The sequence below is a fragment of the Ixodes scapularis genome, unplaced genomic scaffold, assembly GCF_016920785.2.
Source record: "Ixodes scapularis isolate PalLabHiFi unplaced genomic scaffold, ASM1692078v2 ptg000582l_1__unscaffolded, whole genome shotgun sequence".
Lineage (NCBI taxonomy): Eukaryota > Metazoa > Arthropoda > Arachnida > Ixodida > Ixodidae > Ixodes > Ixodes scapularis.
In genome coordinates this window covers 675,206-747,294 of record NW_024610003.1, presented here as the reverse complement: position 1 = coordinate 747,294, position 72,089 = coordinate 675,206, and the positions used below count along the sequence as shown (strand labels likewise).

General features: G+C 45.2%; 4 long non-coding RNA genes across 4 annotated transcripts in view; all 4 read right to left on the bottom strand.

The window, feature by feature from the left end:
* LOC121834125 overlaps positions 1-1,944 on the bottom strand; it is a 4,208-nt gene extending 2,264 nt beyond the window's left edge. Inside the window, exon 1 of the long non-coding RNA XR_006077061.1 lies at positions 1,781-1,944. This is a non-coding gene — a long non-coding RNA (uncharacterized LOC121834125). The remainder of the gene's footprint in view (positions 1-1,780) is intronic.
* A 19,508-nt stretch (positions 1,945-21,452) lies between these two features.
* Positions 21,453-25,460, bottom strand: LOC121834126. The gene is made up of 2 exons (XR_006077062.1): positions 25,299-25,460; positions 21,453-21,712 (listed from the first exon to the last, which is right to left on the bottom strand). It is a non-coding gene; the product is annotated as an uncharacterized LOC121834126 (long non-coding RNA).
* Positions 25,461-47,474: 22,014 nt separating this feature from the next.
* On the bottom strand, positions 47,475-51,935 carry LOC121834122. The gene is made up of 2 exons (XR_006077058.1): positions 51,766-51,935; positions 47,475-47,734 (listed from the first exon to the last, which is right to left on the bottom strand). It is a non-coding gene; the product is annotated as an uncharacterized LOC121834122 (long non-coding RNA).
* Positions 51,936-68,336: 16,401 nt separating this feature from the next.
* Positions 68,337-72,089, bottom strand: part of LOC121834124 — a 5,326-nt gene continuing 1,573 nt past the window's right edge. The window contains exon 2 of the long non-coding RNA XR_006077060.1: positions 68,337-68,720. This is a non-coding gene — a long non-coding RNA (uncharacterized LOC121834124). The remainder of the gene's footprint in view (positions 68,721-72,089) is intronic.

Genomic DNA, 72,089 nt, shown 5'->3' with positions numbered 1-72,089 from the left:
TTTCGTGTGCCGTTAGACAAACGTGTGCGCTAAGAGCACAGAAAAAGAGACTGTTCTAAAGGTAGTAGTTCACTTTTATTTTTAATTTTTGCCTGATCTTAGACGATCGGATCGCGGCTCGAGCGCGCTCCGGACTTTCCCGCTTCACCTGCTTCACTCTCTAACGCAACGAGAAATACTTTTACGCATATCGAAGTATATATTTTCCGAAAGCTAATGAACTTGTCCAATAGGTGTAAAAATTATTTGATTTTAAACGGAATTATTCTTCTTCATATTTCGATCTAACCAGCCAAACTAGTTTTCGGGTGCTCTGGGTGGCTGGTCGATTTAAGTTAAAAAAGGTAATAATAAAAGTAGATAGAGATTCTTAATTTCGTGTGCCGTTAGGGAAACGTGTGCGCTAAGAGCACAGAATAATAAGATTCTTGTGAAGCGAGTAGTTCGTTTTTATTTTTCCCTGATCTTAGACGATCGAATCGCGGCTCGAGCGCGCTCCGGACTCTCCCGCTAAAAATCGGACTCTCCCGATAAAAATCAAAGCTAGAAGCAGACAAAGAACGCACCGGACAAGAAGCAACGCCAAAGAAAGATAACGGATACAGTCTCAAAGAGCTAAGTGGGTCAGGGGGCCCAGGCAAGGGGTGGCCCTAGGGTGCCTGAATGTCCTTCTGTTTAGGGTGATGCCACCCTTTGTAGTACCAGATGCCGACAGCACGCGCTCACGGGCAAAATACAAAGAAATCGACGAAAACAAAATGTCGCCATAGCACAGTCAGCGCCACAAGCGCGTGCAGGGACACGCTCTTTCACCTGCTTCTCAACAAAAAATAAACGTGTGTGACAAAATGGCGAGATGCCACCACCCTAAGCAAAGCGCGCATGAAGGCACCCTAGGTGGCCCGGCGTGCGCGTTCTAAGCGGAGTCGAGTTAGAAAAAAGATTTCAGCGCGTGGTTCACCAAATGCAAAGGTAGAAATATGACATTTTCTAAAAATTCCTGGCACTTCGTTCTCTTCTACAGCACGAGCCGCGACGTTCGGCAACCGCTTCGAGGATCTGACCGGCTGTGTCCCGGTATCGACCACCTGAACCGGGAGCTACGCACGGTGCGAAGGGAACAGCGGAGGCACGAGCATCTACGCCACCCCGTCCCTGGAGTGAGCGGCTACACAAGCGAGGAAACGAGCCTCGTCACGACATATGCCGGGGAATCTCTAGGCCTCGTAGAACTTTCTGTCTCCCGACCCTTCTCTTACCAACCCCGGACGAGCCTGTGACAACGTGCGACAGACATTGCTAATTGTTCTGTACAGAAGAGAACGAAGTGAGATGACAATTTCGTGTGCCGCTAAAAAAACGTGCGCGCCAAGAGCACAGAAAAACAAGTTAAAAAATGTAATAATAAACGGAGATAGAGATTCTTAATTTCGTGTGCCGTTAGAGAAACGTGTGCGCTAAGAGCACAGAATAATAAGATTCTTGTGAAGCGAGTAGTTCATTTTAATTTTTGCCTGATCTTAGACGATCGAATCGCGGCTCGCGCGCGCTCCGGACTTTCCCGCTTCACCTGCTTCACTCTCTAACGCAACGAGAAATACTTTTACGCATATCGAAGTATATATTTTCCGAAAGCTAATGAAATTCTCCGATAGGTGTGAAAAGCACTTGGTTTTAAACGAATTATTCTTCTTTTTTTGCTGAAAAACTCAAATCACTTTCGTTTGGCAAATAATCAAAAACTCGAAATTAAAGGATAGTATAATGGACCTACACTTACCCCAATGTGTCGAACGAAAGGAGGCCCTTTGACGAAGGCAGGAAGCGTGAGGCGAAGTTCGGGGTCCGAAGAAGAAGAAGACCGATTTCGGAACAAAGAACAAAGAAGGAGCTGGACACGGGCGACTACGCGACTGCTCCCAAGCACAACGGAAACCACACTGACTGGGGCCGGCCTCCGGGAACAAAGGAAAGCGGAGGAGGATGAGCGAGGAGGAGAGGGAAAGAGAAGGAAAAAAGTCGGGAAGGGGATCGCGCCGCCTGGTGGAGGGCAGACACACCACTCGCATCGGGTATTTTTTTCTTTATTATTTTGTTTATTTTTTGCACTATTTATTAAGGGAAGCATTCTCGTTGATCTCCCTTCATTAATACTGGTCGTATCTCATCACCGCTAGCACCGATGTGTTCCTTGGTCTTTCTAGACTCTATGGACACCACTTTGAACGTGTGAAATAAAAGTTTTCGCGATGCTACGATGCTTTTACCGTGGGCATGGTCATGGCGGCCATTTCTACTTTTAGAAACCTTTGTTCGGACCTCCGAGGCTGAATTTTCGTTTCCGAGACGCGATGTTGGTGTCAAACGTGAGCAGGCGTTTCGTAGAACACCCGACGACTGTACTTTACCTCTGATCGAGTGGATATTTTACTGTAGGAGCACTGATGCGACTTTCCACAGGAAAGCACTAATTTTCGGGTTCGATATTGCTCGGCGCTCCTCTGTCGTACGTTTTCTTGAGAAAACTGTTTTTGTTTCTTGTTTAGCAACGGCCAGTGCACCTTTCGAAAGTTATTAGAAAACTTTATCTGCTCTGGATTTTAAATAAAGACACACCTGCGTCCTGTAGCCGAAAGATTTTTTTTCTAAGCTTTGGAACCTCCTTTCGTAAAGGTATGCCTACTGAAATTTGAGGCCTCTGGTACCTTGCTACCTGTGAAGTTTCAACCCTCTGGATGCATCCGTTTTCCTCTGACGGCTAAAATTTGAATGCAGGCCTGTCTTAGTAAATCACGTTTGTTTTGATTAAAGTGTGTCTCCACATGTTACGGGGTGTGGGCTCTGTAGGGTTGTGTGGAGTCCCTCTTGCAGCACAGATGTGCATTTGTCCTCACCATCTCTGGAAAAGACGACCATAACTCAGAATGGACGTCCCTCGGAGACGAATGGCAGACTTTTGGTATTCCGCAGTAACCATGCCTGCGTTCAAATTTTGGCCGTCAAGGGAAAAGGGACGTAGCTTGAGGGTTCAAACTGAACAGATAGCAACCTAGAAGGTTAGTCGTGCTTCAGTTTAGCTCATCTTGCGCCAGAAAGTGCACAAGGGGACAAAATAGAAAGTGTCGGGCCAGTTGTACTGTAGGGCATGTCTACAAAAAGCTCTGTAGGGTTGTGTGGAGGCCCTCTTGCAGCACAGATGTGCATTTGTCCTCACCGTCTCTGGAAAAGACGACCATAACTCAGAATGGACGTCCCTCGGAGACGAATGGCAGACTTTTGGTATTCCGCAGTAACCATGCCTGCGTTCAAATTTTGGCCGTCAAGGGAAAAGGGACGTAGCTTGAGGGTTCAAACTGAACAGATAACAACCTAGAAGGTTAGTCGTGCTTCAGTTTAGCTCATCTTGCGTCAGAAAGTGCACAAGGGGACAAAATAGAAAGTGTCGGGCCAGTTGTACTGTAGGGGCATGTCTACAAAAAGCTCTGTAGGGTTGTGTGGAGGCCCTCTTGCAGCACATATGTGTATTTGTCCTCACTGTCTCTGGAAAAGACGACCATAACTCAGAATGGACGTCCCTCGGAGACAAATGGCAGACTTTTGGTATTCCGCAGTAACCATGCCTGTGTTCAAATTTTGGCCGTCAAGGGAAAAGGGACGTAGCTTGAGGGTTCAAACTGAACAGATAGCAACCTAGAAGGTTAGTCGTGCTTCAGTTTAGCTCATCTTGCGCCAGAAAGTGCAGAAGGGGACAAAATAGAAAGTGCCGGGCCAGTTGTACTGTAGGGGCATGTCTACAAAAAGCTCTGTAGGGTTGTGTGGAGGCCCTCTTGCGGCACATATGTGTATTTGTCCTCACCGTCTCTGGAAAAGACGACCATAACACAGAATGAACGTCCCTCGGAGACAAAAGGCAGACTTTTTGTATTCCGCAGTAACCATGCCTGCGTTCAAATTTTGGCCGTCAGGAGAAAAGGGACGTAGCTTGAGGGTTCAAACTGAACAGATAGCAACCTAGAAGGTTAGTCGTGCTTCAGTTTAGCTCATCTTGCGCCAGAAAGTGCACAAGGGGACAAAATAGAAAGTGTCGGGCCAGTTGTACTGTAGGGGCATGTCTACAAAAAGCTCTGTAGGGTTGTGTGGAGGCCCTCTTGCAGCACAGATGTGCATTTGTCCTCACCGTCTCTGGAAAAGACGACCATAACTCAGAATGGACGTCCCTCGGAGACGAATGGCAGACTTTTGGTATTCCGCAGTAACCATGCCTGCGTTCAAATTTTGGCCGTCAAGGGAAAAAGGACGTAGCTTGAGGGTTCAAACTGAACAGATAACAACCTAGAAGGTTAGTCGTGCTTCAGTTTAGCTCATCTTGCGCCAGAAAGTGCACAAGGGGACAAAATAGAAAGTGTCGGGCCAGTTGTACTGTAGGGGCATGTCTACAAAAAGCTCTGTAGGGTTGTGTGGAGGCCCTCTTGCAGCACATATGTGTATTTGTCCTCACCGTCTCTGGAAAAGACGACCATAACTCAGAATGGACGTCCCTCGGAGACGAATGGCAGACTTTTGGTATTCCGCAGTAACCATGCCTGTGTTCAAATTTTGGCCGTCAAGGGAAAAGGGACGTAGCTTGAGGGTTCAAACTGAACAGATAGCAACCTAGAAGGTTAGTCGTGCTTCAGTTTAGCTCATCTTGCGCCAGAAAGTGCAGAAGGGGACAAAATAGAAAGTGCCGGGCCAGTTGTACTGTAGGGGCATGTCTACAAAAAGCTCTGTAGGGTTGTGTGGAGGCCCTCTTGCAGCACATATGTGTATTTGTCCTCACCGTCTCTGGAAAAGACGACCATAACACAGAATGAACGTCCCTCGGAGACAAAAGGCAGACTTTTTGTATTCCGCAGTAACCATGCCTGCGTTCAAATTTTGGCCGTCAAGGGAAAAGGGACGTAGCTTGAGGGTTCAAACTGAACAGATAGCAACCTAGAAGGTTAGTCGTGCTTCAGTTTAGCTCATCTTGCGCCAGAAAGTGCACAAGGGGACAAAATAGAAAGTGTCGGGCCAGTTGTACTGCAGGGGCATGTCTACAAAAAGCTCTGTAGGGTTGTGTGGAGGCCCTCTTGCAGCACAGATGTGCATTTGTCCTCACCGTCTCTGGAAAAGAGGACCATAACTCAGAATGGACGTCCCTCGGAGACGAATGGCAGACTTTTGGTATTCCGCAGTAACCATGCCTGCGTTCAAATTTTGGCCGTCAAGGGAAAAGGGACGTAGCTTGAGGGTTCAAACTGAACAGATAGCAACCTAGAAGGTTAGTCGTGCTTCAGTTTAGCTCATCTTGCGCCAGAAAGTGCACAAGGGGACAAAATAGAAAGTGTCGGGCCAGTTGTACTGTAGGGGCATGTCTACAAAAAGCTCTGTAGGGTTGTGTGGAGGCCCTCTTGCAGCACATATGTGTATTTGTCCTCACCATCTCTGGAAAAGACGACCATAACACAGTATGAACGTCCCTCGGAGACAAAAGGCAGACTTTTTGTATTCTGCAGTAACCATGCCTGCGTTCAAATTTTGGCCGTCAAGGGAAAAGGGACGTAGCTTGAGGGTTCAAACTGAACAGATAGCAAGCTAGAAGGTTCCTCATGCTTCAGTCGAGCTCATCTTGCACCAGAAAAAGCACAAGGGGGGAAAATAAAGAGTGTGGGGCCAGTTGTACTCTAGGGGCATGTATACAAAAAGCTCTGCAGGAACAAACCTTTTCCCGTGGTGGACAGCAGGGGCCTGAAGACATAAATAAAAAAGAAGTGGCTCATTTAACGACTCTTCACTGCGCCAGAAAAACAAGAATCAGCTCATTTCTTTTTGAGACCTCAGACTTTATTAGGCCAAGAATACAATTTTTCAGACGAGCTGTCTCAATGTAAAAACACACTTCCTTATTAGTACCCTTTTGACACACAAACAGTCCTACCTGGTGCGAGACCCTTCCCCAACAATTTGATAGTTGTACGTACCTATAATGGTTTTCTAATTACGAGCGAGCGGCAGCTCTTTGAAGTCTTGCTCGCGCTCTGGTGAGCCTTCAAACGACTAGCCGCTCCGCCGAGCGCGCGCCGCACGAGATGAATGAATTAAAATAATCTCGCGCGCATAGCGCACGTTCCTTTTACCCGAGGGAGCGCTTCAGAACAAAAAAGCAAATTGTGGTAGCAAATGATGAAGCGGTGAGCAATATCGAACCTGAAAATGACTGCTTTCGTGCGGGAAGTCGCATCAGTGCTCGTAGAGTAAACCATCGACTCGATCCGAGGTAAACTACAGTCGTCGGGTCTTCTACGGAACGCGTGCTCGTGTTTGACACCAACATCGCGGCTCGGAAACGAAAATTCAGCCTCGGAGGTCCGAACACAGGTTCGGAAATTAGAATTGGCCGCCATGACCATGCCCACGGTAAAAGCGTCGTAGCATCGCGAAACCTTTTATTACACACGTTCAAAGTGGTGTCCGTAGAGTCTAGAAAGACCAAGGAACACATCGGTGCTAGCGGTGGCGAGATACGACCAGTATTAATGAAGCGAGATCGAAGAAAGGATCGGTGCCTAAAGTGAGGAAAGCGAATGGCTGGCTTCGATGTGAAAACTTTCAAACGCCGTTTATTTCGCGAAACTCGCATCACACAAGAAAAGAAATCGGTCTCTGTCCAGTCCAGGGGCGGCTGGGAACAAGTGTCCCCCATTTGATATCGTAAATTCAAGGTCGTAATATAGATTTCAGAAATTCAATATTTTCAATGGTAAAAAGGCACCAGGTGGCGGGATTTACCGACCGGTCGGAATTGCTCAGCCGCACTCATGGATCCATTCATTCGAAACGGGTCATCTATCTATTCATTCATAAAAAATGTAATTCCTGGCCGTGTTTTAAAATTAACGAAATCATACTGCGAGGTAAAGCTTCTGTACACCTGGCGTTTTGAAACCTGCCTGCGTCCAGCGTTCTTTCATTTCTGCTGTCACGTGACACGATCCGCCCGAGTAACTCGGGTTTATTAGGGTGAGATTTGAAACACAGCCCTGGTTTAATAAAACCAAACTTAGAATTACGGGAATCGTCTTATTTTCCAAAACGACGTCGTCGAGACCCGTGTTCCACAACAAGTTTAAATTATTTAGGTGAAGTATTTAGAAATTTACCGCCCATTCGTGGTTCTGGTTTGGTTTTTGCAAAAAAAGCAAATGGCTGCCGCGTGTTTTGCTCGCAACCGGAGGTGATTCAATCGCACGAAGCTCGGAAAGTAGGCTAGCTAGGACATTTATTTTAACCAGGGAGTAAGATTATGTTCCGAGGAACATTCGAGGCGCGTCTCATCGATGTAGGTATTCTAAAAAGAAAGTTATCAACAGAAGTTTACGTGTAAGTAAGGCTTTCACTGTACGATGTTTTGATTTCACATATGCTCGTATAAAGGAAACTACGATAGCTAGAAGGTTCTAATTTGCAGCGAATGATTGCGCTTTGAATTTAGACGCACGGTTAAAATTTCATTGCTCCAGCTAGTCTAGAACTCGTTATATTCGCGAAAACAGGTTTTGGGACTCTGCTCGGAAATTAACAAGCCCGACCAAGTTCAATCGTTCGCCTGTGGATATTCAAGACCGCTGGAGTGCATTCATCGATTGTGGTCGTGAAAACAACATCATAGGAACATGTGTGTGCAGTGAAACCGTGTCAGCTCATCTCAATCGAGACTCATCGATCAACAGGGAGGGTGTCCCGAGCACAAGTGGATGGATATACTTCAAAGAGCTGCCGCTCGCTCGGAATTAGAAAACCATTAAGCTATCCGATTGTCGGGAAAGGGTGTCGCACCAGGTAGGAGTGTTTGTGTGTCAAATTTCTTCGAGATAGCAAACGCAAAAGTTGTTTTATCGACCTAATAAAACCGCTCGGAGAACTCGGCTCATTTCTGGTGTTTTTTCTGTTTTTTTTTTGTTGTTTTTTTTTAGTGAAAAAAGATGACTCTTCAGATTACCATTTCTTTTAGGTAATTGAGAAGTTGCATTAAAGAAACGGCCTGCACAGTAAATACAAATGGTTCTATTGCGATTATTTCATAATTGAACCAGAAAAGCACATTAATGTTGGCCTAATAAGAGAGTCGGCTGTTTTTTATGTACTGCTCATGTCTAGGAAAGTAAGAGTGCTAGAGCGACGATTCATTTTTGATACGAGTGCTTTGTTTTCCTCCTGTAATGAACGAGCCCAGGTTGGTTAACACAGCTGGTGTCAAAGTTTATGTACGAACGCAAAAGCTGAAGGTAGTCCTGATTTTTCGAGCCTTTGAACAGTGGCGTGGGGTTTTGTAGTGTCTGAGAATAAAGAGGCACTGCAGACAAGAAGACTGTGTCCTCGGTGTTGCTTGCCCACCCCCGTAAGATGTGGAGACACACTTCATTGAAAACCTACGTGATTTACTAAGACGGGGGTTTCTGCAGAACCCCGTAGGGGGCTGTGCAGAGAATACAGGTCGACATCAAGCCTTCAGAATTCACAGGTACCGTTCGACAAGAATGCTGTAGCTGGACTTGAAACAAGCCGACGTGGGAAAGTACGGAAGCCGAGAAAACAAATGTGTCGGCCAAGCCGTAGCAAGGACGTCCCAGCACGACTGCGGACAGCGTTATCCTGGCTGTGCAAAGTGGACGTCCCTCGGAGACAAAAGGCAGACTTTTGGTATTCCGCAGTAACCATGCCTGCGTTCAAATTTTGGCCGTCAAGGGAAAAGGGACGTAGCTTGAGCGTTCCAACTGAACAGGTAGCAAGCTAGAAGGTTACTCGTGCTTCAGTTTAGCTCATCTTGCGCCAGAAAGTGCACAAGGGGACGAAATAGAAAGTGTCGGGCCAGTTGTACTGTAGGGGCATGTTTGTTTGTTTGTTTGTTTATTGGAACTTTTGACAATACAGGATTGTCATGGTGCTGAGGCAAAAGGTGACAGTAAGTCACCTGACCAGGCCCCTAGCACCAGACTACACTTGCAGCAGATGCAGCAGATGCAGCAGGCAGACTAGTGGTAGAGTGCTATAGTTAACCATAAACAAAAACAAAAAATACGCAGTAACTAGATCACTACACTACATACGCTCTTGCAATGAAAAATAAATAATTCGCAACATGCAACAAAAATATATGAACTACATTACTACAATTACATCTGTACACATAATTTAGAAGACCACAGTATTATGCGGAAAGTAAAAAATATGTTTTTGATTTTTTTCTGAAAGTCAAGAGGTTTGAATTATGATCGATTATATCTATTTATTTATTTATTTATTTATTTCAATACCTTCAAGGCCACACGGCATTACAGAAGGGAGTGGGGGAAAAACAAAAGTACAAAAAATAGAATTCAACACATATTAGTTAACATAATAGTTTTCAATGGCAGACTTGAATGCAGGAGCGTCTGTGATTGTGGCGATGGAGGTGGGCAGGTGGTTCCAGTCATTAGTAGTTCTTGAGATAAAAGAATCAAAAAAGAGCTTCGTGCGACTGAAAGGAACGTTGACTTTATGGTGATGATCATTTCGATGGGATACATACGATGGTTCAGAAAAAAGCTCTTCACTTAGATGCTGGTTGTGATGATAAATTTTGTGAAATAAGGACAAACGAGATAATTTTCTACGCAATGAAAGATTCGGAAGATGTAAAGTTAGTTTCATGGATTATACACTGGAAAAACGCGAGAAATTATACAAAATAAAACGTGCGCCACGATTTTGTACGGATTCAATTTGATTAATTAGAAATTCATGGCCTGGGTCCCACACCGAACTCGCATACTCAAGCTTGGATCTAACGAGGGTCTTCTACAGTAGTAGTTTTAAAGATGAAGGAGCTCTTGAGAAGTTGCGGCGTAAGTAACCTAGCATGCGATTAGCGTTGTTAGCAATAAAATCGATCAAGCCAGGGTGGAGGTTGAGAAGATTGGGAATCTGCCAAGATAGTAATTGCATACCGTAATTTGTTCTGGTTCTGATTTTTATAAAGTTTGTATTTCTAAAATTGTAGTGTGTATCAGTATTCGTATATGTAGAAAGGAATAATTCACGGTCAGTTTTAACTTGGGAGAATATAACCTCAGACAATCGTTGATTATACAGTGCCTCAATATTCAGGATACGATGTTTCTCAAAGTATTGGAATGTATGATCGCGGCTTGATAGGTTTTCAATAAATCGTATACTTTTTTTCTGCATTAAGTACAAACTAGTCATATTACATTTAGATGTAACCCCCCAGACAAGTAAACAATAGTGCAGTCGAGAATGAACAGTAGTGAAATAGAGCTGACGTTTTAGCCACATTGGTAATAAGGCACGAAATCTATTCAGCATGCCAATAGACTGTGCGATGTCACGCTTCACAAAATTCACATGACATGTCCAGCGAAGGTTTTCATGAAAATGTATGCCCAAGAATTTGTATTCGGTAACCCTTTCTAGTGACCGTGACTGGAATACTATTTCGGTAGTAAGGTTAACTGGTCTGTTAATTGAGGAAAAAACAATATATTTTGTTTTGTTAACATTTAGAAGCAGCTGATTCGCATCAAGCCACTTCGATAAGTTTTTGAGCCATGCGTTTGTGACAGGAATAAGAGATGATAGGTCCCTGGATGAAAAAAAAACACTCGTGTCATCGGCGTAAAGTACTATGTCTGGCGTATGGGGGATAGCAACAATGTCATTGATATAAAGAAGGAATAGTATAGGTCCTAATATTGATCCTTGCGGAACACCAAATTTTATATGTTCAGTGTCCGATTCTATACTATTAGCTACCACAAAGTGGCTACGATTTGTCAGATAACTGCGCAATAGTTTAAGTGAAATGCCTCTAATTCCGTAGTGTGGCAGTTTATCAAAGAGAATATTATGCTTGATAGAGTCAAAAGCTTTATTGAAATCTACGAAGATGCCTATAGTGTAGGATTGATTTTCTATATTGCTGATAAGTTTTCCTCGAATGTTAAGTAAAGCTGACTCAGTGGATTTACCTCTCTGAAATCCATATTGGTTTGCAGAAATTAGTCGGTATTTATGAAGATGATTAATTATTCTAGATGTCTACAAAAAGCTCTGTAGGGTTGTGTGGAGGCCCTCTTGCAGCACAGATGTGTATTTGTCCTCACCGTCTCTGGAAAAGACGACCATAACACAGTATGAACGTCCCTCGGAGACAAAAGGCAGACTTTTTGTATTCCGCAGTAACCATGCCTGCGTTCAAATTTTGGCCGTCGAGGGAAAAGGGACGTAGCTTGAGGGTTCAAACTGAACAGATAGCAACCTAGAAGGTTACTCGTGCTTCACTTTAGCTCATCTTGCGCCAGAAAGTGCAGAAGGGGACAAAATAGAAAGTGTCGGGCCAGTTGTACTGTAGGGGCATGTCTACAAAAAGCTCTGTAGGGTTGTGTGGAGGCCCTCTTGCAGCACATATGTGTATTTGTCCTCACCGTCTCTGGAAAAGACGACCATAACACAGTATGAACGTCCCTCGGAGACAAAAGGCAGACTTTTTGTATTCCGCAGTAACCATGCCTGCGTTCAAATTTTGGCCGTCGAGGGAAAAGGGACGTAGCTTGAGGGTTCAAACTGAACAGATAGCAACCTAGAAGGTTACTCGTGCTTCACTTTAGCTCATCTTGCGCCAGAAAGTGCAGAAGGGGACAAAATAGAACGTGTCGGGCCAGTTGTACTGTAGGGGCATGTCTGCAAAAAGCTCTGTGGGGTTGTGTGGAGGCCCTCTTGCAGCACATATGTGTATTTGTCCCTTCCCAACAATTTGATAGTTGTACGTACCTATAATGGTTTTCTAATTACGAGCGAGCGGCAGCTTTTTGAAGTCTTGCTCGCGCTCTGGTGAGCCTTCAAACGACTAGCCGCTCCGCCGAGCGCGCGCCGCACGAGATGAATGAATTAAAATAATCTCGCGCGCATAGCGAACGTTCCTTTTACCCGAGGGAGCGCTTCAGAACAAAAAAGCAAATGGTGGTAGCAAATGATGAAGCGGTGAGCAATATCGAACCTGAAAATGACTGCTTTCGTGCGGGAAGTCGCATCAGTGCTCGTAGAGTAAACTATCGACTCGATCCGAGGTAAACTACAGTCGTCTGGTCTTCTACGGAACGCGTGCTCACGTTTGACACCAACATCGCGGCTCGGAAACGAAAATTCAGCCTCGGAGGTCCGAACACAGGTTCGGAAATTACCGGGTGAAACAAGGAGACGGTAGGCTCTTTAAATCGACCGGAAAATTCGGTTTCTTAACCTATCGCGCTACGACTTTGCGCAGCGTTGCCCACACATGGTGCATTTTTTTCGTAAAATTTGCAAAGAGCGGACTTACCTGAGGAAAAAGTAAAGAAAGAAAAAGGCTTAGCTCCTATGGAAACGCACCGACGCCACCGGTCTGCAATCAACACGGCGCCGTTTTGCACGGTAGACAAGAGATGGCGCAAGGGGTCGCGACGCCAACTGCCGCCAACGAACGAGCAGACGACGCCGAGAACCGGCGTGATTAGCAGACAAGGAACTGCAGTTCCTTGTTGTTACCGCGCCTTTCTTTTTTTTTTTTTTTTTGTTTCTGCGGCTGTCTCCGCCTGCGGAACGCGCGCCGCTTTTGAGTCGAAACGATCGTCTGCTAAAGAGCCTTTGAGGAATACCTCGGCCGGTTCTCGGCGCCCGTATGCTCGTTCGTTGGCGGCGTTCGTTGGGCCATCTCTTGTCTACCGTGCAAAACGGCGCCGTGTTGATTGCAGACCGGTGGCGTCGCTGCGTTTCCATAGGAGCTAAGCCTTTTTCTTTCTTTACTTTTTCCTCAGGTAAGTTCGCTCTTTGCAAATTTTACAAAAAAAATGCACCATGTGTGGGCAACGGTGCACGAAGTCGTAGCGCTATAGGTTAAGAAACCGAATTTTCCGGTCGATTTAAAGAGCCTACCGTCTCCTTGTTTCACCCGGTAGAATTGGCCGCCATGACCATGCCCACGGTAAAAGCGTCGTAGCTTCGCGAAAGCTTTTATTTCACACGTTCAAAGTGGTGTCCATAGAGTCTAGAAAGAACAAGGAACACATCGGTGCTAGCGGCGATGAGATACGACCAGTAGTAATGAAGGAAGTGTCTATTCTGCCGGCAGCCGGCAGAATAACCGGGGGGGGGGGGGGAACAAGTGCCGGCAGTAGTCGCCTATTGGGTCTCGTATAAAACGGATTGTAAACACGCCTATTCCGAGCTGTGGATTAGCTCAGTGGGTAAGATGTGCGCTTCGTACACAGCAGGATCTTAGTTCAACAAAAAACTTTTGTTTTTTGTTGAGGTATTAGGCGATATTTATGGCATCTCTTTTAGAATTAACACTACAAAAAGAACACGCAAAAAAAAAAAAAAAAAACAGAAAAAACACCAGTCTGTCTATGCTAGATCGCAAACTCAACGATGAAGTTAACTCAATCGGTCGCTGATTGGCCGCCCTTTTGGTCACGTGATGTGACGTTGCGATTGAGTTTTTCCCTACGGATTCCGATGAAGTTCGAGCTATGCTGTTGAAATAATGAAGTTCGCGGTGACGTCAAAATGTCGTCACGATTGAGTTTGGCGATGGAGATAACTTTGTAGTAGTCGGGCAGCAAAAGTTGCCAAAGTCAATGAAGATGGCGACGTTCATGCCCGCGGACGGGGCGGACCAAAGCGGACTATCGCTACGTTTTATGTGTTCGCCGTTCAAGGTTCGTCAGGGACGTAATCGGGGAATACTGCCCGACACTCGCTGGTGCTGACATTTGCCGTGGAAGCTTTGGCAGCGTCGCGAGGGGCCCCATATGGTGACCGCCGAGCAGCAAGTGCTCTCTTTGAGCGTTGCTGGCGGCACGTTTTGCTGCGACGAAGACGTCACCGTGCGTCGGTGTGCTGCGAGTCGCATTCTTTGGATGCTACAGAGGCGATAATCGATAACCCGGGGCTGAAGGTGGGTGGGCTTCGCGCGCCAAGTGAAGACGGAAAGACGACGACCAAGAAGTTCAGCGATGCGAATTCAGCGGTGTTGTCGGTAAGTGCTCAATACACATTTTCTCAACGCGCTTGCACGAGAGCTCTCGGTAGAAAACGGGTGCCTCGTTCACCGTGATGAGTGTCGTGTGAGATAGTCGCACGGATTCAAGCTTACTCGTGATTGCATGTGTATCATCCAAATGTCTCGGGCCTCAACATCTGGAAATTGTTCTGCTGCAGCACGTTGTGTACGTTTTCATTTTACGATTGCAGGTTCAAACTGGTACAGTATCTTGTTCTTTGCTTGTGTTGTCTGAAACGTTTCTGCTGCTTTTCTGCCACACCGGGTAGGGCGCCTCGTCAAGCTGCAAGCCATGCAGCTTGACGTTTGACATTATATGCCCCATCTCCCACCTTTGTATATAAAGAAAAATAAAGAGATTATAAACTCAATTGACACCTCTTTGCTCTGAAGGCATAATTTTGGGTATTGTGCAAGACAAGTGGAATATCTCCACTTTTTTTTCAACTTTTTTATTATTACATTTTCAGCCTTTTTGGGATGCTATGCAACTACTATCTCCAAGTAGAGGCTGCATTAGCATATATAATTTCTATCTAGTCTTGATGTGCTTTTGGACAACTGAAAAGGTTATGAAACATTCATGTCAGATACCGCCTCACTGTTGTGTGCAGGTGACAGCGACAAAACCCTGAAGCCGTGCTTGCACACCAATTCCTCGCAACCCCAATGGATGCCCTGCTGTTCTGAGGCCAAGCTTAACAAAAAGCATTGCTTAGGATTCTGTCGTAGAGCAGTGAATAGGATGCTGAAAAGCAGGTTCCGGTGGTTGCAAAGGTGCTGGGCACAGCAACATCATTTGACTTTCTGCACAATGCGGGCTTGTATAGCTCTATTTTGGGGCCTCTCCCTTGAGCCCCAAGAGTCCGACCCCGAGGACGGTTTAAGCTTTGACAGCAGAGGACACGCTGTGCAGTGCTGAAAATCTGAGAGGTGGCCACCCCTGCAAGTATGTGCTGCCTACCAGGGTCTCCCTGCTCAAACTTGAAGCCTGGCAGCTGTTGAGGCTACTACAAGCTTTGTCTCTCGTCACATCTGCGAAATATGCTTGTGTGTATCTGCTTGCAATGTTTTGTCATACTTTGTAACTTGCCAAATTAAGTAGACACGGTAAGTCCCTTTGGCTGCAGAGTGGTCTACCTAAAAGACAGTTCAAGCAGAGTTTTGGTATGACACCTAAAAATGGAAGTTTGTAATAAGGTGATGTTTCTGAGAAAGCTTTTTAACACAATATTTTTGGCAAGTTAACCTCGCAAAAATGCAAACCGCATAACTGAAACGTCGAGGCATTAGGATAGAGAATAATAGAGGGCCTCCTCATGGGTGGCATCTTGTTTCCCATTGACTGCATAAGCATTCTGGCTCTAACAGTACATTGTTCCAAGCATAGAGGAAGAAAAGGTGAAGAATTTACTGTGGTTGCTGGTATCTGGACGATTGAACTTGCACCACCGTGTCACCGTTAATTGTGAAATTTCTGGTTCCCTGTATATGAAATATACATCGACATCTGAAGTCGAGATACGAGTCCCGGCACATAAACAATTGCACCGAGATTTCCTGACCCAAAATTTGTATTCGATGTATGACAATTTTGTCGGGTATGACCAAGGTAGTGCTGCAAACCTTTATTCCATGCTATACTGAAATCATGACAGATGCAAAATGGTGCCTAGGGAGCATGTTTTATTGTGCATGGAAATTCTGCACCCCCATGAGGGGCAGCACGAGTGTGGTCAGTGAAGATGACTGCTGGCTATCTGCAGCTGCTTGTCCCTCCACAGCCTGCAAACAAAGTACACGAAAAGGGTGAATGTTGATAAAAACAAGCATTTTTATAGACTATGTTACAGAAATTGCATAGAACAAGAGAATCCCAGGGGTGTGGTGAGCAGTAGTGTATGGCATACCACTGCTTTTATCTTCTTTTAGAACTCTTATGCAGTGCTGGAAATATCAAGAATGCGAGACTCCTGTAAGGCATTTTGTTTATGCGGGCACCTCCCTAACCAAGCAACTGCTCAGACCAGCAAGCTCATGCTGTGGGTCTTCCAGTACAACACGCAACCTATGAAGCAAGCAGCCTTGAGCAATGTGCACCTAGCATGATCCAATTACTTTGCAGCAGACAGGCCTGCTCTGTCCATCACATGAAAAATGGAAAGCGAAAAGTTGGAAATCACTCACTTCGAAACACAACACAAGGTCCGAAAATGAAAAGGAGCAAAAACAGAAGAGTCCTGCATTCACTTTCCTTTATGCTATAACTGTCTGTCATAACTGATTCCCAATGACAAGTTAACTGTTGTTCCCGTCAATGTTTTTGGTGCTGTGGAAGTCCAGCTCTTCCGCATTGCATTGAGCAAACAACAAAGAGTGTGAGCCCAAGCTGCTCTGGGTGTAACTCAATAAAGCAAGGACGAAGAACCTTGGCCTGGAATAATTCATTAGTGCCATATGACACAGGTTTTCTTTCGACGGTTCTCCAAACAATGCTTGCCAGCCAATTTTAGACCTTGACTGCACTTCTCTACATCTAGGGCACTCGTGCTGTAATGTTGGGTGCCCAGCAGCATGTGCAATGCAACCAGCTGCTCCCTCTGAGTGGGCGGGAGGTCCTAAACAGTGCAGCTGGGGGTAGTTCAGGCCCTCACCATCCAGGGTGCCAGTGTACAGCTGCAGCTGAAAAAGATTAGCACAAGTGACCAATGACCGGAGTAGCAAAATTGCGACAGGCAGCGCTATTGTTCCCGAGCGCGCCGATAGCAAGTGCCAGTCATGTTCCATGTCTCAAGGTTGGTGGCTGCCAGAAAATTGAGGGATAAGATAGCTTTCGGAATGCAAGCTTTAGGATGGGCTGCTTTGTGCCGGCCACCACCGTGTGTCGCGAATTTGCTGCTCCGGTCGTTGGTCGCTTGTGCTTATCTTTTTTCGCTGCAGCTCTACCTGATGACTGGTGCACAGCTGACATGACACAGTTTCAGTAGCATGCATACATGGTTTGCAGGTAATGTCATGTCAGTATAAAAGACAAGACCTTTGAGTACTTCCAAGGGCACCGTGTTGGTGCCCTTGGTACATGTCAGATGTGGTTAATGGCAGAGGCTGCTCATATTGCCATGCACGTCTCCGAGCAAGCTTGCCCGTGGCCGAATGGTTATTGTGCTTAGCTTGCACACAAAGGGCTGAGGTATGATGCCTGGCCGCACATGCACCTTTTTGTTATTTCTGTAAATGTTGCATTCTGGTTTAATTCAAGAATCCCATTGCTTGTTCAAAGTCAGAATGTTCTACGCACCAAACTTTCTACACGGATGTACATGAGGGGCTCGATCGTGCTAGTCCGCCGACCTTCGATGCCTGTGATGCTACCTCTTTGTATTTTTGTTTTCGGCACAAGTTTGCCAAATTAAACGTTTAGTTTCTGTTCATTCGTCACCTGACCATCTGTCATTCACGAAATTTTGGTGGATGTGCGGGACATTAACAAAAAGGTGCATGCACGGCCAGAAATCGAACCTTGGCCCTTCGTGTGGGAACCAAATACGAGAACCATTCGGCCACGGGCGCGCTTGCTCGGAGACGTGCGGGGAAATACGTGCTAGTGCATGCACTTGGGCTAAGCCTAGGCAGAAGTTTAAACCGTCAAGTGATGATGACAAAGCTTGTCCGTGTTTGTCCAGTTCAGTATGCAGAAAATATTGCTCTGTGTGGTGGCGAGAACCATCTGCTACTTACTCTCAACTGTGACAGATTGTGATATCTAGCCAAAGGTGGAGGACGTGAATACCTGAGTGCAAAAAATGAAGAGAAGTATACGGAACTGCACGCCAATGATTTTGCCGAGTTCGACAGGCAATGCCCAGCCAGGTGCGTCCTGCTTCCACAGCCCTTTGCAGCAAATATTTTTAGAAGTGGACCTTTTATATAAATAGCAGACACCGGTTTTGTCTTAGTGTCATTCCCTTGTCAATTTCATGGCAGTGGGTAGATGTGGTGTTGCCGGGAATGTTCGGTGGAAGCAGGTTGCTGTTGGGAAACAGGACCGGAGGCACCGTCTTTTTCCTGACACAGTCTCATTAATTGGATCCGTGTCTTGTCCGACACAAAACTCAAGTAACCATGTGTGGATTGTCTCTGCACCATGTGTACACTTAAGTTTTTGTAAGTCTTGCTGAGGTGTCACCTTGCTAGAAACATCAACACGGTTGGACCTACAGTCACCTTGGGAGCTACCGACCAGGCACAATATGTTAATGACAGCATCTTCTACATAGTTATGCACAGTGCAGGTCATGTTCACATTTTTGTGCAATTGCTGAGATGGGTACAAAAGCTGTCACTTTGGGCCACTGGAGCCAGCGCAGTTCACCATGATCACAGTGTAGCAAAGCTGCAACCCCACAACATCAATGGCCACCAGCATGAGGCTACCGACGACACTCATGCATAATACATGTCCTGACACAGGCGCAAACCACGTATTATGGAGATGAATCCAGACTGTTTTTTATACCTACCATTTGGTGGTGGTGGAGCTGCCATCTGTGCTGGGTCCTCACTAGCACCTTTGGCCACAGCAGATGAGTCCTGCATCATCCAATCAAACACAAGTTAATGCACAACAAATTGGCAGCCTTTCTGGTTCCGCGCTGATGTAATGCCCATTGCCTACACTTTAGAATTCAGGTATCGGAGTGCCTCATGCACAGCTCTAGAGAAATTAACTCGTCAGCTTGAGCGCTACGATCCGAGCTTTCAAAGAAACATCACGAGGCAGCACACTCGTGCAAAGTCAATAAGACCAAAAACAACACAGTGTCTGTTTACTACACGTAGCAAGTTTTAGGAGACCGTTACCGTGTTCTGCGGTGGCCACGGTACGGCTGGTAAGGCTTTAAGCGCGCTGAAAAGCGTGCTTCAAAGTTACAGCGCGAGCTCCCAGTAGCAATTTCGGTGCGCACGGCAACGGTACGCTAAAACCGCCCATTGAGATGCCATGCACTTACTTACCGACACTGCAGCCGAGATGCCGTGTGGCGACGGACGAGGCGCGTCCGCCCTCGAAATCATGCGCCTTCTTCCGTGTCTTAGCGAGGAACCTTTCTCATATGGGCCAAGATTCTGTCCTACTCGAGTTCAGCGAGGACACTTGGTTCACGTCCCCCACCAGACTGCCGAGTGGTAATCGTGACGTGAAAAAGCCCGACTTGACAGCAAAAATTCCAAAAAAATAGGCAAATCTTCGTACAGACACACGAGCACTTTACGTGCGACAACCACCGTCGGCCATGACGATTCATCACGATCGCGATGCAGCTCACGCATTGCGATCATCTAAATTGTTTCACTTACGTAGAAAGACATGATTCATGCGACCTAGACTTGACACCGGTAATTATATTTAGATTGTACCGCATTATACATTTTCAGAAGTTAAAAATGTTGCTTTTACGAGACCCTTCGATGCGGCGTTGCGCATTTCCCTCTAGGGACATATTTTGGGGACAAATCCCGATGAAGTTTCAACTCAATCGCCACTCTCCGTCGACGTCATCAACGCGCCGCGATGAAGTTCCCTGCCAGTTGAGTTCGCCGCCGATTGAGGTTAGACTCCTCCCACCGGCGACGTCACGATGAAGTTTCTTCATCGCTTTTTCCAGCATAGACAGACAGAAATCAGCCGAGTTCTCCGAGCGGTTTTAATAGGTCGATAAAACAACTTTTGCGTTTGCTATCTCGAAGAAATTTGACACACAAACAGTCCTACCTGGTGCGAGACCCTTCCCCAACAATTTGATAGTTGTACCTATAATTGTTTTTTAATTACGAGCGGGCGGCAGCTCTTTGAAGAATATCAATCCACTCGTGCTCGGGAGACTGGCCCCGTTGATCGAAAAGTCTCGATTGAGATGAGCTGACACGGTTTCACTGCACACACATTTTCCTATGATGTTGTTTTCACGACCACGATCGATGAATGCACTCCAGCGGTCTTGAATATTCACGCGGGAACGATTGAACTTGGTCGGGGTTTTTAATCTCCAAGCAGAGTCCCAAAAACCTGTTTTCGCGAGTATAACGAGTTCTAGACGAGCTGGAGCGATGAAAATTTAACAGTGCGTCTAAATTCAGAGCGCGATCATTCCCTGCGATTTAGAACCTTCTACCTATCGTAGTTTTCTTTATACGAGCATATGCCAAATCACAACACCACAGAATGAAGCCTTACACGTAAACTTTTTAATCATCACTTTCTTATTAGATTAGCTACATCGATGAGACGCGCCTAGAATGTTCCTCGGAACATCCCACTCGCCTGGTTAAAATAAATGACCCAGCTAGCACTTGTGGATTGATATACTTGAATACAAAGTACAGAGATACAAAAAAAGAAGAGAAAACGCAAGTTCAAAGGCTGTATAGATAATACAACGCCGCTGACAGCGTCTTGCAATAAGCGCAACAGAGAACATTAAAAGAATGAATGTGCTCGCTTTTGGGCGAGCACACGCATAAAAAAAAACACATTTCTTTTTTTTTCACGATTACCACTGGAAAAAATCAAATTTCTGAATAAAACTGATAAGGTACTTACTTTGTTTCCGCAGGCGGGCACAGCAGGGGCCTCTTTGTCCGTTTAACCTCAGATTGTTATATTATATTAAAAACGCAACACCAGGTAATCCGTAAAATGGGAGAGCGGAACAGGGGAAAATTGTAATGTAATAGCTCACAACAAAGTTGGGAGGAGTGGCAGTAGTGGGCAAGAGGAAAATAAAACACCATGCAAAGAGTTACACAACAAACAAACGCTCGATCGACTGCAAAACATTGTCAGATATAAATCTGCGATGAGGTAGGCTGCTTCATTCTGATATGGTTCTGCGAAAAGAGTATTTAAATGCATTTGTAAGCAGATCAAGACCCTATGGCGTCGGGAAGTATTTAAATTCTTTTTTTTTTATATTTGGTTTCTATTCATTTACACTGCAGGCCATTTCCAATCCCCAAGCAGGGTGCGACGAGAAGGAACAAAAAAATAACAGTAAACCGACAAATCTGGTACACTGGAGATCACAAAAAGAAAGAAGAAAAAACACAAGTTCAAATGCTATGTATAGATATAACAGAACGCCGCTGATGGCGTCTTGCAATAAGCTCAAACATAAGAAAGAAGAATTTATGTCCTCGCTCTTTTTTATTTTTTTTTCACGATTACCACGGGAAAAAATCAAATTTCTGAAGAAACTGATAAGGTACTTACTTCGTTTCCGCAGGTGTGCACAGCAGGGGCTTCGTCCTCACCAGCAAAACACAAAACAACAGATTTTTCCTTTTTTACCTCACATTTTAATAACCTCAGACTTTATTAGGCCGACAATGCAAGTTTCCAGACGAGCTGGATCGATGAAAACACACTTGTTCCTATTCAGTGAATTCGCACGAGCTAACACGATTTCATAAAAACACTTTTTGCTTGGAGCAAGTTCTCAGTTGCCATTCAAGCGGTCTTGATTAAGCACAGGTCATCCGCAGCTGAAGGAGGTCACTTGAAACGGAGGGCCAGCCGTGCAACTCGCTCTTGCGCTGCACAAAAAGACAATCTTTAGCGCCCTACATTAAAGATGCACCGAACGTTCTTACGCCATACACATATATATATATTTGTTCTTTTCTTTCGTGCGTCAGAAGGCCGGCTTCCTAGCTCGGCGCCGCCGAATTCCGTGTTTCGCGTGAAAAGAACAAAAGAATTCGTGCAAGAAGTCGGCTCCAACGGTCGCCCAAGAGACAAAGGAGCTGTAGCAGACGACAGAGTTTCGGGGAAAGCTCACGCCACTAGCAAAGCCTGGCCTGGCGCTGCTGCCCGCCCGCCGAAACCGCTCCTCCTTTCCCTCCTTCGGGAGACGCTATTATCTTTTTTTTGGGCTTCTTGTCGGCTGCGTTCTTGGCGCCCGACTTGATTGACAGCCACTGTCTGGCGGTCTGCTTTAATCTCTTCTTGCCTGCCTTGCGGCGGGGACTGCTGCTCTTTGTGCAACAGCTACTCTGGGGCGTTTTTCTTTTTGCTATTCTTTGCTTTAAAAGCTCTTTCCCTGTGTCTAGCAAACACACACACTTCTTTCGCGGCACCGTTAATGAACACCGTCTGCGTTTAGAAACTTACAAACGGACAGCCCCGAACTCGATTACCGAAGCTCCGATTACCGAAGCTCCGAAAACCCAACACGCTCGAACGCTGATTTTACGATGCAAGATAATAAAAAAAACGTATTTGGACCCTACCAAACCTATTACAGCAAGAAATTAAGAAATACGAGCAAAACAATATTGCGCAATCCTTAATCGGACGTTCGAATAGCGGCTGACTTCGTTTTATCAGTTAAAAAAATAATAAACGTAGGTAGACACGCTGAACTTCGCGTATAGCCACTCTAACACATACCGTTTTAAAGCCAGCAGTTTATTATTTCGTGCCAACTGAGAAATCGACACGAGCTCAAAAGACGAATTTTGCCTAACGGAAACTGCCCAAACGCCTAGGATGTCACACTTGCACAATTGTGGAATGCCTTTTTCCCACCCTATTATAGTTTGATCGCTCACTCCTCTCTTTTTCCGAGGCAGTATTCCATCATTTCGCGATGGAATACGCGCTTCAAAGCTTAATACACTTTATATCTTTGCCGAGCATGGACCTATCAAAAAAAGCACTTCCATGAAACATGCATAGGTAAATCTTGCTCGCGCTCTGGTAAAGAGCCTTCAAAAAAACGACCAGCCGCTCCGCCGAGAATTCAATTCATCTTGCGCGCCTATATCACGCTCAATATAGTAGATCCCATTAAAAGCCTTCTTTGCCGACACTCGGAAAAGCGTGCAGAAACTCGCTCGCTCCAAAAAGAACATTTCCATCTACCAACCGCCGAGCACAACAAACGCTCTTCTAATCTCCTCGCAAAACGCACGCGCTCACACAAACGACTTTGGGCAAAAACAAAGATCATAAAAATGATCTTTGTTTTTATTCCCAGCGTCATGTACACGCATTTCTTGCGTGGAACAACGAATGAATAACTGCTATCTGCGTTTAATTCGATCTAGAAATCCCGTCGCGCCCGTTTGTTTACTTTCTGCCTTCCAGGTTAGACAACGTTCCTTCAAAAAATCGTAAAAAATCACCAATTCGTGCTAGAAGTGCGTGCTTCGGACGAGAGGTAGCGAACATTAAGCGCCTTAGTTTGCGATTAAATAAGCTTCTGTACGCGTTTAATTGAAACTTGAAAGCACGCCGCCCGTCACGCGCGATGCCGGCGTTCGCTTTTCCAGGAGGGTTAAACACACTGCTCCTTTTTTCTTTAAGTTGAAAAAAGGTAATAATAAAAGTAGATAGAGATTCTTAATTTCGTGTGCCGTTAGACAAACGTGTGGGCTAAGAGCACAGAAAAAGAGACTGTTCTAAAGGTAGTAGTTCACTTTTATTTTTAATTTTTGCCTGATCTTAGACGATCGGATCGCGGCTCGAGCGCGCTCCGGACTCAACCGCTTCACTCTCTAACCCAAGAAAAAATAGTTGTACGCATATCGAAGTATATATTTTCCGAAAGCTAATGAACTTGTCCAATAGGTGTAAAAATTATTTGATTTTAAACGGAATTTTTTTTCTTCATATTTCGATCTAACCAGCCAAACTAGTTTTCGAGTGCTCTGGGTGGCTGGTCGATTTAAGTTAAAAAAAGGTAATAATAAAAGTAGATAGAGATTCTTAATTTCGTGTGCCGTTAGGGAAACGTGTGCGCTAAGAGCACAGAATAATAAGATTCTTGTGAAGCGAGTAGTTCGTTTTTATTTTTGCCTGATCTTAGACGATCGAATCGCGGCTCGAGCGCGCTCCGGACTCTCCCGCTAAAAATCGGACTCTCCCGATAAAAATCAAAGCTAGAAGCAGACAAAGAACGCACCGGACAAGAAGCAACGCCAAAGAAAGATAACGGATACAGTCTCAAAGAGCTAAGTGGGTCAGGGGGCCCAGGCAAGGGGTGGCCCTAGGGTGCCTGAATGTCCTTCTGTTTAGGGTGATGCCACCCTTTGTAGTACCAGATGCCGACAGCACGCGCTCACGGGCAAAATACAAAGAAATCGACGAAAACAAAATGTCGCCATAGCACAGTCAGCTCCACAAGCGCGTGCAGGGACACGCTCTTTCACCTGCTTCTCAACAAAAAATAAACGTGTGTGACAAAATGGCGAGATTCCACCACCCTAAGCAAAGCGCGCATGAAGGCACCCTAGGTGGCCCGGCGTGCGCGTTCTAAGCGGAGTCGAGTTAGAAAAAAGATTTCAGCGCGTGGTTCACCAAATGCAAAGGTAGAAATATGACATTTTCTAAAAATGCCTGGCACTTCGTTCTCTTCTACAGCACGAGCCGCGACGTTCGGCAACCGCTTCGAGGATCTGACCGGCTGTGTCCCGGTATCGACCACCTGAACCGGGAGCTACGCACGGTGCGAAGGGAACAGCGGAGGCACGAGCATCTACGCCACCCCGTCCCTGGACTGAGCGGCTACACAAGCGAGGAAACGAGCCTCGTCACGACATATGCCGGGGAATCTCTAGGCCTCGTAGAACTTTCTGTCTCCCGACCCTTCTCTTACCAACCCCGGACGAGCCTGTGACAACGTGCGACAGACATTGCTAATTGTTCTGTACAGAAGAGAACGAAGTGAGATGACAATTTCGTGTGCCGCTAAAAAAACGTGCGCGCCAAGAGCACAGAAAAACAAGTTAAAAAATGTAATAATAAACGGAGATAGAGATTCTTAATTTCGTGTGCCGTTAGAGAAACGTGTGCGCTAATAGCACAGAATAATAAGATTCTTGTGAAGCGAGTAGTTCATTTTAATTTTTGCCTGATCTTAGACGATCGAATCGCGGCTCGCGCGCGCTCCGGACTTTCCCGCTTCACCTGCTTCACTCTCTAACGCAACGAGAAATACTTTTACGCATATCGAAGTATATATTTTCCGAAAGCTAATGAAATTCTCCGATAGGTGTGAAAAGCACTTGGTTTTAAACGAATTATTCTTCTTTTTTTGCTGAAAAACTCAAATCACTTTCGTTTGGCAAATAATCAAAAACTCGAAATTAAAGGATAGTATAATGGACGTACACTTACCCCAATGTGTCGAACGAAAGGAGGCCCTTTGACGAAGGCAGGAAGCGTGAGGCGACGTTCAGGGTCCGAAGAAGAAGAAGACCGATTTCGGAACAAAGAACAAAGAAGGAGCTGGACACGGGCGACTACGCGACTGCTCCCAAGCACAACGGAAACCACACTGGGGCCGGCCCACAGTTTATCATATACAGTTTGCCCACTGTAGAATAAGCCTGTGGTAATCGCAAACCACGTGATCGAGGGCCTTGTGTGAATAAAAGTACATTGTAGAACTAAACTCATTACATATTACTCACACAATATTAATTATATTGATAACCTAATAATTCAAAAAGAGCGAAAGTTCCTTAAACAATTATTTAAACTCGTAAAAGCGCCCTCTCACCACGGATGGGGTAACTAACCACATTTTATGCTTCGTTTTTATTGTTTTGCTTTTCAAGATGGCAGCCCCCATAGCATTTTGTGTACCCGGTTCTCGCGTCCGCTTGCGTTGCGCTTTCGCTTTATTGTGACGTGCGCACCACTGGACGACAATCACAGGTAATTTATTCACACAAGAGTTATTTCAAGCAGGCGAATGTTTATTTTCGCTCTACATAGTACAATTTATAAAACGTTACAAACAGCACATGCAATGATGCGGTTGCTGACGGGTATTATTGAACATACACGGTAGTACAAACAGTTTGAATGTTAGCCTTCAAGCTATGTGCATAAACAATGATAAACCTAAGATCAACAAACAGTCTAAACACGTAGAAGTAAAGTCGCGGTAAAGGTATTTCAAAACAGCTATTCATAAACCATGCTAAAAAAAAAAACTGCACAGGCGCGACAGTTTTACATAACGAGTGCGATTACAAACCAGTTGCTCTAACAGTAACTACAGGCTAATGTGGTAAAGAATAAAGCTGTGCTTGGAGGTGCATTTGACCTGCGTGTCCTTTCCCCCCCAAGATGAATGTTCAACACACCTGGGGGGTATGTTCGACGACAAATGTTTCGTTTCTCCTAAAAAGAAACGGAAGTGATGGAAGTGAAGATATTGCGTCTGATTGGTTAGAGGTTCAAATGATGAAAGTTCCCGCTTTCGTCATTTGAGCCTCTAACTAATCAGACGCGATATCGTCACTTCCATCACTTCCCTTTCTTAGGAGAAACAAGACATTTGTCGAACATTGCCCCCCTGGTCAGTTTTCTATGATATGTTGGATCTAGCCAGTCAATTTTTTCAGCACAATGTTAAGCTGTTAGGTTCGATGACAGCGCGCCTTTACAACTCTCCGTCTCCTGATCTGCCTAACGGGGCTACTGGCCCTTCGACAAAAAGATCACCTATCATCGACAAACCGTAAGCACCTAGAATGCCACTTTCTGACTGCAGCATCACCATTGAACATTGTAATCCATGGAAGCAACCTCCTGGCTCAGCATTCTTCACTCATCGCCCTCGCCAACCTCACCTAATCTTGTTATTGCTGATCACTGGTGAAGCACACCCGCCAGCAATATGAAAGTGAACACTTTACCTGGATTCTTGCCCGTTTTACGGCTCTCTAAAGCTATATTAACTCTCAACGTCTCAAATAGTATGTGGCTTGGGGTATAAACATTGCGTTCTAGCCCTCTTCTGGAACAGAGCTTGTTCCAAAACTTGCAGGAGCGTCAAAAACAAGAAGAGGGCTGTTCACCTTCATATCGCTCATGGGCGTACCTTCAAACTCCGGCTCACGTCCCACCTGCCCCTGCCGTTTCCTGTCTGTCGACAATGTCGCCACTCTCCAATGCGACATTTATGATTTGTGGTTCCACCAGAAATGTGAAGATGTATCTCTCGCTTTGTATAGACGCCTCTCCTCATTATCAACCGAGTGGCTCTGTGCGGCGTGCCAGCTCTCACCCCTGGCCGATGACCTCTTTCCATTCACTAAGCAGCACGGAGCCCCTGTGTACCCCACCATCATCGCCAACTCTACCAAGTAGTTCTCCGACCCGCCTCCGGCGAGCGACATCAGCAGCATTCACCGTTCACATGACAACTCCGCGTTTGGCATAGTTGTCGTGTGAAAAGTGCGCGATCAGAGTCTACAGACTCCAATCCCGTTTGGTTTTCCAACATTTGCTTCCTAAAAAACAACCTTCCTGACTTTAAAGCGCTGAAGTAATCTTTCCCGAATACAATATTCGCTGTGTGCGAGACATGGCTGGACGCCTGTCTTTGGTGGGCAATTAATGGGGAATTGATCAATCTCGCACAATTCTCTTTATTCCAGCAAAACTGTCCCTCCTTGGGGCGAAGGAGTCCGTCCTCGCCATGCCATAACACCTGCCCTGCCAACGTCTCGACCACCTCACCCCTTCGGGTCTAGAAGCCATCTTTGTCGAGGCATTTTGTAAACATGGAAAGCTTCTTCTGGTGTCTACCTACTGCCCACCCTCCCTCCGTGAACAATCGTACGCCCTCCTCCAAAAGAGCCTACAGCGCGTCGACCCCAGCAAGTTCTCTGCACTGTTCATCTGATCCACTTGATGACATGCTGTAAGACGTATTGGAAAGTGCTGGCCTCACCCAACTTCATGACGCCTCATTCTACATTTCTCAAAACAGCAACGCTACATTCCTCGACTTCGTCTGCACCAATAATCCCACCTTATCCTACCGCTGCACAGTGAAATCCAGCCTACCAGGCAGTGATCGCAGTGCTCTCCTCACCAATATTCATTGCCCTAAGCGACGTCATCAAGCCAAGAAGTTCCAGTAGTTCTAAAAAAACGATTTCCCTCATCTCAATCAGCTCATCCACCTCGCTTCCTGGTTCATCGTGTTTGATCACCCATCGGCTGACGAGGCCGACAACCTCTCACTCAACATATCAGCAATTCAGCACAAATGTGTTCACCCTAAGGATCAATATGAGGCACGGCAGCCTTCCATAGATGACAATGGAGATTGCAGTCTTAATCAGACGTAGACACTGACTATTAAAAAAAGTGCCTCTAAATCCCACTCATCTTTACCAAGCCCACCAGGCACGTACCGAAGTCAAGCATCTCATTCATATCTCCCATAACGATTACCTACCAACTAAGAGCCAAAGCAACCTGCCAGCCCAAACTCTTGGGCATGTTTTCATTATAAAAAAAAATGTTCCACGCGCCGGTCCTCACACATCACAACAGGCCCTATTCTAATCTCGACGACATAGCACAGCTCTTCTCTTACCACATTTCTCGGGCTGTAGCATTACTTGATTCTACCGCACCTAACCTTTGTCCCACCCAACCCACAACTCAGCCAATCAAGGCCACACCAGCAATCACGCTCTCTTCCATGGTCATTCTTCAAAGTGAAACCTACGAAGCCCTCGCCTGTGACAACTCCTCTCAATGCCCTGGATCAGACAGCCTCCACCCTGCATTGCTTAAATCCTGTGCTGGCTGTATCTCCCCCGTCCTCACTCGCCTCTTCAACGATTTTCTCTCCCACAGCTCTGTTCCTAAATCCTGGAAAGTTGAGTCAGTAACGCCTCTCAAAAAGGGACACGGTGCTCCCTCAAGTCTAACATCCACTAGTGACGGAGTGTATTACCGACTCATTCGGTGCTGTTTGTGCGGGCACGTGTGTGTGTGTGTGTCCCACCGTGGCGTTCGTGCCAGATTACAAAGAATCCTCGCTGAACATGGTTAAAATCGCGCACAAAGAGACGAGGACAAACGGGGAAGGAACACAGAACACAGACAGGCGCGCACGTTCAACGTTTACCAACTCGCCCAACTTACTACTCTTCTACAATCCTCGCTTCGCGGCCAGGGGAAGAAAAGAGGACAAAGAAGAGGGACCGCAAAAAAAGGGCAGTTTAGCCATCGCAAGCCTTCGGACGGAGAACGTTGTAGCAGTTGTCTGTGTCGCGAACTAGTCCTGGGTACTGTCTATCCTCAACGTCGGGGCCCGACGTTGAGGAGAGGCAGTACCCAGGACTAGTTCCGGCACATATAACTTTATCTAAACTCGGCTTGAGTTCGCGACACAGTCAACTGCTACAACGTTCTCCGTCCGAAGGCTTGCAATGGCTAAACCAAACAATGGAGCCCCCGCCAATATGGTTTCCGCCCGGCAGGAGCTGCGAATCGGCCCTTGCAGCTTTCACTTATGCACTCAGCACCAGCCTCAACAACCGAACTCCGTGCGAGATCGTCCAGTTAGACTTCAGAAAGGCTTTTAACAGTGCAGACCACAGCTTGTTTCTATCCAAACTCCAACAGATGGGAATCTCCGGCATGAGGAATTAAAAATTTACTTTTTCACACTACCTTATTCTTCAAGGGCTCTTTTCGTGATTTAGCACAAACTGGAAATACTACTACTAACAGGTAGGGTGTCCACTGAGCTAGGTTATGTGTGCCATTGTGTGTCAAAGGGGCTTTGAGAAAACTAATTGAAGAACACTTTGTCCAAGCTCAAGAGAAAAAATCTTGTTCTTGACCACTGGCTAACACAACATGATGGCAGCAACCGGTTATTGTTGTTTTCTTCCGGTGACTTCAGAACGAGGTCTACTGTGCACGACAACCACAGCACGACAACCAGCTGTGGTTGTCGTGCTGATCCCTAAGACAGATCGTGATGAGGAAGAGCTAGAGATAAAATTTAAAAGCGCTAACAAAGACGAGGACAAAAAGGAAGGCGAACAGGACGAGCGCTTACTCTCAACTGAACATTTAGCGCTTTTAAATTTTATATCATGAACCAACTCGCCCGCTTCGCCACTTTAGTAAGAGCTAGAGCCCTCCCAGCCACTGTTTTTTCCCAGATATGCAGAACTACCTTTAGTGCACTTACCCAACCATTTACACAGTTTGTTATATGACGAGTTGCACATTATTGTCAAGTAACCACTTGTGGCTACGACATTCATAATTGCATAAGAGATCATAGAATAGATGCCAGAACCCTCATGAGGAATGCTATGCCGCAATGTCAATTTCGGTGGCCCTATTACAGCTATAATCTGTTTCAGCCTAATTTTACAAAGAAAAGCACTGCCGCCCTTTGGAGCTAATCAGAGCAACGAAGCAAGTTTTGTGAGAGCTCTCCGTAGGAGGTGTATACTCCCACAATATGTTGTCCCGTCCCTCAGCCAAATGTTCCGGTTGTCTCGTTGGTGCCGTAGCTTTGGTAATGCCCTGTAAGCTGCAGAAGGATGAGTCAACCTAGTTCCAGTAACAGTTCACCTCACGTACGAATATGACCAGAAAATGCTCATGCCACCCAAGGATGAGGGTCGACAAATTTCCCAGCGTACGGTCTCCGATTTTCTTCTTGTGGCCCAGATGATGAGCTGCCTCTTGAGTTTCCTCACTTCATCCCCCTGGTTACTGATGGTCCTTGTCTCTGGTGTCCGGCCCTTGCAGCTTGCCTCCACACGTTTGTCGCCCTCGTGGTATTCTCTGTGATTCTCCGAGGAACCATCGTACTGGAACAAGAAAGTAACAGTATACAGTGAATGGACGAAGCGAGACACACCTTATACTCAGGGGCAGATCCAGAACTCCGTTTGGGGAGGGAAGGGGGGCAGAAAGTTTGTAAGGGTGCTATTCTCCCCTTCTTTCGTGTGCACCGGGGGGTCCAGCCATGTCAAACCATGTCAAATTGCCCTCCGAGATGGGGGGAGGGGGGGGGGGGGTCGACTTTGTTTGTGTGGGGGGGGGGGGGGGGGGGCACCCCCGTCGCCCCCCCTTGGATCTGTCCCTGCTTATACTTCTAAATTAGATAAGTACTGTGGGTCTTACTGCATGACGTGCCAAGCGGAGATAAATAATGTCTGGAGCTTGACGGGGGGAGCAGGGGTCTCGACACATGCTGGACGACAGGTGCCAGATGCTGCCATACCCACAGGGTATCCTGATGAGAGAGAGAAGACAGGTGTGAGTCCAGGAAATTGGCATGTTTGAGCAACACTTTTTTTGGAGGTGCCTTCCCGTTAATTCCCTTCAAGGGACATCCATCTGACTAGTTAATTCAGAATTATGTTCAATGTACCCAGTCAACATGCTTAGCCAAATGCAAATATATAACAAGTGGTAAATTCACTTTTTTAAAATGTTTCGTGTTTTTTTGTTTTGTTTTTTATATCTTATGCTACGATGCCAACTTCTCTTTTATGATTTTACACATTAGCAAATCCAAGGTTCGGTCCTGATCCGCGTCATTGGCCACGATATTTATATTTTTCCAGTAAAGTGGCGTGAAAATTTCGATACGTGGAGGTTGCGCGTGAACAAGCAATTCATTACGTTCGACCGTTTTACAAGTCACGTCCGACGTACATACGACTAAGAAATTAATCGAGTCACATACACTGCGTTGGAGAAAAGACGATCGTGCCATGGCCTGACGCGAAAGACAGCACGAGCACTTTAAAATGTTTGCACTCACCAGCAACGAACTTGAAGCGGAATCCCAGAATCTCGAACGGCGAAGTGAGTCCCCGGGTTTTTGGCTTCTTGCCTGAGCAGGCCCATTTAGAACACATTCATAGCGCGATTCGGTAACTCACGTGACATTAAAACGCCAAGCGAGGATCCAACCGAAAGGGAAATGTGCTAGGAAAGAGAAATTCGCAGAACAGCAACACCGACAACGCGACCGGCGACATGGCTTCGGTTAGGGCAATGAACTTTTTGAAGCTAACGGTAACTGCTCGATTTTTTCTTTCCATGTTGTTTTATCATTATTACCTAGCTTATTATGTTTTCTAAAAATAATAACATTAACGCACTCAATTTAGTCAATTGCGATTCTTTTTGACCCTGTTTTTTTGTTTGTTTTTGTTTGACAACTTCAGTTGTCGCCATCCGGCTTGAGGAGCGCTGTGTATGCGCGATTACCAGAAGTGGCCTTGAGTGGGACCACTGGTTATGATTCCACTGTGGGCCGGCCTCTGGGAACAAAGGAAAGCGGAGGAGGATGAGCGAGGAGGAGAGGGAAAGAGAAGGAAAAAAGTCGGGAAGGGGATCGCGCCGCCTGGTGGAGGGCAGACACACCACTCGCATCAGGTATTTTTTTCTTTATTATTTTGTTTATTTTTTGCACTATTTATTAAGGGAAGCATTCTCGTTGATGTCCCTTCATTAATACTGGTCGTATCTCATCACCGCTAGCACCGATGTGTTCCTTGGTCTTTCTAGACTCTATGGACACCACTTTGAACGTGTGAAATTAAAGTTTTCGCGATGCTACGATGCTTTTACCGTGGGCATGGTCATGGCGGCCATTTCTACTTTTAGAAACCTTTGTTCGGACCTCCGAGGCTGAATTTTCGTTTCCGAGACGCGATGTTGGTGTCAAACGTGAGCAGGCGTTTCGTAGAACACCCGACGACTGTACTTTACCTCTGATCGAGTGGATATTTTACTGTAGGAGCACTGATGCGACTTTCCACAGGAAAGCACTAATTTTCGGGTTCGATATTGCTCGGCGCTCCTCTGTCGTACGTTTTCTTGAGAAAACTGTTTTTGTTTCTTGTTTAGCAACGGCCAGTGCACCTTTCGAAAGTTATTAGAAAACTTTATCTGCTCTGGATTTTAAATAAAGACACACCTGCGTCCTGTAGCCGAAAGATTTTTTTTCTAAGCTTTGGAACCTCCTTTCGTAAAGGTATGCCTACTGAAATTTGAGGCCTCTGGTACCTTGCTACCTGTGAAGTTTCAACCCTCTGGATGCATCCGTTTTCCTCTGACGGCCAAAATTTGAATGCAGGCCTGTCTTAGTAAATCACGTTTGTTTTGATTAAAGTGTGTCTCCACATGTTACGGGGTGTGGGCTCTGTAGGGTTGTGTGGAGTCCCTCTTGCAGCACAGATGTGCATTTGTCCTCACCATCTCTGGAAAAGACGACCATAACTCAGAATGGACGTCCCTCGGAGACGAATGGCAGACTTTTGGTATTCCGCAGTAACCATGCCTGCGTTCAAATTTTGGCCGTCAAGGGAAAAGGGACGTAGCTTGAGGGTTCAAACTGAACAGATAGCAACCTAGAAGGTTACTCGTGCTTCAGTTTAGATCATCTTGCGCCAGAAAGTGCACAAGGGGACAAAATAGAAAGTGTCGGGCCAGTTGTACTGTAGGGGCATGTCTACAAAAAGCTCTGTAGGGTTGTGTGGAGGCCCTCTTGCAGCACATATGTGTATTTGTCCTCACCGTCTCTGGAAAAGACGACCATAACACAGAATGAACGTCCCTCGGAGACAAAAGGCAGACTTTTTGTATTCCGCAGTAACCATGCCTGCGTTCAAATTTTGGCCGTCAAGGGAAAAGGGACGTAGCTTGAGGGTTCAAACTGAACAGATAGCAACCTAGAAGGTTAGTCGTGCTTCAGTTTAGCTCATCTTGCGCCAGAAAGTGCAGAAGGGGACAAAATAGAAAGTGCCGGGCCAGTTGTACTGTAGGGGCATGTCTACAAAAAGCTCTGTAGGGTTGTGTGGAGGCCCTCTTGCAGCACATATGTGTATTTGTCCTCACCGTCTCTGGAAAAGACGACCATAACACAGAATGAACGTCCCTCGGAGACAAAAGGCAGACTTTTTGTATTCCGCAGTAACCATGCCTGCGTTCAAATTTTGGCCGTCAAGGGAAAAGGGACGTAGCTTGAGGGTTCAAACTGAACATATAGCAACCTAGAAGGTTAGTCGTGCTTCAGTTTAGCTCATCTTGCGCCAGAAAGTGCACAAGGGGACAAAATAGAAAGTGTCGGGCCAGTTGTACTGTAGGGGCATGTCTACAAAAAGCTCTGTAGGGTTGTGTGGAGGCCCTCTTGCAGCACAGATGTGCATTTGTCCTCACCGTCTCTGGAAAAGACGACCATAACTCAGAATGGACGTCCCTCGGAGACGAATGGCAGACTTTTGGTATTCCGCAGTAACCATGCCTGCGTTCAAATTTTGGCCGTCAAGGGAAAAGGGACGTAGCTTGAGGGTTCAAACTGAACAGATAACAACCTAGAAGGTTAGTCGTGCTTCAGTTTAGCTCATCTTGCGTCAGAAAGTGCACAAGGGGACAAAATAGAAAGTGTCGGGCCAGTTGTACTGTAGGGGCATGTCTACAAAAAGCTCTGTAGGGTTGTGTGGAGGCCCTCTTGCAGCACATATGTGTATTTGTCCTCACCGTCTCTGGAAAAGACGACCATAACTCAGAATGGACGTCCCTCGGAGACAAATGGCAGACTTTTGGTATTCCGCAGTAACCATGCCTGTGTTCAAATTTTGGCCGTCAAGGGAAAAGGGACGTAGCTTGAGGGTTCAAACTGAACAGATAGCAACCTAGAAGGTTAGTCGTGCTTCAGTTTAGCTCATCTTGCGCCAGAAAGTGCAGAAGGGGACAAAAAAGAAAGTGCCGGGCCAGTTGTACTGTAGGGGCATGTCTACAAAAAGCTCTGTAGGGTTGTGTGGAGGCCCTCTTGCGGCACATATGTGTATTTGTCCTCACCGTCTCTGGAAAAGACGACCATAACACAGAATGAACGTCCCTCGGAGACAAAAGGCAGACTTTTTGTATTCTGCAGTAACCATGCCTGCGTTCAAATTTTGGCCGTCAGGGGAAAAGGGACGTAGCTTGAGGTTTCAAACTGAACAGATAGCAACCTAGAAGGTTAGTCGTGCTTCAGTTTAGCTCATCTTGCGCCAGAAAGTGCACAAGGGGACAAAATAGAAAGTGTCGGGCCAGTTGTACTGTAGGGGCATGTCTACAAAAAGCTCTGTAGGGTTGTGTGGAGGCCCTCTTGCAGCACAGATGTGCATTTGTCCTCACCGTCTCTGGAAAAGACGACCATAACTCAGAATGGACGTCCCTCGGAGACGAATGGCAGACTTTTGGTATTCCGCAGTAACCATGCCTGCGTTCAAATTTTGGCCGTCAAGGGAAAAGGGACGTAGCTTGAGGGTTCAAACTGAACAGATAACAACCTAGAAGGTTAGTCGTGCTTCAGTTTAGCTCATCTTGCGCCAGAAAGTGCACAAGGGGACAAAATAGAAAGTGTCGGGCCAGTTGTACTGTAGGGGCATGTCTACAAAAAGCTCTGTAGGGTTGTGTGGAGGCCCTCTTGCAGCACATATGTGTATTTGTCCTCACCGTCTCTGGAAAAGACGACCATAACTCAGAATGGACGTCCCTCGGAGACGAATGGCAGACTTTTGGTATTCCGCAATAACCATGCCTGTGTTCAAATTTTGGCCGTCAAGGGAAAAGGGACGTAGCTTGAGGGTTCAAACTGAACAGATAGCAACCTAGAAGGTTAGTCGTGCTTCAGTTTAGCTCATCTTGCGCCAGAAAGTGCAGAAGGGGACATAATAGAAAGTGCCGGGCCAGTTGTACTGTAGGGGCATGTCTACAAAAAGCTCTGTAGGGTTGTGTGGAGGCCCTCTTGCAGCACATATGTGTATTTGTCCTCACCGTCTCTGGAAAAGACGACCATAACACAGAATGAACGTCCCTCGGAGACAAAAGGCAGACTTTTTGTATTCCGCAGTAACCATGCCTGCGTTCAAATTTTGGCCGTCAAGGGAAAAGGGACGTAGCTTGAGGGTTCAAACTGAACAGATAGCAACTTAGAAGGTTAGTCGTGCTTCAGTTTAGCTCATCTTGCGCCAGAAAGTGCACAAGGGGACAAAATAGAAAGTGTCGGGCCAGTTGTACTGCAGGGGCATGTCTACAAGAAGCTCTGTAGGGTTGTGTGGAGGCCCTCTTGCAGCACAGATGTGCATTTGTCCTCACCGTCTCTGGAAAAGAGGACCATAACTCAGAATGGACGTCCCTCGGAGACGAATGGCAGACTTTTGGTATTCCGCAGTAACCATGCCTGCGTTCAAATTTTGGCCGTCAAGGGAAAAGGGACGTAGCTTGAGGGTTCAAACTGAACAGATAGCAACCTAGAAGGTTAGTCGTGCTTCAGTTTAGCTCATCTTGCGCCAGAAAGTGCACAAGGGGACAAAATAGAAAGTGTCGGGCCAGTTGTACTGTAGGGGCATGTCTACAAAAAGCTCTGTAGGGTTGTGTGGAGGCCCTCTTGCAGCACATATGTGTATTTGTCCTCACCGTCTCTGAAAAAGACGACCATAACACAGTATGAACGTCCCTCGGAGACAAAAGGCAGACTTTTTGTATTCCGCAGTAACCATGCCTGCGTTCAAATTTTGGCCGTCAAGGGAAAAGGGACGTAGCTTGAGGGTTCAAACTGAACAGATAGCAACCTAGAAGGTTAGTCCTGCTTCAGTTTAGCTCATCTTGCGCCAGAAAGTGCAGAAGGGGACAAAATAGAAAGTGCCGGGCCAGTTGTACTGTAGGGGCATGTCTACAAAAAGCTCTGTAGGGTTGTGTGGAGGCCCTCTTGCAGCACATATGTGTATTTGTCCTCACCGTCTCTGGAAAAGACGACCATAACACAGAATGAACGTCCCTCGGAGACAAAAGGCAGACTTTTTGTATTCCGCAGTAACCATGCCTGCGTTCAAATTTTGGCCGTCAAGGGAAAAGGGACGTAGCTTGAGGGTTCAAACTGAACAGATAGCAACCTAGAAGGTTACTCGTGCTTCAGTTTAGCTCATCTTGCGCCAGAAAGTGCACAAGGGGACAAAATAGAAAGTGTCGGGCCAGTTGTACTGTAGGGGCATGTCTACAAAAAGCTCTGTAGGGTTGTGTGGAGGCCCTCTTGCAGCACAGATGTGCATTTGTCCTCACCGTCTCTGGAAAAGACGACCATCACTCAGAATGAACGTCCCTCGGAGACGAAAGGCACACTTTTGGTTTGGCGCAGAAACAGCGCCTGCGTTCAGATGTTGGCCGTCAAGTGAAAACGGACTTAGCTTGAGGGTTCAAACTGAACAGATAGCAAGCTAGAAGGTTACTCATGCTTCAGTCGAGCTCATCTTGCACCAGAAAAAGCACAAGGGGGGAAAATAAAGAGTGTGGGGCCAGTTGTACTCTAGGGGCATGTATACAAAAAGCTCTGCAGGAACAAACCTTTTCCCGTGGTGGACAGCAGGGGCCTGAAGACATAAATAAAAAAGAAGTGGCTCATTTAACGACTCTTCACTGCGCCAGAAAAACAAGAATCAGCTCATTTCTTTTTGAGACCTCAGACTTTATTAGGCCAAGAATACAATTTTTCAGACGAGCTGTCTCAATGTAAAAACACACTTCCTTATTAGTACCCTTTTGACACACAAACAGTCCTACCTGGTGCGAGACCCTTCCCCAACAATTTGATAGTTGTACGTACCTATAATGGTTTTCTAATTACGAGCGAGCGGCAGCTCTTTGAAGTCTTGCTCGCGCTCTGGTGAGCCTTCAAACGACTAGCCGCTCCGCCGAGCGCGCGCCGCACGAGATGAATGAATTAAAATAATCTCGCGCGCATAGCGAACGTTCCTTTTACCCGAGGGAGCGCTTCAGAACAAAAAAGCAAATTGCGGTAGCAAATGATGAAGCGGTGAGCAATATCGAACCTGAAAATGACTGCTTTCGTGCGGGAAGTCGCATCAGTGCTCGTAGAGTAAACCATCGACTCGATCCGAGGTAAACTACAGTCGTCGGGTCTTCTACGGAACGCGTGCTCGCGTTTGACACCAACATCGCGGCTCGGAAACGAAAATTCAGCCTCGGAGGTCCGAACACAGGTTCGGAAATTAGAATTGGCCGCCATGACCATGCCCACGGTAAAAGCGTCGTAGCATCGCGAAACCTTTTATTACACACGTTCAAAGTGGTGTCCGTAGAGTCTAGAAAGACCAAGGAACACATCGGTGCTAGCGGTGACGAGATACGACCAGTATTAATGAAGCGAGATCGAAGAAAGGATCGGTGCCTAAAGTGAGGAAAGCGAATGGCTGGCTTCGATGTGAAAACTTTCAAACGCCGTTTATTTCGCGAAACTCGCATCACACAAGAAAAGAAATCGGTCTCTGTCCAGTCCAGGGGCGGCTGGGAACAAGTGTCCCCCATTTGATATCGTAAATTCAAGGTCGTAATATAGATTTCAGAAATTCAATATTTTCAATGGTAAAACAAAAGGCACCAGGTGGCGGGATTTACCGACCGGTCGGAATTGCTCAGCCGCACTCATGGATCCATTCATTCGAAACGGGTCATCTATCTATTCATTCATAAAAAATGTAATTCCTGGCCGTGTTTTAAAATTAACGAAATCATACTGAGAGGTAAAGCTTCTGTACACCTGGCGTTTTGAAACCTGCCTGCGTCCAGCGTTCTTTCATTTCTGCTGTCACGTGACACGATCCGCCCGAGTAACTCGGGTTTATTAGGGTGAGATTTGAAACACAGCCCTGGTTTAATAAAACCAAACTTAGAATTACGGGAATCGTCTTATTTTCCAAAACGACGTCGTCGAGACCCGTGTTCCACAACAAGTTTAAATTATTTAGGTGAAGTATTTAGAAATTTACCGCCCATTCGTGGTTCTGGTTTGGTTTTTGCAAAAAAAGCAAATGGCTGCCGCGTGTTTTGCTCGCAACCGGAGGTGATTCAATCGCACGAAGCTCGGAAAGTAGGCTAGCTAGGACATTTATTTTAACCAGGGAGTAAGATTATGTTCCGAGGAACATTCGAGGCGCGTCTCATCGATGTAGGTATTCTAAAAAGAAAGGTATCAACAGAAGTTTACGTGTAAGTAAGGCTTTCACTGTACGATGTTTTGATTTCACATATGCTCGTATAAAGGAAACTACGATAGCTAGAAGGTTCTAATTTGCAGCGAATGATTGCGCTTTGAATTTAGACGCACGGTTAAAATTTCATCGCTCCAGCTAGTCTAGAACTCGTTATATTCGCGAAAACAGGTTTTGGGACTCTGCTCGGAAATTAACAAGCCCGACCAAGTTCAATCGTTCGCCTGTGGATATTCAAGACCGCTGGAGTGCATTCATCGATTGTGGTCGTGAAAACAACATCATAGGAACATGTGTGTGCAGTGAAACCGTGTCAGCTCATCTCAATCGAGACTCATCGATCAACAGGGAGGGTGTCCCGAGCACAAGTGGATGGATATTCTTCAAAGAGCTGCCGCTCGCTCGGAATTAGAAAACCATTAAGCTATCCGATTGTCGGGAAAGGGTGTCGCACCAGGTAGGAGTGTTTGTGTGTCAAATTTCTTCGAGATAGCAAACGCAAAAGTTGTTTTATCGACCTAATAAAACCGCTCGGAGAACTCGGCTCATTTCTGGTGTTTTTTCTGTTTTTTTTTTGTTGTTTTTTTTTAGTGAAAAAAGATGACTCTTCAGATTACCATTTCTTTTAGGTAATTGAGAAGTTGCATTAAAGAAACGGCCTGCACAGTAAATACAAATGGTTCTATTGCGATTATTTCATAATTGAACCAGAAAAGCACATTAATGTTGGCCTAATAAGAGAGTCGGCTGTTTTTTATGTACTGCTCATGTCTAGGAAACTAAGAGTGCTAGAGCGACGATTCATTTTTGATACGAGTGCTTTGTTTTCCTCCTGTAATGAACGAGCCCAGGTTGGTTAACACAGCTGGTGTCAAAGTTTATGTACGAACGCAAAAGCTGAAGGTAGTCCTGATTTTTCGAGCCTTTGAACAGTGGCGTGGGGTTTTGTAGTGTCTGAGAATAAAGAGGCACTGCAGACAAGAAGACTGTGTCCTCGGTGTTGCTTGCCCACCCCCGTAAGATGTGGAGACACACTTCATTGAAAACCTACGTGATTTACTAAGACGGGGGTTTCTGCAGAACCCCGTAGGGGGCTGTGCAGAGAATACAGGTCGACATCAAGCCTTCAGAATTTACAGGTACCATTCGACAAGAATGCTGTAGCTGGACTTGAAACAAGCCGACGTGGGAAAGTACGGAAGCCGAGAAAACAAATGTGTCGGCCAAGCCGTAGCAAGGACGTCCCAGCACGACTGCGGACAGCGTTATCCTGGCTGTGCAAAGTGGACGTCCCTCGGAGACAAAAGGCAGACTTTTGGTATTCCGCAGTAACCATGCCTGCGTTCAAATTTTGGCCGTCAAGGGAAAAGGGACGTAGCTTGAGCGTTCCAACTGAACAGGTAGCAAGCTAGAAGGTTACTCGTGCTTCAGTTTAGCTCATCTTGCGCCAGAAAGTGCACAAGGGGACGAAATAGAAAGTGTCGGGCCAGTTGTACTGTAGGGGCATGTTTGTTTGTTTGTTTGTTTATTGGAACTTTTGACAATACAGGATTGTCATGGTGCTGAGGCAAAAGGTGACAGTAAGTCACCTGACCAGGCCCCTAGCACCAGACTACACTTGCAGCAGATGCAGCAGATGCAGCAGGCAGACTAGTGGTAGAGTGCTATAGTTAACCATAAACAAAAACAAAAAATACGCAGTAACTAGATCACTACACTACATACGCTCTTGCAATGAAAAATAAATAATTCGCAACATGCAACAAAAATATATGAACTACATTACTACAATTACATCTGTACACATAATTTAGAAGACCACAGTATTATGCGGAAAGTAAAAAATATGTTTTTGATTTTTTTCTGAAAGTCAAGAGGTTTGAATTATGATCGATTATATCTATTTATTTATTTATTTATTTATTTCAATACCTTCAAGGCCACACGGCATTACAGAAGGGAGTGGGGGAAAAACAAAAGTACAAAACATAGAATTCAACACATATTAGTTAACATAATAGTTTTCAATGGCAGACTTGAATGCAGGAGCGTCTGTGATTGTGGCGATGGAGGTGGGCAGGTGGTTCCAGTCATTAGTAGTTCTTGAGATAAAAGAATCAAAAAAGAGCTTCGTGCGACTGAAAGGAACGTTGACTTTATGGTGATGATCATTTCGATGGGATACATACGATGGTTCAGAAAAAAGCTCTTCACTTAGATGCTGGTTGTGATGATAAATTTTGTGAAATAAGGACAAACGAGATAATTTTCTACGCAATGAAAGATTCGGAAGATGTAAAGTTAGTTTCATGGATTATACACTGGAAAAACGCGAGAAATTATACAAAATAAAACGTGCGCCACGATTTTGTACGGATTCAATTTGATTAATTAGAAATTCGTGGCCTGGCTCCCACACCGAACTCGCATACTCAAGCTTGGATCTAACGAGGGTCTTGTACAGTAGTAGTTTTAAAGATGAAGGAGCTCTTGAGAAGTTGCGGCGTAAGTAACCTAGCATGCGATTAGCGTTGTTAGCAATAAAATCGATCAAGCCAGGGTGGAGGTTGAGAAGATTGGGAATCTGCCAAGATAGTAATTGCGTACCGTAATTTGTTCTGGTTCTGATTTTTATAAAGTTTGTATTTCTAAAATTGTAGCGTGTATCAGTATTCGTATATGTAGAAAGGAATAATTCACGGTCAGTTTTAACTTGGGAGAATATAACCTCAGACAATCGTTGATTATACAGTGCCTCAATATTCAGGATACGATGTTTCTCAAAGTATTGGAATGTATGATCGCGGCTTGATAGGTTTTCAATAAATCGTATACTTTTTTTCTGCATTAAGTACAAACTAGTCATATTACATTTAGATGTAACCCCCCAGACAAGTAAACAATAGTGCAGTCGAGAATGAACAGTAGTGAAATAGAGCTGACGTTTTAGCCACATTGGTAATAAGGCACGAAATCTATTCAGCATGCCAATAGACTGTGCGATGTCACGCTTCACAAAATTCACATGACATGTCCAGCGAAGGTTTTCATGAAAATGTATGCCCAAGAATTTGTATTCGGTAACCCTTTCTAGTGACCGTGACTGGAATACTATTTCGGTAGTAAGGTTAACTGGTCTGTTAATTGAGGAAAAAACAATATATTTTGTTTTGTTAACATTTAGAAGCAGCTGATTCGCATCAAGCCACTTCGATAAGTTTTTGAGCCATGCGTTTGTGACAGGAATAAGAGATGATAGGTCCCTGGATGAAAAAAAAACACTCGTGTCATCGGCGTAAAGTACTATGTCTGGCGTATGGGGGATAGCAACAATGTCATTGATATAAAGAAGGAATAGTATAGGTCCTAATATTGATCCTTGCGGAACACCAAATTTTATATGTTCAGTGTCCGATTCTATACTATTAGCTACCACAAAGTGGCTACGATTTGTCAGATAACTGCGCAATAGTTTAAGTGAAATGCCTCTAATTCCGTAGTGTGGCAGTTTATCAAAGAGAATATTATGCTTGATAGAGTCAAAAGCTTTATTGAAATCTACGAAGATGCCTATAGTGTAGGATTGATTTTCTATATTGCTGATAAGTTTTCCTCGAATGTTAAGTAAAGCTGACTCAGTGGATTTACCTCTCTGAAATCCATATTGGTTTGCAGAAATTAGTCGGTATTTATTAAGATGATTAATTATTCTAGATGTCTACAAAAAGCTCTGTAGGGTTGTGTGGAGGCCCTCTTGCAGCACAGATGTGTATTTGTCCTCACCGTCTCTGGAAAAGACGACCATAACACAGTATGAACGTCCCTCGGAGACAAAAGGCAGACTTTTTGTATTCCGCAGTAACCATGCCTGCGTTCAAATTTTGGCCGTCAAGGGAAAAGGGACGTAGCTTGAGGGTTCAAACTGAACAGATAGCAACCTAGAAGGTTACTCGTGCTTCACTTTAGCTCATCTTGCGCCAGAAAGTGCAGAAGGGGACAAAATAGAAAGTGTCGGGCCAGTTGTACTGTAGGGGCATGTCTACAAAAAGCTCTGTAGGGTTGTGTGGAGGCCCTCTTGCAGCACATATGTGTATTTGTCCTCACCGTCTCTGGAAAAGACGACCATAACACAGTATGAACGTCCCTCGGAGACAAAAGGCAGACTTTTGGTATCCCGCAGTAACCATGCCTGCGTTCAAATTTTGGCCGTCAAGGGAAAAGGGACGTAGCTTGAGGGTTCAAACTGCTCAGATAGCAACCTAGAAGGTTACGCATGCTTCAGTCGAGCTCATCCTGCACCAGAAAAAGCACAAGGGGGGAATATAGGAGTGTGGGAGCGGTTGTACTGTGGCGGCATGTCTAGAAAAAGCTCAAAAGTGATTTGTGGAGTCCCTCTTGCGGCGCAGACCTGTATTTGTCCTCACCGTCTCTGGGAAAGACCACCCTAACAAAAAAATGGACGTGAAACTGAGGCAAAGGGCGTAGTTTTGCTTCGAGGTAGAAACAGCGCCTGCGTTCAGATGTTGGCCGTCAAGTGAAAACGGACTTAGCTTGAGGGTTCAAACTGAACAGGTAGCAAGCTAGAAGGTTACTCATGCTTCAGTCGAGCTCATCTTGCACCAGAAAAAGCACAAGGGGGGAAAATAAAGAGTGTGGGGCCAGTTGTACTCTAGGGGCATGTATACAAAAAGCTCTGCAGGAACAAACCTTTTCCCGAGGTGGACAGCAGGGGCCTGAAGACATAAATAAAAAAGAAGTGACACATTTAACGAGTCTTCACTGCGCCAGAAAAACAAGAATCAGCTCATTTCTTTTTGAGACCTCAGACTTTATTAGGCCAAGAATACAATTTTTCAGACGAGCTGTCTCAATGTAAAAACACACTTCCTTATTAGTACCCTTTTGACACACAAACAGTCCTACCTGGTGCGAGACCCTTCCCCAACAATTTGATAGTTGTACGTACCTATAATGGTTTTCTAATTACGAGCGAGCGGCAGCTCTTTGAAGTCTTGCTCGCGCTCTGGTGAGCCTTCAAACGACCAGCCGCTCCGCCGAGCGCGCGCCGCACGAGATGAATGAATTAAAATAATCTCGCGCGCATAGCGAACGTTCCTTTTACCCGAGGGAGCGCTTCAGAACAAAAAAGCAAATTGTGGTAGCAAATGATGAAGCGGTGAGCAATATCGAACCTGAAAATGACTGCTTTCGTGCGGGAAGTCGCATCAGTGCTCGTACAGTAACCTATCGACTCGATCAGAGGCAAACTACAGTCGTCGGGTCTTCTACGGAACTCGTGCTCACGTTTGACACCAACATCGCGTCTCGGAAACGAAAATTCAGCCTCGGAGGTCCGAACACAGGCTCGGAAATCAGAATTGGCCGCCATGACCATGCCCACGGTAAAAGCGTCGTAGCTTCGCGAAAGCTTTTATTTCACACGTTCAAAGTGGTGTCCATAGAGTCTAGAAAGAACAAGGAACACATCGGTGCTAGCGGTGATGAGATACGACCAGTATAAATGAAGGAAGTGTCTATTCTGCCGGCAGCCGGCAGAATAACCGGGGTGGGGGGGAACAAGTGCCGGCAGTAGTCGCCTATTGGGTCTCGTATAAAACGGATTGTAAACACGCCGATTCCGCGCTGTGGATTAGCTCAGTGGGTAAGATGTGCGCTTCGTACACGGCAGGATCTTAGTTCAATCCCCCGAGAAAATTTGTTTTTTTTTTTTCTTCGGACTTTTGTTTTTTGTTGAGGTATTAGGCGATATTTACGGCATCCCTCTTTTAGAATTAACACTACAAAAAGAACGCGCAAAAAAAAAAAAAAAAAAAACACCAGAAATCAGTTGAGTTCTCCGAGCGGTTTTAATAGGTCGATAAAACAACTTTTGCGTTTGCTATCTCGAAGAAATTTGACACACAAACAGTCCTACCTGGTGCGAGAACCTTCCCCAACAATTTGATAGTTGTACCTATAACTGTTTTCTAATTACGAGCGGGCGGTAGCTCTTTGAAGTCTTGCTCGCGCTCTGGTGAGCCTTCAAACGACTAGCCGCTCCCCCGAGCGCGCGCCGCACGAGATGAATGAATTAAAATAATCTCGCGCGCATAGCGAACGTTCCTTTTACCCGAGGGAGCGCTTCAGAACAAAAAAGCAAATTGTGGTAGCAAATGATGAAGCGGTGAGCAATATCGAACCTGAAAATGACTGCTTTCGTGCGGGAAGTCGCATCAGTGCTCGTAGAGTAAACTATCGACTCGATCCGAGGTAAACTACAGTCGTCTGGTCTTCTACGGAACGCGTGCTCACGTTTGACACCAACATCGCGGCTCGGAAACGAAAATTCAGCCTCGGAGGTCCGAACACAGGCTCGGAAATCAGAATTGGCCGCCATGACCATGCCCACGGTAAAAGCGTCGTAGCTTCGCGAAAGCTTTTATTTCACACGTTCAAAGTGGTGTCCATAGAGTCTAGAAAGAACAAGGAACACATCGGTGCTAGCGGTGATGAGATACGACCAGTATTAATGAAGGAAGTGTCTATTCTGCCGGCAGCCGGCAGAATAACCGGGGGGGGGGGAACAAGTGCCGGCAGTAGTCGCCTATTGGGTCTCGTATAAAACGGATTGTAAACACGCCTATTCCGAGCTGTGGATTAGCTCAGTGGGTAAGATGTGCGCTTCGTACACAGCAGGATCTTAGTTCAATCCCCCGAGAAAATTTGTTTTTTTTTTCTTCGGACTTTTGTTTTTTGTTGAGGTATTAGGCGATATTTACGGCATCTCTCTTTTAGAATTAACACTACAAAAAGAACACGCAAAAAAAAACAAAAAAAACAGAAAAAACACCAGAAATCAGCCGAGTTCTCCGAGCGGTTTTAATAGGTCGATAAAACAACTTTTGCGTTTGCTATCTCGAAGAAATTTGACACACAAACAGTCCTACCTGGTGCGAGACCCTTCCCCAACAATTTGATAGTTGTACCTATATTTGTTTTCTAATTACGAGCGGGCGGCAGCTCTTTGAAGAATATCAATCCACTCGTGCTCGGGAGACTGTCCCCGTTGATCGAAAAGTCTCGATTGAGATGAGCCGACACGGTTTCACTGCACACACATTTTCCTACGATGTTGTTTTCACGACCACGATAGATGAATGCACTCCAGCGGTCTTGAATATTCACGGGTGAACGATTGAACTTGGTCGGGGTTTTTAATCTCCAAGCAGAGTCCCAAAAACCTGTTTTCGCGAATATAACGAGTTCTAGACTAGCTGGAGCGATGAAAATTTAACAGTGCGTCTAAATTCAGAGCGCGATCATTCGCTGCGAATTAGAACCTTCTAACTATCGTAGTTTTCTTTATACGAGCATATGCCAAATCACAACACCACAGAATGAAGCCTTACACGTAAACTTTTTAATCATCACTTTCTTATTAGATTAGCTACATCGATGAGACGCGCCTAGAATGTTCCTCGGAACATAATATCACTCGCCTGGTTAAAATAAATGACCCAGCTAGCACTTGTGGATTGATATATTTGAATACAAAGTACAGAGATACAAAAAAAGAAGAGAAAACGCAAGTTCAAAGGCTGTATAGATAATACAACGCCGCTGACAGCGTCTTGCAATAAGCGCAACAGAGAACATTAAAAGAATGTATGTGCTCGCTTTTGGGCGAGCACACATAAAAAAACACATTTCTTTTTTTTTCTCGATTACCACTGGAAAAAATCAAATTTCTGAATAAAACTGACAAGGTACTTACTTCATTTCCGCAGGTGTGCACAGCAGGGGCCTCTTTGTCCGTTTAACCTCAGATTGTTATATTATATTAAAAACGCAACACCAGGTAATCCGTAAAATGGGAGAGCGGAACAGGGGAAAATTGTAATGTAATAGCTCACAACAAAGTTGGGAGGAGTGGCAGTAGTAAGCAAGAGGAAAATAAAACACCATGCAAAGAGTTATCAAACAAACGCTCGATCGACTACAAAACATTGTCAGATATAAATCTGCGATGAGGTAGGCTGTTTCATTCTGTTATGGTTCTGGGAAAGGACTATTTAAATGCATTTGTAAGGAGATCAAGACCCTATGGCGTCGGGAAGTATTTAAATTCTTTTTTTTATATTTAGTTTCTATTCATTTACACTGCAGGCCATTTCCAATCCCCAAGCAGGGTGCGACGAGAAGGAACAAAAAAATAACAGTAAACCGACAAATCTGGTACACTGGAGATCACAAAAAGAAAGAAAAAACACAAGTTCAAAGGCTATGTATAGATATAACAGAACGCCGCTGATGGCGTCTTGCAATAAGCTCAAACATAAGAAAGAAGAATTTATGTCCTCGCTCTTTTTTATTTTTTTTTCACGATTACCACGGGAAAAAATCAAATCTCTGAAGAAACTGATAAGGTACTTACTTCGTTTCCGCAGGTGTGCACAGCAGGGGCTTCGTCCTCACCAGCAAAACACAAAACAACAGATTTTTCCTTTTTTACCTCACATTTTAATAACCTCAGACTTTATTAGGCCGACAATGCAAGTTTCCAGACGAGCTGTCTCGATGAAAACACACTTGTTCCTATTCAGTGAATTCGCACGAGCTAACACGATTTCATAAAAACACTTTTTGCTTGGAGCAAGTTCTCAGTTGCCATTCAAGCGGTCTTGATTAAGCACAGGTCATCCGCAGCTGAAGGAGGTCACTTGAAACGGAGGGCCAGCCGTGCAACTCGCTCTTGCGCTGCACAAAAAGACAATCTAGCGCCCTACATTAAAGATGCACCGAACGTTCTTACGCCATACACATATATTTTTTTCATTTCTTCCGTGCGTCAGAGAGTGATGAAACGTTTGAGTTCGTAGAGGACGGCTTCCTAGCTCCGCGCCGCCGCCGATTCCGTGTTTGATAAAAAAAAAAAAAAAAACTGCTCCGACTTTACTCAAATAGATTAACAATTTAATCAAACGTTTCGTCTACCATCCGGGAAACATCGTCAGTGAAACCTACAAGCAGGAATGAGGGAAAAAAAAAACTCGATTCCGTGTTTCCCGTGAAAAGAACAAAAGAATTCGTGCAAGAAGTCGGCTCCAACGGTCGCCCAAGAGACAAAGGAGCTGTAGCAGACGGCAGAGGTTCGGGGAAAGCTCACGCCACTAGCAAAGCCTGGCCTGGCTCGGCGCCGCCGATTCCGTGTTTCCCGTGAAAAGAACAAAAGAATTCGTGCAAGAAGTCGGCTCCAACGGTCGCCCAAGAGACAAAGGAGCTGTAGCAGACGACAGAGTTTCGGGGAAAGCTCATTGCACTACCAAGGCCTTGCCTGGCGCGGCTGCCCGCCCGCCGAAACCGCTCCTCCTTTCCCTCGTTCGGGAGACGCTAGTATCTTTTGTTTTTGGCTTCTTGTCGGCTGCGTTCTTGGCGCCCGACTTGATTGACAGCCACTGTCTGGCGGTCTGCTTTAATCTCTTCTTCCCTGCCTTGCAGCGGGGACTGCTCCTCTTTGTGCAATAGCTACTCTGGGGCGTTTTTCTTTTTGCTATTCTTTGCTTTAAAAGCTCTTTCCCTGCGTCTAGCAAACACACACACTTCTTTCGCGGCACCGTTAATGAACACCGTCTGCGTTTAGAAACTTAAAAACGAACAGCCCCGAACTCGATTACCGAAGCTCCGATGAAATTAATCAGCGCGCCAAGCGAAAACCCAACACGCTCGAACGCTGATTTTACGAGGCAAGATAATAAAAAAAACGTATTTGGACCCTACCAAACCTATTACGGCAAGAAATTAAGAAATACGAGCAAAACAATATTGCGCAATCCTTAATCGGACGTTCGTATAGCGGCTGACTTCGTTTTATCAGTTAAAAAAATAATAAACGTAGGTAGACACGCTGAACTTCACGTATAGCCACTCTAACACATACCGTTTTAAAGCCAACAGTTTATTTATTATTTCGTGCCAACTGAGAAATCGACACGAGCTCAAAAGACGAATTTTGCCTAACGAAAACTGCCCAAACGCCTAGGATGTCACGCTTGCATAATTGTGGAATGCCTTTTTCCCACCCTATTATAGTTTGATCGCTCACTCCTCTCTTTTTCCGAGGCAGTATTCCATCATTTCGCGATGGAATACGCGCTTCAAAGCTCAATACACTTTATATCTTTGCCGAGCATGGACCTATCAAAAAAAGCACTTCCATGAAACATGCCTAGGTAAATCTTGCTCGCGCTCTGGTAAAGAGCCTTCAAAAAAACGACCAGCCGCTCCGCCGAGAATTCAATTCATCTTGCGCGCCTATATCACGCTCAATATAGTAGATCCCATTAAAAGCCTTCTTTGCCGACACTCGGAAAAGCGTGCAGAATCACGCACGCTCAGAAAAGAACATTTCCATCTACCAACCGCCGAGCACAACAAACGCTCTTCTAATCTCCTCGCAAAACGCACGCGCTCACACAAACGACTTTGGGCAAAAACAAAGATCATGAAATGATCTTTGTTTTTATTCCCAGCGTCATGTACACGCATTTCTTGCGTGGAACAACGAATGAATAACTGCTATCTGCGTTTAATTCGATCTAGAAATCCCGTCGCGCCCGTTTGTTTACTTTCTGCCTTCCAGGTTAGACAACGTTCCTTCAAAAAATCGTAAAAAATCACGAATTCGTGCTAGAAGTGCGTGCTTCGGACGAGAGGTAGCGAACATTAAGCGCCTTAGTTTGCGATTAAATACGCTTCTGTACGCGTTTAATTGAAACTTGAAAGCACGCCGCCCGTCACGCGCGATGCCGGCGTTCGCTTTTCCAGGAGGGTTAAACACACTGCTCCTTTTTTCTTTAAGTTGAAAAAAGGTAATAATAAAAGTAGATAGAGATTCTTAATTTCGTGTGCCGTTAGACAAACGTGTGCGCTAAGAGCACAGAAAAAGAGACTGTTCTAAAGGTAGTAGTTCACTTTTATTTTTAATTTTTGCCTGATCTTAGACGATCGGATCGCGGCTCGAGCGCGCTCCGGACTCAACCGCTTCACTCTCTAACCCAAGAAAAAATAGTTGTACGCATATCGAAGTATATATTTTCCGAAAGCTAATGAACTTGTCCAATAGGTGTAAAATTATTTGATTTTAAACGGAATTATTCTTCTTCATATTTCGATCTAACCAGCCAAACTAGTTTTCGGGTGCTCTGGGTGGCTGGTCGATTTAAGTTAAAAAAAGGTAATAATAAAAGTAGATAGAGATTCTTAATTTCGTGTGCCGTTAGGGAAACGTGTGCGCTAAGAGCACAGAATAATAAGATTCTTGTGAAGCGAGTGGTTCGTTTTTATTTTTGCCTGATCTTAGACGATCGAATCGCGGCTCGAGCGCGCTCCGGACTCTCCCGCTAAAAATCGGACTCTCCCGATAAAAATCAAAGCTAGAAGCAGACAAAGAACAAAAAGTAAGGGCGCAAACGAGCTGGTGTACATTGCACATGGTTGAAAAAACCCCGAGACTTTTTAGTGTTGTGTCGTTTACCCGCAGTCTCGGGGTTTTTTCAACCAAGACAAAGAACGCACCGGACAAGAAGCAACGCCAAAGAAAGATAACGGATACAGTCTCAAAGAGCTAAGTGGGTCAGGGGGCCCAGGCAAGGGGTGGCCCTAGGGTGCCTGAATGTCCTTCTGTTTAGGGTGATGCCACCCTTTGTAGTACCAGATGCCGACAGCACGCGCTCACGGGCAAAATACAAAGAAATCGACGAAAACAAAAGGTCGCCATAGCACATTCAGCGCCACAAGCGCGTGCAGGGACACGCTCTTTCACCTGCTTCTCAACAAAAAATAAACGTGTGTGACAAAATGGCGAGATGCCACCACCCTAAGCAAAGCGCGCATGAAGGCACCCTAGGTGGCCCGGCGTGCGCGTTCTAAGCGGAGTCGAGTTAGAAAAAAGATTTCAGCGCGTGGTTCACCAAATGCAAAGGTAGAAATATGACATTTTCTAAAAATGCCTGGCACTTCGTTCTCTTCTACAGCACGAGCCGCGACGTTCGGCAACCGCTTCGAGGATCTGACCGGCTGTGTCCCGGTATCGACCACCTGAACCGGGAGCTACGCACGGTGCGAAGGGAACAGCGGAGGCACGAGCATCTACGCCACCCCGTCCCTGGACTGAGCGGCTACACAAGCGAGGAAACGAGCCTCGTCACGACATATGCCGGGGAATCTCTAGGCCTCGTAGAACTTTCTGTCTCCCGACCCTTCTCTTACCAACCCCGGACGAGCCTGTGACAACGTGCGACAGACATTGCTAATTGTTCTGTACAAAAGAGAACGAAGTGAGATGACAATTTCGTGTGCCGCTAAAAAAACGTGCGCGCCAAGAGCACAGAAAAACAAGTTAAAAAATGTAATAATAAACGGAGATAGAGATTCTTAATTTCGTGTGCCGTTAGAGAAACGTGTGCGCTAAGAGCACAGAATAATAAGATTCTTGTGAAGCGAGTAGTTCATTTTAATTTTTGCCTGATCTTAGACGATCGAATCGCGGCTCGCGCGCGCTCCGGACTTTCCCGCTTCACCTGCTTCACTCTCTAACGCAACGAGAAATACTTTTACGCATATCGAAGTATATATTTTCCGAAAGCTAATGAAATTCTCCGATAGGTGTGAAAAGCACTTGGTTTTAAACGAATTATTCTTCTTTTTTTGCTGAAAAACTCAAATCACTTTCGTTTGGCAAATAATCAAAAACTCGAAATTAAAGGATAGTATAATGGACGTACACTTACCCCAATGTGTCGAACGAAAGGAGGCCCTTTGACGAAGGCAGGAAGCGTGAGGCGACGTTCGGGGTCCGAAGAAGAAGAAGACCGATTTCGGAACAAAGAACAAAGAAGGAGCTGGACACGGGCGACTACGCGACTGCTCCCAAGCACAACGGAAACCACACTGGGGCAGTGTTGCCAACCTAATTTTCGAAAATACCCCACGGCAGCGTCCAGAAAACCCTACATTACCCTAAGAATGTTTCTTATTACCCTACGTTTTACCCTACGAGGCAAATTTTTGTTCAAATAACACTGTTGCATGGATTATGATCATACAGGGTAATATTAATACAGTACAAAGCGACAGGTCACGCATGCACGTGCATACCTGCGTTATTCTAGAACAACACGTTTGCATCTTGCATGTGCGCTGTGTAGCATCAGCACAACAGTGATGTAGCGAGCGCACAGACATCCCCAACCAACATGTTTAGTCGATTTGTCGTGAAATTAAAAACTGGGCTACGCGGAACCAGCACTCGCGGTGTCAGACAAGGCGGCTCATTACAAAAGGAAGCTAATCCGAACGGTATATTAGCTTCTATGGGTGTGCCGCCTAGGGATTCGTCAAACTAGGCTTTTACACCAGGGGAGGATAGGAAACCGGCGGCTCCTCCGTATTCGCTAAAATGTCATTCGATGAAACGTCGTTGTTTCGGCTTCGTTCGCTAAAACGTCGTTCGCTCAAGTGAACGCCTCCAGTCCCCGGGATGCACTCACTTGATCAAATGACGCTTTAGCAAACGCCCACGCTTCACCGAATGACACTTTAGCGAATAGTCGGACACCCCGAAGCGGCGTTTTCGGGTGGGCCAAATGGGTTCACATTTTTGTAATGAGCCGCCGCACACTGTCACCGCGAAACGGCGTAAGCGCAGCGCGGCCCCCGTTATTCGCTACAACGTCGATTCGCTCAAATGTCGCTGTTCGCTAAAACGTCATTCGCTCATGTGATATGGACCCCATCAGAAAAAAATTGGCGGGACCATTTCCACTGGAAAGATACCTCTTCTGGCTACAAACTTCCTAAGCGCAACTCCACCTCCTCTCACCTCTCCCACTTGCTACAGCTCTCCAATACTCTCCAACCTAGGGAGCCTACATACTCCAACTTGGTGTGTGGTGCTCTCACTTAGCACGTCTTGCAACTTGGATTCTTCCGTTTTGCATGATGTTGTGGTGTGGCAGCACACGGGTTGTAAAGCTAAGCAAAACTTGCGCGGCAAATTTTTTTTTTATGCTCGCCGTTGAAGAAGCACCGTCTGAAAATACCCTACTTTTGGCGGGAAAATCGCCGGACGGCCCTACAGCCCTACAATGTACCATAAATGCCTAAGATACCCTACAAGTAGGGTAATTACCCTACGGTTGGCAACACTGCACTGGGGCCGGCCTCTGGGAACAAAGGAAAGCGGAGGAGGATGAGCGAGGAGGAGAGGGAAAGAGAAGGAAAAAAGTCGGGAAGGGGATCGCGCCGCCTGGTGGAGGGCAGACACACCACTCGCATCGGGTATTTTTTTCTTTATTATTTTGTTTATTTTTTGCACTATTTATTATGGGAAGCATTCTCGTTGATCTCCCTTCATTAATACTGGTCGTATCTCATCACCGCTAGCACCGATGTGTTCCTTGGTCTTTCTAGACTCTATGGACACCACTTTGAACGTGTGAAATAAAAGTTTTCGCGATGCTACGACGCTTTTTCCGTGGGCATGGTCATGGCGGCCATTTCTACTTTTAGAAACCTTTGTTCGGACCTCCGAGGCTGAATTTTCGTTTCCGAGACGCGATGTTGGTGTCAAACGTGAGCAGGCGTTTCGTAGAACACCCGACGACTGTACTTTACCTCTGATCGAGTGGATATTTTACTGTAGGAGCACTGATGCGACTTTCCACAGGAAAGCACTAATTTTCGGGTTCGATATTGCTCGGCGCTCCTCTGTCGTACGTTTTCTTGAGAAAACTGTTATTGTTTCTTGTTTAGCAACGGCCAGTGCACCTTTCGAAAGTTATTAGAAAACTTTATCTGCTCTGGATTTTAAATAAAGACACACCTGCGTCCTGTAGCCGAAAGATTTTTTTTCTAAGCTTTGGAACCTCCTTTCGTAAAGGTATGCCTACTGAAATTTGAGGCCTCTGGTACCTTGCTACCTGTGAAGGTTCAACCCTCTGGATGCATCCGTTTTCCTCTGACGGCCAAAATTTGAATGCAGGCCTGTCTTAGTAAATCACGTTGGTTTTGATTAAAGTGTGTCTCCACATGTTACGGGGTGTGGGCTCTGTAGGGTTGTGTGGAGTCCCTCTTGCAGCACAGATGTGCATTTGTCCTCACCGTCTCTGGAAAAGACGACCATAACACAGTATGAACGTCCCTCGGAGACAAAAGGCAGACTTTTTGTATTCCGCAGTAACCATGCCTGCGTTCAAATTTTGGCCGTCAAGGGAAAAGGGACGTAGCTTGAGGGTTCAAACTGAACAGATAGCAACCTAGAAGGTTAGTCGTGCTTCAGTTTAGCTCATCTTGCGCCAGAAAGTGCAGAAGGGGACAAAATAGAAAGTGCGGGGCCAGTTGTACTGTAGGGGCATGTCTACAAAAAGCTCTGTAGGGTTGTGTGGAGGCCCTCTTGCAGCACATATGTGTATTTGTCCTCACCGTCTCTGGAAAAGACGACCATAACACAGAATGAACGTCCCTCGGAGACAAAAGGCAGACTTTTTGTATTCCGCAGTAACCATGCCTGCGTTCAAATTTTGGCCGTCAAGGGAAAAGGGACGTAGCTTGAGGGTTCAAACTGAACAGATAGCAACCTAGAAGGTTACTCGTGCTTCAGTTTAGCTCATCTTGCGCCAGAAAGTGCACAAGGGGACAAAATAGAAAGTGTCGGGCCAGTTGTACTGTAGGGGCATGTCTACAAAAAGCTCTGTAGGGTTGTGTGGAGGCCCTCTTGCAGCACAGATGTGCATTTGTCCTCACCGTCTCTGGAAAAGACGACCATCACTCAGAATGAACGTCCCTCGGAGACGAAAGGCACACTTTTGGTTTGGCGCAGAAACAGCGCCTGCGTTCAGATGTTGGCCGTCAAGTGAAAACGGACTTAGCTTGAGGGTTCAAACTGAACAGATAGCAAGCTAGAAGGTTACTCATGCTTCAGTCGAGCTCATCTTGCACCAGAAAAAGCACAAGGGGGGAAAATAAAGAGTGTGGGGCCAGTTGTACTCTAGGGGCATGTATACAAAAAGCTCTGCAGGAACAAACCTTTTCCCGTGGTGGACAGCAGGGGCCTGAAGACATAAATAAAAAAGAAGTGGCTCATTTAACGACTCTTCACTGCGCCAGAAAAACAAGAATCAGCTCATTTCTTTTTGAGACCTCAGACTTTATTAGGCCAAGAATACAATTTTTCAGACGAGCTGTCTCAATGTAAAAACACACTTCCTTATTAGTACCCTTTTGACACACAAACAGTCCTACCTGGTGCGAGACCCTTCCCCAACAATTTGATAGTTGTACGTACCTATAATGGTTTTCTAATTACGAGCGAGCGGCAGCTCTTTGAAGTCTTGCTCGCGCTCTGGTGAGCCTTCAAACGACTAGCCGCTCCGCCGAGCGCGCGCCGCACGAGATAAATGAATTAAAATAATCTCGCGCGCATAGCGAACGTTCCTTTTACCCGAGGGAGCGCTTCAGAACAAAAAAGCAAATTCTGGTAGCAAATGATGAAGCGGTGAGCAATATCGAACCTGAAAATGACTGCTTTCGTGCGGGAAGTCGCATCAGTGCTCGTAGAGTAAACTATCGACTCGATCCGAGGTAAACTACAGTCGTCGGGTCTTCTACGGAACGCGTGCTCACGTTTGACACCAACATCGCGGCTCGGAAACGAAAATTCAGCCTCGGAGGTCCGAACACAGGTTCGGAAATTAGAATTGGCCGCCATGACCATGCCCACGGTAAAAGCGTCGTAGCATCGCGAAACCTTTTATTACACACGTTCAAAGTGGTGTCCGTAGAGTCTAGAAAGACCAAGGAACACATCGGTGCTAGCGGTGACGAGATACGACCAGTATTAATGAAGCGAGATCGAAGAAAGGATCGGTGCCTAAAGTGAGGAAAGCGAATGGCTGGCTTCGATGTGAAAACTTTCAAACGCCGTTTATTTCGCGAAACTCGCATCACACAAGAAAAGAAATCGGTCTCTGTCCAGTCCAGGGGCGGCTGGGAACAAGTGTCCCCCATTTGATATCGTAAATTCAAGGTCGTAATATAGATTTCAGAAATTCAATATTTTCAATGGTAAAACAAAAGGCACCAGGTGGCGGGATTTACCGACCGGTCGGAATTGCTCAGCCGCACTCATGGATCCATTCATTCGAAACGGGTCATCTATCTATTCATTCATAAAAAATGTAATTCCTGGCGGTGTTTTAAAATAAACGAAATCATACTGCGAGGTAAAGCTTCTGTACACCTGGCGTTTTGAAACCTGCCTGCGTCCAGCGTTCTTTCATTTCTGCGGTCACGTGACACGATCCGCCCGAGTAACTCGGGTTTATTAGGGTGAGATTTGAAACACAGCCCTGGTTTAATAAAACCAAACTTAGAATTACGGGAATCGTCTTATTTTCGAAAACCACGTCGTCGAGACCCGTGTTCCACAACAAGTTTAAATTATTTAGGTGAAGTATTTAGAAATTTACCGCCCATTCGTGGTTCTGGTTTGGTTTTTGCAAAAAAAGCAAATGGCTGCCGCGTGTTTTGCTCGCAACCGGAGGTGATTCAATCGCACGAAGCTCGGAAAGTAGGCTAGCTAGGACATTTATTTTAACCAGGGAGTAAGATTATGTTCCGAGGAACATTCGAGGCGCGTCTCATCGATGTAGGTATTCTAAAAAGAAAGGTATCAACAGAAGTTTACGTGTAAGTAAGGCTTTCACTGTACGATGTTTTGATTACACATATGCTCGTATAAAGGAAACTACGATAGCTAGAAGGTTCTAATTTGCAGCGAATGATCGCGCTTTGAATTTAGACGCACGGTTAAAATTTCATCGCTCCAGCTAGTCTAGAACTCGTTATATTCGCGAAAACAGGTTTTGGGACTCTGCTCGGAAATTAACAAGCCCGACCAAGTTCAATCGTTCGCCTGTGGATATTCAAGACCGCTGGAGTGCATTCATCGATTGTGGTCGTGAAAACAACATCATAGGAACATGTGTGTGCAGTGAAACCGTGTCAGCTCATCTCAATCGAGACTCATCGATCAACAGGAAGGGTGTCCCGAGCACAAGTGGATGGATATACTTCAAAGAGCTGCCGCTCGCTCGGAATTAGAAAACCATTAAGCTATCCGATTGTCGGGAAAGGGTGAAGAAATTTCTTCGAGATAGCAAACGCAAAAGTTGTTTTATCGACCTAATAAAACCGCTCGGAGAACTCGGCTCATTTCTGGTGTTTTTTCTGTTTTTTTTTTTGTTGTTTTTTTTTAGTGAAAAAAGATGACTCTTCAGATTACCATTTCTTTTAGGTAATTGAGAAGTTGCATTAAAGAAACGGCTTGCACAGTAAATACAAATGGTTCTATTGCGATTATTTCATAATTGAACCAGAAAAGCACATTAATGTTGGCCTAATAAGAGAGTCGGCTGTTTTTTATGTACTGCTCATGTCTAGGAAACTAAGAGTGCTAGAGCGACGATTCATTTTTGATACGAGTGCTTTGTTTTCCTCCTGTAATGAACGAGCCCAGGTTGGTTAACACAGCTGGTGTCAAAGTTTATGTACGAACGCAAAAGCTGAAGGTAGTCCTGATTTTTCGAGCCTTTGAACAGTGGCGTGGGGTTTTGTAGTGTCTGAGAATAAAGAGGCACTGCAGACAAGAAGACTGTGTCCTCGGTGTTGCTTGCCCACCCCCGTAAGATGTGGAGACACACTTCATTGAAAACCTACGTGATTTACTAAGACGGGGGTTTCTGCAGAACCCCGTAGGGGGCTGTGCAGAGAATACAGGTCGACATCAAGCCTTCAGAATTCACAGGTACCATTCGACAAGAATGCTGTAGCTGGACTTGAAACAAGCCGACGTGGGAAAGTACGGAAGCCGAGAAAACAAATGTGTCGGCCAAGCCGTAGCAAGGACGTCCCAGCACGACTGCGGACAGCGTTATCCTGGCTGTGCAAAGTGGACGTCCCTCGGAGACAAAAGGCAGACTTTTGGTATTCCGCAGTAACCATGCCTGCGTTCAAATTTTGGCCGTCAAGGGAAAAGGGACGTAGCTTGAGCGTTCCAACTGAACAGGTAGCAAGCTAGAAGGTTACTCGTGCTTCAGTTTAGCTCATCTTGCGCCAGAAAGTGCACAAGGGGACGAAATAGAAAGTGTCGGGCCAGTTGTACTGTAGGGGCATGTTTGTTTGTTTGTTTGTTTATTGGAACTTTTGACAATACAGGATTGTCATGGTGCTGAGGCAAAAGGTGACAGTAAGTCACCTGACCAGGCCCCTAGCACCAGACTACACTTGCAGCAGATGCAGCAGATGCAGCAGATGCAGCAGGCAGACTAGTGGTAGAGTGCTATAGTTAACCATAAACAAAAACAAAAAATACGCAGTAACTAGATCACTACACTACATACGCTCTTGCAATGAAAAATAAATAATTCGCAACATGCAACAAAAATATATGAACTACATTACTACAATTACATCTGTACACATAATTTAGAAGACCACAGTATTATGCGGAAAGTAAAAAATATGTTTTTGATTTTTTTCTGAAAGTCAAGAGGTTTGAATTATGATCGATTATATCGATCAAGCCAGGGTGGAGGTTGAGAAGATTGGGAATCTGCCAAGATAGTAATTGCGTACCGTAATTTGTTCTGGTTCTGATTTTTATAAAGTTTGTATTTCTAAAATTGTAGTGTGTATCAGTATTCGTATATGTAGAAAGGAATAATTCACGGTCAGTTTTAACTTGGGAGAATATAACCTCAGACAATCGTTGATTATACAGTGCCTCAATATTCAGGATACGATGTTTCTCAAAGTATTGGAATGTATGATCGCGGCTTGATAGGTTTTCAATAAATCGTATACTTTTTTTCTGCAATAAGTACAAACTAGTCATATTACATTTAGATGTAACCCCCCAGACAAGTAAACAATAGTGCAGTCGAGAATGAACAGTAGTGAAATAGAGCTGACGTTTTAGCCACATTGGTAATAAGGCACGAAATCTATTCAGCATGCCAATAGACTGTGCGATGTCACGCTTCACAAAATTCACATGACATGTCCAGCGAAGGTTTTCATGAAAATGTATGCCTAAGAATTTGTATTCGGTAACCCTTTCTAGTGACCGTGACTGGAATACTATTTCGGTAGTAAGGTTAACTGGTCTGTTAATTGAGGAAAAAACAATATATTTTGTTTTGTTAACATTTAGAAGCAGCTGATTCGCATCAAGCCACTTCGATAAGTTTTTGAGCCATGCGTTTGTGACAGGAATAAGAGATGATAGGTCCCTGGATGAAAAAAAAACACTCGTGTCATCGGCGTAAAGTACTATGTCTGGCGTATGGGGGATAGCAACAATGTCATTGATATAAAGAAGGAATAGTATAGGTCCTAATATTGATCCTTGCGGAACACCAAATTTTATATGTTCAGTGTCCGATTCTATACTATTAGCTACCACAAAGTGGCTACGATTTGTCAGATAACTGCGCAATAGTTTAAGTGAAATGCCTCTAATTCCGTAGTGTGGCAGTTTATCAAAGAGAATATTATGCTTGATAGAGTCAAAAGCTTTATTGAAATCTACGAAGATGCCTATAGTGTAGGATTGATTTTCTATATTGCTGATAAGTTTTCCTCGAATGTTAAGTAAAGCTGACTCAGTGGATTTACCTCTCTGAAATCCATATTGGTTTGCAGAAATTAGTCGGTATTTATGAAGATGATTAATTATTCTAGATGTCTACAAAAAGCTCTGTAGGGTTGTGTGGAGGCCCTCTTGCAGCACAGATGTGTATTTGTCCTCACCGTCTCTGGAAAAGACGACCATAACACAGTATGAACGTCCCTCGGAGACAAAAGGCAGACTTTTTGTATTCCGCAGTAACCATGCCTGCGTTCAAATTTTGGCCGTCAAGGGAAAAGGGACGTAGCTTGAGGGTTCAAACTGAACAGATAGCAACCTAGAAGGTTACTCGTGCTTCACTTTAGCTCATCTTGCGCCAGAAAGTGCAGAAGGGGACAAAATAGAAAGTGTCGGGCCAGTTGTACTGTAGGGGCATGTCTACAAAAAGCTCTGTAGGGTTGTGTGGAGGCCCTCTTGCAGCACATATGTGTATTTGTCCTCACCGTCTCTGGAAAAGACGACCATAACACAGTATGAACGTCCCTCGGAGACAAAAGGCAGACTTTTGGTATCCCGCAGTAACCATGCCTGCGTTCAAATTTTGGCCGTCGAGGGAAGAGGGACGTAGCTTGAGGGTTCAAACTGCTCAGATAGCAACCTAGAAGGTTACGCATGCTTCAGTCGAGCTCATCCTGCACCAGAAAAAGCACAAGGGGGGAAAATAAAGAGTGTGGGGCCAGTTGTACTCTAGGGGCATGTATACAAAAAGCTCTGCAGGAACAAACCTTTTCCCGAGGTGGACAGCAGGGGCCTGAAGACATAAATAAAAAAGAAGTGACACATTTAACGAGTCTTCACTGCGCCAGAAAAACAAGAATCAGCTCATTTCTTTTTGAGACCTCAGACTTTATTAGGCCAAGAATACAATTTTTCAGACGAGCTGTCTCAATGTAAAAACACACTTCCTTATTAGTACCCTTTTGACACACAAACAGTCCTACCTGGTGCGAGACCCTTCACCAACAATTTGATAGTTGTACGTACCTATAATGGTTTTCTAATTACGAGCGAGCGGCAGCTCTTTGAAGTCTTGCTCGCGCTCTGGTGAGCCTTCAAACGACTAGCCGCTCCGCCGAGCGCGCACCGCACGAGATGAATGAATTAAAATAATCTCGCGCGCATAGCGAACGTTCCTTTTACCCGAGGGAGCGCTTCAGAACAAAAAAGCAAATTGTGGTAGCAAATGATGAAGCGGTGAGCAATATCGAACCTGAAAATGACTGCTTTCGTGCGGGAAGTCGCATCAGTGCTCGTACAGTAAACCATCGACTCGATCCGAGGCAAACTACAGTCGTCGGGTCTTCTACGGAACGCGTGCTCGCGTTTGACACCAACATCGCGTCTCGGAAACGAAAATTCAGCCTCGGAGGTCCGAACACAGGCTCGGAAAGTACAATTGGCCGCCATGACCATGCCCACGGTAAAAGCGTCGTAGCATCGCGAAACCTTTTATTACACACGTTCAAAGTGGTGTCCGTAGAGTCTAGAAAGACCAAGGAACACATCGGTGCTAGCGGTGACGAGATACGACCAGTATTAATGAAGCGAGATCGAAGAAAGGATCGGTGCCTAAAGTGAGGAAAGCGAATGGCTGGCTTCGATGTGAAAACTTTCAAACGCCGTTTATTTCGCGAAACTCGCATCACACAAGAAAAGAAATCGGTCTCTGTCCAGTCCAGGGGCGGCTGGGAACAAGTGTCCCCCATTTGATATCGTAAATTCAAGGTCGTAATATAGATTTCAGAAATTCGATATTTTCAATGGTAAAACAAAAGGCACCAGGTGGCGGGATTTACCGACCGGTCGGAATTGCTCAGCCGCACTCATGGATCCATTCATTCGAAACGGGTCATCTATCTATTCATTCATAAAAAATGTAATTCCTGGCCGTGTTTTAAAATTAACGAAATCATACTGCGAGGTAAAGCTTCTGTACACCTGGCGTTTTGAAACCTGCCTGCGTCCAGCGTTCTTTCATTTCTGCTGTCACGTGACACGATCCGCCCGAGTAACTCGGGTTTATTAGGGTGAGATTTGAAACACAGCCCTGGTTTAATAAAACCAAACTTAGAATTACGGGAATCGTCTTATTTTTGAAAACCACGTCGTCGAGACCCGTGTTCCACAACAAGTTTAAATTATTTAGGTCAAGTATTTAGAAATTTACCGCCCATTCGTGGTTCTGGTTTGGTTTTTGCAAAAAAAAGCAAATGGCTGCCGCGTGTTTTGCTCGCAACCGGAGGTGATTCAATCGCACGAAGCTCGGAAAGTAGGCTAGCTAGGACATTTATTTTAACCAGGGAGTAAGATTATGTTCCGAGGAACATTCGAGGCGCGTCTCATCGATGTAGGTATTCTAAAAAGAAAGTTATCAACAGAAGTTTACGTGTAAGTAAGGCTTTCACTGTACGATGTTTTGATTTCACCTATGCTCGTATAAAGAAAACTACGATAGCTAGAAAATTCTAATTCGCAGCGAATGATCGCGCTCTGAATTTAGACGCACGGTTAAAATTTCATCGCTCCAGCTAGTCTAGAACTCGTTATATTCGCGAAAACAGGTTTTGGGACTCTGCTCGGAAATTAACAAGCCCGACCAAGTTCAATCGTTCGCCCGTGGATATTCAAAACCGCTGGACTGCATTCATCGATTGTGGTCGTGAAAACAACATCATAGGAACATGTGTGTGCAGTGAAACCGTGTCAGCTCATCTCAATCGAGACTCATCGATCAACAGGGAGGGTGTCCCGAGCACAAGTGGATGGATATACTTCAAAGAGCTGCCGCTCGCTCGGAATTAGAAAACCATTAAGCTATCCGATTGTCGGGAAAGCGTGTCGCACCAGGTAGGAGTGTTTGTGTGTCAAATTTCTTCGAGATAGCAAACGCAAAAGTTGTTTTATCGACCTAATAAAAGCACTGTCAGTACTCGGCTGATTTCTGGTGTTTTTTCTGTTTTTTTTTTTGTTGTTTTTTTAGTGAAAAAAGATGACTCTTCAGATTACCATTTCTTTTAGGTAATTGAGAAGTTGCATTAAAGAAACCGCCTGCACAGTAAATACAAATGGTTCTATTGCGATTATTTCATAATTGAACCAGAAAAGCACATTAATTTTGGCATGTTTTTTTTTTTTATTATTTATCAATACTGCCAGCCCAATATAGGGCCAAGGCAGGAGTGGGGTGATACAGTGTCACACATGCACATTATAAACACAACAGTTCTAAACAAAAAGCAATCTTAGCACCGAAAATTAATATCTACGACATATTTGTAAGAAGAGAAACAATACAGTAACCAAATGTAATACTAGTAATAACAATAACAGTATAGCAGTAAATGTAACAGCAGTAATAAAAAGTAAAGACAGTAAAATAATTCCATAAGAGCAATAAAAGCAATCTCGGCACTGAAAAATATTATCTACGGCTTTTTCGAAAGAACAGAGTGAATCAATATCGACAACATCCCCGGGAAGGCTGTTCCACAAATCAATTGTATGCACAAAAAAAGATTGTTTATAGCTATTTATTCGAGCTTTAATAGGGGGCTACGGTCTTTGAGTGATGCAAGCGTTCCGAGTAAAAACTTTTTGGTTTTAAGTAAACGGAGCCATCAATTTTTATACAGTTCTTGAAAATCTGAAAGAACAGCTTCAACCGTTGGCTCTCTCTTCTGTTTGACAGAGGGCTTATATTGGCTCTCCTTTTAAGTTCGGTCACAGACGTAGTTCGTCTGAAATCTGAAAAAACTATACGCACAGCTAGCGACTGAATATCTTCGAGTTCTCTGACCAGAGAGCTCTGCCATGGGCTCCACACTGCAGACGCGTATTCTAACACAGGTCTAATAATTGTCTTATACGCAAGAATTTTAACGGAAGGGGGAGTTTTACCCAGCGTTCTCTTCAGGTACCACAATTTGTTAGTTGCCCGCTCTTTAACATACTCCACATGCCTTTTCCACCCGAGGTCAGAAGACAAAATCACTCCTAAATATTTGTAACTATCCACTTCAGTCAATACTACGCCAGCAACCTCATAGCTAAAGTTTAAGACAGTTCTTTTTGTTGTTATGTGCATGTACTGAGTTTCGCTAATATTAATCTTCATGTTATTTTCACGACACCAAGACGCAATGTTAGCCAGTGCTTTACTCACTTTTGTCTGGTCTTGTATTTCAACAACGGGACTGTAAATGACGCAGTCGTCGGCAAACATTCTTAGCTTAATTGGGACATCTTCATTGGATGGGAACAAACTGTTAACGTAAGTTAAAAAAAGTAGGGGCCCTAAGACAGAACCTTGGGGCACCCCAGAATGAACATCTAACAGCCCTGAGTAAGTACCATTTATATCCACAAATTGTTGACGGTTTGAAAGATATGCATTGATCCACTTAGTCAAAGAAAAGGGAACTCCGAGATCTATTAATGTCTTAATCAGTCTGCGGTGAGGTACCCGGTCGAATGCCTTCGACAGGTCGATGAAAACTGCATCAACCTGCGTACGGTTGTTAACGTAAGTGGCTAATTCATGGTAAAATTCAATCAACTGGGTTACCGTTGACAGGCCACTGTGGAAACCATGTTGGTTGGGGTTTAGAACATTATGCATTTCTAAGAAAGAAACGAGTTGTTTGGTTATGATATGTTCTAGTAATTTACAGGCCGTGCAAGTCATGGAGATGGGACGATTCATGGAGATGGGACGATGGGACGAAGAGTGCTAGAGCGACGATTCATTTTTGATACGAGTGCTTGCTTTGCTCCTGTAATGAACGAGCCCAGGTTGGTTAACACAGCTGGTGTCAAAGTTTATGTACGAACGCAAAAGCTGAAGGTAGTCCTGATTTTTCGAGCCTTTGAACAGTGGCGTGGGGTTTTGTAGTGTCTGAGAATAAAGAGGCAGTGCAGACAAGAAGACTGTGTCCTCGGTGTTGCTTGCCCACCCCCGTAAGATGTGGAGACACACTTCATTGAAAACCTACGTGATTTACTAAGACGGGGGTTTCTGCAGAACCCCGTAGGGGGCTGTGCAGAGAATACAGGTCGACATCAAGCCTTCAGAACTCACAGGTACCATTCGACAAGAATGCTGTAGCTGGACTTGAAACAAGCCGACGTGGGAAAGTACGGAAGCCGAGAAAACAAATGTGTCGGCCAAGCCGCAGCAAGGACGTCCCAGCACGACTGCAGACAGCGTTAACCTGGCTGTGCAAAGTGACCACCGTAACACAGAATGGACGTCCCTCGGAGACAAATGGCAGACTTTTGCTTTCAGACAGAAACAACGCCTGCATTCAAATTTTGGCCGTCAAGGGAAAAGGGACGTAGCTTGAGGGTTCAAACTGAACAGGTAGCAAGCTAGAAGGTTACTCGTGCTTCAGTTTAGCTCATCTTGCGCCAGAAAGTGCAGAAGGGGACAAAATAGAAAGTGTGGGGCCAGTTGTACTGTAGGGGCATGTCTACAAAAAGCTCCGTAGGGTTGTGTGGAGGCCCTCTTGCAGCACAGATGTGTATTTGTCCTCACCGTCTCTGGAAAAGACGACCATAACACAGAATGAACGTCCCTCGGAGACAAAAGGCAGACTTTTTGTATTCCGCAGTAACCATGCCTGCGTTCAAATTTTGGCCGTCAAGGGAAAAGGGACGTAGCTTGAGGGTTCAAACTGAACAGATAGCCACCTAGAAGGTTACTCGTGCTTCACTTTAGCTCATCTTGCGCCAGAAAGTGCAGAAGGGGACAAAATAGAAAGTGTCGGGCCAGTTGTACTGTAGGGGCATGTCTACAAAAAGCTCCGTAGGGTTGTGTGGAGGCCCTCTTGCAGCACAGATGTGTATTTGTCCTCACCGTCTCTGGAAAAGACGACCATAACACAGAATGAACGTCCCTCGGAGACAAAAGGCAGACTTTTTGTATTCCGCAGTAACCATGCCTGCGTTCAAATTTTGGCCGTCGAGGGAAGAGGGACGTAGCTTGAGGGTTCAAACTGAACAGATAGCAACCTAGAAGGTTACTCGTGCTTCACTTTAGCTCATCTTGCGCCAGAAAGTGCAGAAGGGGACAAAATAGAAAGTGTCGGGCCAGTTGTACTGTAGGGGCATGTCTGAAAAAAGCTCTGTAGGGTTGTGTGGAGGCCCTCTTGCAGCACATATGTGTATTTGTCCCTTCCCCAACAATTTGATAGTTGTACGTACCTATAATGGTTTTCTAATTACGAGCGAGCGGCAGCTCTTTGAAGTCTTGCTCGCGCTCTGGTGAGCCTTCAAACGACTAGCCGCTCCGCCGAGCGCGCGCCGCACGAGATGAATGAATTAAAATAATCTCGCGCGCATAGCGAACGTTCCTTTTACCCGAGGGAGCGCTTCAGAACAAAAAAGCAAATTGTGGTAGCAAATGATGAAGCGGTGAGCAATATCGAACCTGAAAATGACTGCTTTCGTGCGGGAAGTCGCATCAGTGCTCGTACAGTAATCTATCGACTCGATCCGAGGTAAACTACAGTCGTCGGGTCTTCTACGGAACGCGTGCTCACGTTTGACACCAACATCGCGGCTCGGAAACGAAAATTCAGCCTCGGAGGTCCGAACACGGGTTCGGAAATCAGAATTGGCCGCCATGACCATGCCCACGGTAAAAGCGTCGTAGCTTCGCGAAAGCTTTTATTTCACACGTTCAAAGTGGTGTCCATAGAGTCTAGAAAGAACAAGGAACACATCGGTGCTAGCGGTGATGAGATACGACCAGTATTAATGAAGGAAGTGTCTATTCTGCCGGCAGCCGGCAGAATAGCCGGGGGGAGAAAAAGTGCCGGCAGTAGTCGCCTATTGGGTCTCGTATAAAACGGATTGTAAACACGCCTATTCCGAGCTGTGGAGTAGCTCAGTGGGTAAGATGTGCGCTTCGTACACAGCAAGATGTTAGTTCAATCCCCCGAGAGAATTTGTTTTTTTTTTTTTTTCTTCGGACTTTTGTTTTTTGTTGAGGTATTAGGCGATATTTACGGCATCTCTCTTTTAGAATTAACACTACAAAAAGAACACGCAAAAAAAAAAAAAAAAAAAAAAACACCAGAAATCAGCCGAGTTCTCCGAGCGGTTTTAATAGGTCGATAAAACAACTTTTGCGTTTGCTATCTCGAAGAAATTTGACACACAAACAGTCCTACCTGGTGCGAGACCCTTCCCCAACAATTTGATAGTTGTACCTATAATTGTTTTCTAATTACGAGCGGGGGCGGCAGCTCTTTGAAGAATATCAATCCACTCGTGCTCGGGAGACCGTCCCTGTTGATCGAAAAGTCTCGATTGAGATGAGCTGACACGGTTTCACTGCACACACATTTTCCTAGGATGTTGTTTTCACGACCACGATCGATGAATGCACTCCAGCGGTCTTGAATATTCACGGGTGAACGATTGAACTTGGTCGGGGTTTTTAATCTCCAAGCAGAGTCCCAAAAACCTGTTTTCGCGAGTATAACGAGTTCTAGACGAGCTGGAGCGATGAAAATTTAACAGTGCGTCTAAATTCAGAGCGCGATCATTCGCTGCGAATTAGAACCTTCCAACTATCGTAGTTTTCTTTATACGAGGATATGCCAAATCACAACACCACAGAATGAAGCCTTACACGTAAACTTTTTAATCAACACTTTATTAGATTAGCTACATCGATGAGACGCGCCTATAATGTTCCTCGGAACATCCCACTCGCCTGGTTAAAATAAATGACCCAGCTAGCACTTGTAGATTGATATACTTGAATACAAAGTACAGAGATACAAAAAAAGAAGAGAAAACGCAAGTTCAAAGGCTGTATAGATAATACAACGCCGCTGACAGCGTCTTGCAATAAGCGCAACAGAGAACATTAAAAGAATGTATGTGCTCGCTTTTGGACGAGCACACACATAAAAAAACACATCTTTTTTTTTTTTTTCACGATTACCATTGGAAACAATCAAATTTCTGAATAACACTGATAAGGTACTTACTTCGTTTCCGCAGGTGTGCACAGCAGGGGCCTCTTTGTCCGTTTAACCTCAGATTGTTATATTATATTAAAAACGCAACACCAGGTAATCCGTAAAATGGGAGAGCGGAACAGGGGAAAATTGTAATGTAATAGCTCACAACAAAGTTGGGAGGAGTGGAAGTAGTGGGCAAGAGGAAAATTAAAACACCATGCAAAGGGTTACACACCAAACAAACGCTCCATCGACTGCAAAACATTGTCAGATACAAATCTGCGATGAGGTAGGCTGTTTCATTCTGTTATGGTTCTGGGAAAAGAGTATTTAAATGCATTTGTAAGCAGATCAAGACCCTATGGCGTCGGGAAGTATTTAAATTCTTTTTTTTTATATTTGGTTTTTATTCATTTACACTGCAGGCCATTTCCAATCCCCAAGCAGGGTGCGACGAGAAGGAACAAAAAAATAACAGTAAACCGACAAATCTGGTACACTGGAGATCACAAAAAGAAAGAAGAAAAAACACAAGTTCAAAGGCTATGTATAGATATAACAGAACGCCGCTCATAGCGTCTTGCAATAAGCTCAAACATAAGAAAGAAGAATTTATGTCCTCGCGCTTTTTTATTTTTTATTTTTCACGATTACCACGGGAAAAAATCAAATCTCTGAACAAACTGATAAGGGACTTACTTCGTTTCCGCAGGTGTGCACAGCAGGGGCTTCGTCCTCACCAGCAAAACACAAAACAACAGATTTTTCCTTTTTTACCTCACATTTTAATAACCTCACACTTTATTAGGCCGACAATGCAAGTTTGCAGACGAGAGCTGTCTCGATGAAAACACACTTGTTCCTATTCAGTGAATTCGCACGAGCTAACACGATTTCATAAAAACACTTTTTGCTTGGAGCAAGTTCTCAGTTGCCATTCAAGCGGTCTTGATTAAGCACAGGTCATCCGCAGCTGAAGGAGGTCACTTGAAACGGAGGGCCAGCCGTGCAACTCGCTCTTGCGCTGCACAAAAAGACAATCTTTAGCGCCCTACATTAAAGATGCACCGAACGTTCTTACGCCACACACATATATTTTTTTCTTTTCTTCCGTGCGTCAGAGAGTGATGAAACGTTTGAGTTCGTAGAGGCCGGCTTCCTAGCTCGGCGCCGCCGAATTCCGTGTTTCGCGTGAAAAGAACAAAAGAATTCGTGCAAGAAGTCGGCTCCAACGGTCGCCCAGGAGACAAAGGAGCTGTAGCAGACGGCAGAGGTTCGGGGAAAGCTCACGCCACTAGCAAAGCCTGGACAAAAAGAACAATTAGCGCCTTAGTTTGCGATTAAATAAGCTTCTGTACGCGCTTAATTAATACACAAAGTCGCGCTTTCCCACACGGCCAATGCATCAATTCCGATTTCCACGAGGCTCCCCTGCTCCTTCAAAAAATCGCCAAAAATCAACAATTCGTGCTACAAGTCCCTGCTTCGGACGATAGGTAGCGAACAATTAGCGCCTTAGTTTGCTATTAAATAAGCTTCTCTACGCGCCTAATTAATACACAAAGTCGCGCTTTCCCACACGCCCCATGCATGAATTTCGGCTTCCGCGAGGCTTCCCTGCTCCTTCAAAAAATAACAAAAAATCACCAATTCGTGCTACAAGTCCCTGCTTCGGACGATAGGTAGCGAACAATTAGCGCCTTAGTTTGCTATTAAATAAGCTTCTCTACGCGCCTAATTAATACACAAAGTCGCGCTTTCCCACACGCCCCATGCATGAATTTCGGCTTCCGCGAGGCTTCCCTGCTCCTTCAAAAAATAACAAAAAATCACCAATTCGTGCTACAAGTCCCTGCTTCGGACGATAGGTAGCGAACAATTAGCGCCTTAGTTTGCTATTAAATAAGCTTCTCTACGCGCCTAATTAATACACAAAGTCGCGCTTTCCCACACGGCCAATGCATCAATTCCGATTTCCACGAGGCTCCCCTGCTCCTTCAAAAAATCGCCAAAAATCAACAATTCGTGCTACAAGTCCCTGCTTCGGACGATAGGTAGCGAACAATTAGCGCCTTAGTTTGCTATTAAATAAGCTTCTCTACGCGCCTAATTAATACTCAAAGTCGCGCTTTCCCACACGCCCCATGCATGAATTTCGGCTTCCGCGAGGCTTCCCTGCTCCTTCAAAAAATAACAAAAAATCACCAATTCGTGCTACAAGTCCCTGCTTCGGACGATAGGTAGCGAACAATTAGCGCCTTAGTTTGCTATTAAATAAGCTTCTCTACGCGCCTAATTAATACACAAAGTCGCGCTTTCCCACACGCCCCATGCATGAATTTCGGCTTCCGCGAGGCTTCCCTGCTCCTTCAAAAAATAACAAAAAATCACCAATTCGTGCTACAAGTCCCTGCTTCGGACGATAGGTAGCGAACAATTAGCGCCTTAGTTTGCTATTAAATAAGCTTCTCTACGCGCCTAATTAATACACAAAGTCGCGCTTTCCCACACGGCCAATGCATCAATTTCGATTTCCACGAGGCTCCCCTGCTCCTTCAAAAAATCGCCAAAAATCAACAATTCGTGCTACAAGTCCCTGCTTCGGACGATAGGTAGCGAACAATTAGCGCCTTAGTTTGCTATTAAATAAGCTTCTCTACGCGCCTAATTAATACACAAAGTCGCGCTTTCCCACACGGCCAATGCATCAATTTCGATTTCCACGAGGCTCCCCTGCTCCTTCAAAAAATCGCCAAAAATCAACAATTCGTGCTACAAGTCCCTGCTTCGGACGATAGGTAGCGAACAATTAGCGCCTTAGTTTGCTATTAAATAAGCTTCTCTACGCGCCTAATTAATACACAAAGTCGCGCTTTCCCACACGGCCAATGCATCAATTTCGATTTCCACGAGGCTCCCCTGCTCCTTCAAAAAATCGCCAAAAATCAACAATTCGTGCTACAAGTCCCTGCTTCGGACGATAGGTAGCGAACAATTAGCGCCTTAGTTTGCTATTAAATAAGCTTCTCTACGCGGCTAATTAATACTCAAAGTCGCGCTTTCCCACACGCCCCATGCATGAATTTCGGCTTCCGCGAGGCTCCCCTGCTCCTTCAAAAAATAACAAAAAATCGACAATTCGTGCTAGAAGTGCCTGCCTCGGACGATAGGTAGCGAACAATTAGCGCCTTAGTTTGCGATTAAATAAGCTTCTGTACGCGTTTAATTAAAACTTGAAAGCACGCCGCCCGTCACGCGCGATGCCGGCGTTCGCTTTTCCAGGAGGGTTAAACACACTGCTTTTTTCTTTAGGTAATAATAAAAGTAGATAGAGATTCTTAATTTCGTGTGCCGTTAGGCAAACGTGTGCGCTAAGAGCACAGAAAAAGAGACTGTTCTAAAGGTAGGAGTTCACTTTTATTTTTAATGTTTGCCTGATCTTAGACGATCGAATCGCGGCTCGAGCGCGCTTCGGACTCTCCCCCTTCACCTGCTTCACTCGCTATCGCAACGAGAAATACTCTTACGCACATCGAAGTATATATTTTCCGAAAGGTAATGAAATTGTGCAATAGGTGTAAAAATTATTTGATTTTAAACGGAATTCTTCTTCTTCATATTTCGATCTAACCAGCCAAACTAGTTTTCGGGCGCTCTGGGTGGCTGGTCGATTTAAGTTAAAAAAAGGTAATAATAAAAGTAGATAGAGATTCTTAATTTCGTGTGCCGTTAGACAAACGTGTGCGCTAAGAGCACAGAAAAAGAGACTGTTCTAAAGGTAGTAGTTCACTTTTATTTTTAATTTTTGCCTGATCTTAGACGATCGAATCGCGGCTCGCGCGCGCTCCGGACTTTCCCGCTTCACCTGCTTCACTCTCTAACGCAACGAGAAATACTTTTACGCATATCGAAGTATATATTTTCCGAAAGCTAATGAAATTCTCCAATAGGTGTGAAAAGCACTTGGTTTTAAACGAATTATTCTTCTTTTTTTTGCTGAAAAACTCAAATCACTTTCGTTTGGCAAATGAGTAAAGCTATACGCACTCCGGAGTGCGCTTCGCGCGGAAATGGCTATACGCACTCCTCCGAGAGATCATGCCGCTCGGGCCACCCTTTTCGAACGGCGCGTGAATCACTGGGGCGCTCGTTAACACAGCCCCCCGCCTGCGTTCACGCCGCTTCGCGGCGACAGTATCGGCTGCTAATTACAAAGCGTAACCAGTACACGCCACTTCGCGGCGTCCAGCCGGCAATCCAAGCCCCGCTGTCCCCGATCGCACCTCCGGAAAGGGAGTCCGATACCACTTAGTTCTGCAAAGTTTCTCGACAACATTCAATTTTTTTTTTTTTTTTTTTACTGTTCATCGCAAAAAAGGAAATGTCGTAAATA